A 66,420-nucleotide genomic window follows, 5' to 3' on the forward strand; every position below is an offset into this window, starting at 1 on the left:
CGACAGAGATCACAGGATCGATGAACACAGAGAATGAGCAGCTGCAGCAGAAGTGCCTTTGCCCAGGACGGACAGGCCAGCATTACAAGGTCGACAGTCAATTTGTCACTCTCTCTTCTGGAAGGTCCACTGAATAGATCATTCCTAAGCCAACTCAGCAGCCATTAGAGCGATTATGGCAGCACTTTACATTCAGCTGCAGATGCTGTGAATCATAAACACACCGTTTTATTGACACGCAGCTTCCTTGTCAACCTCAGTTTAAGGATTCTTGCTCAGTGTAGCACTTTCTGACTCTTGTGAAACTTCTACTCTCAGCTGTGCTCGCAAAACCACTGCCATCAGTAGAACCATAAAGCAGGAAATGGAGCACCTATACAATCACTTATATAGGTACATGCACACGCACACCCTGTAATCAAGGGAAAAATCCAAACTATGAGGTTTAGCAAAAGCCTTTTCCCCTGTGTTCAAGGTTCCCTAGAAGGGTTAACATTATCCAGACAGAAAAGGAGAAGACATTTTATCTCATCTAACCACTTCCGAGTTCTTTCCTTTAATAAAACTGCAAAGAACAAGGAAAAATGTAATCCAACAGCCATTTACACAAAATTACCACCAGGGTAAACAAAGTTGCAGATGAACTCAAAATATTGACCATTTTAAAAAATACAAACACAAATGGCAGACTGCCAGGGTTACGGTGGCCCTGGTTATTATTTAACAAACTTGTTGAAGCAGCAGCTTGTTAAAAAAAATAAATATTAAGGAATGAAAAAAAAAGATCACATTTCCTTTGGCATTTGAAAGTGATTTACATGACCGCAAGAAAAAAAAACCCACAATCACCAAACGCATAAACAGGATGTGAAGAGATGCACTGTGTTTTGCGGACACCTACAGGAATTGTTTTTTTCCCCGTGTGTCCTAATAACGTTGAAGTTGCGGACAAACTTTGCGGCAGAAAACAATCCTGCTCATGCCCGTCTCTTCAATCTCCCTATTTTGCATCAGACGTGCCCCTGTACGACTAATCGGCAAAAGGAGTGATGCAGGAGTCCATTATCTGATCTTCAAGCAAAAAATGGACTGTACACGTTCCTATTTACTATACAGATGAAACAGTGGAAAGAAAACAACTGTTGTTCCACTTCATATCCTCAGATTGTGCCCCTCGTAATCTTTGCATTTTAGCTCAAAAGTAATTATTGATTCAGTTCCATAAAGATACTGTAACACTGAATGTAGATATGTTAGATTATAAAACTAATGATTCAGATGTTTTAGATCTCTCAGGATTAATAAAAAGACTGACTATATGTACAAGCATTTTCGCAGACATCAGCCCAGAGGAAACTTCTACTGGCTTTTAACATATGTACAATTTTTAAAAAAGAGCCTTCCAAGTGTCAACCAGGAAAAATGCAGTGTGTGACCTCTTTATAAGCAACCCCTACACAAAAACATGTCCAAAAATCAACGTAGAATGCTACTGCCAAAAATCTGATTGCCCCACAGCAAATACTAGAGACATTGGGGGCATTCTCAGTGTTAACAGAGAACCAGTTCTTCCCAGCAAAATTAATTCTGTCCAGAATTTATTGAAAGAGGTTTGATTTCTGTGTAAGAAACAAAAGAGCAGCTTCACTTATTTGTGCTATGTCCAAATATACCAAACCTTTATACAATAGCATAGAAATTACAATGATTGAAACACTTTTACTGGTTGTTCAAAATATACCACTTGAAGTGGAAACCTTAGGCTATTTTAAATGGCACATACCCACAAAATTCTGGAGAGGTTCTAGTGTGGTATTATAGCTGTATGTGCAGCTGGGAGTTTGAGGGGGCTGAGGAGGAAAGGAAGAGATGTGGGAGTCGGCGGTGAAAATGAGTGGGCATTTTGAACTATGAGCACATCTGGAACAGTTTGAGGAAAAGTTACAAGAATGAATGCTCAAGTACTTCAAATGGTGCTCTGTTCAGGTTACCCTACTTTTTAAAAATGTCTAAGTAAAGTACAAGCATGCAAATACAAGGTCAGTCCACAGGCACGTAGGATCCATTTTAAAAACTGTAAGGTAGCTGGGATGAGTGACATCAACAACTGATGACTATGGACACAATCGGTGATGTGTTCTGAGTAATTCTTAAAGTCAAAATCCTGACGCAAATTCCTGCTAGTCTTGGTCACGCTGCTAGCACTACAGTAGGCATGTTGTCCCCCATTGTTTTATCCAAGCGCAAGGAATTTACAATATTTAGTAAGAAAAAAATTAAAGTATTTCCCCCTTTTTTAAATTTACACAGACGTTTAATTAGCTTTATTTACAGAGCAGGATTTTTTTTTCAGTCTCCAATAGTGCCTAGATGGCATCAGGCAAGAATGCCAGTTTTAAAAGAGAATCTATATAGAAACCTAAAAACAAGAGACGGCGCTGCTCCTCGAGAAAGGACGAACTGGACGACAGAAGCAGTTCTCTGCCCACGGCTCAGTTACTCAGAAGGAGTTCTGTTGCTGTCTCTACATCCCATGATTTTGATGACAAGGCCACTATTACTGCATTCTGTAAAGACAAAAAAAAAGGAGGGGGATTCAGAGCAACTGCCTTTTACACAAACTCAACCGAAACCAAGAAATTACTCGTTATTTTTATCTCAGTCACTTAACAGAAAATCAAGGATTAAAGGAATGTCTCTGAACTTTCAGAGTCTCTAAAAACTGTTCATTGAGGTGTGAAGCAAGCAAGGGGAGGGGAGCAAGCAGGGTCAGAGGTGACACCCTTATTTGGATGAGACTTACCCTATCGAAGCCCATAGCACAAAGGTTTTCTATCTTTTTGGTGTACTCTGGACTAGAAACTGGGGCTCCAGCATACACGTGTGCCCAAAGTCGAGCTGTCTGTTTAAACATTTCTGGATTTTGTTTGTACTATACCAAAGAGAAAGAAAGGAAAAAAGTGAGTTCTTACACTTGTTCAAAAACTTAAGGGAAGTTTTGACATTCAAAAAAGGAACTTCAATCGGGCATTACTCTTCATATTAGGGAAAGCTGTTTCTTTGTTCATGGATTATTGAAATTTGAGTTTTTCAGTCTGGGTGATTTCAGTAACTTTTACCCTGATATACTATAGTGCTCTGTAATTTTTACTGTAGGGGTGTGCACCCGAAAAACATTCGGGAAAACATTCGGGATTTGGGTGTTTAAGAGCTTTGGCATGAGTCAACGAAGCTCAAAGCAGCACTTCCATCCCCTCCCATCAGCTGTAAGGCGGCCCCTCCCATCAGCTGTAAGGCGGCCGCTGTTTTGAAAGCAACACTTTTCTTGCCACTTTCAAGTGGCAAGAAAAGTGTTGCTCTTTGCCCGAAACTTCCCAAAGCGATACAAAACGCTTCAGGAAGCTTTGCTTCGGGATTCCTGAATCTGCTCAGCAATGCTGGGGTTGATTCGGGAACCCTGACTCTTTCCAAATCGGGCCGATTTGGGTTGAAAACCCTAATCGGAAACCTAAAGTGAACACCCCTATTTTATTACTGCTTCAGATTTTTTTAATTTCTGTTTTCTTTATTGTTTTATGCTTGACTACTTTATGCTGCTTAACTGGGTTATTTTGTTATGTTGGCTCTACTGATTTTATTTAAATTGACAGTGCAGGATACAACTTTCTCAGCTATATACAGGGGTGCACACCTAAGGTGATAAAACTCAATTGTTTCTGATGCTTTGTCACAATCTATGTATCTAATCAAGCAATAGTTGTGATAAATGTGTGTATATTCCAATCTGAAATTCATCATGTAGAAAAGACCAATAGCACAACTCCATTTCTAAAATAATCTTATGATTTATAAATTGGTTAGAATTAAAATCTCGGAGAGTGATTGCTAATATTGGCAACAACAGGCCACTTCAAATAAGACAGTATACTTACACTGCTATTACTTCTGTGTAGGAGAGTGAGTACTATCAGGTGACAGGAACACAGTGAACAAATGATGAGAATCTGATCACCTGCAACTTCACACTGTCCCAGTTTGACACATGAGTCACATATTACTGTGAACACAGAAGCAGTCAGCAGAGAGGGAATCATCCTGGGTAAAAATCCTTTAGTGGAGTTCAGCTGCTAAGTTTCTGCAAACATTTGCTTGTTGGTTATTCCCAGCTGAAGCTTGTGTAGTGCAGTGGTTGGAGTGTAGGACTAGGATCTGGAAGACTCAGGTTTGAATCCCCACTCTGCCATGGAAACTTGCCGGGTAATTTTGGCCAGTTAAACAGGGTTGAACTTACCTGAAACTTGTTCATCAAGTGTCTTCAGTGCAGGCACACATTGGGACTGTGTGTACACAGGCCAGGTGCAGAGAGATTTTTCTAGTTTAAAAATCTGTTTCGGGGGTGCTCAGCCCTGACTGTGCAGGCACAGTGGTTCAACTGCCCAAATCGGCCATTAGCCTGAGCAACCCCCTTGACTTACCTCAGTCCTCCTTAACTGGTCGAGGAATAAATTCTAACTGGTCGAGGAATAAATTCTATTTTTTTTTCTTTTTTTAAAAAACACAGCAGGGCAGAAGGGAGGGAATGTGTGCCTGCACAGAAGATACTCGAACAACAGCTTTCATCATTGTTCTTCTGTGCAGTCCCACATTGGGAATATAGTGAGCTACTCATCAATGGAGGAGGGTGTAAGTGGATCAGCTGAACAAGGAATGTAGAACAGCTGTTCCCACTGCTTACTCTCCTCTGGCATTTGTGTCAATGGAGTAGTGCTTTACAAAGGTGTCAGCTGAGGACAATTTGGCACCCTGACAGATGTCTCAAAAAGGGACTCCTCATAGGTGCTGTGGGCAAGCCTTGTGCTTTAGTCAAGTGCATTTTGATCACCATGGGGCAATGGAACTTTGCCTTTTTGTAGCAGAATCTAGTAGCCGCCACTATCCATCTGGAAAAAGTTTGAGAACACTGGTAAACCCTTACGACAATGTAAGGGTTTACCAGTGTAACACACAAAAAGGGATCTGGATTGGTGAAAACCCTTTTTCTGTCTAAGTAAAAACAATAAAGCCACATGCAATTTGTGTAAGGTACATTCTGCTTCAGAAGCAGCATTGGGAAGAATACAGGTAGTGTAATCTTTTGTTATCAGCGAACTTTTGACACACTTTGGGGAGAAATATGAAGCTGGTATGCAAGACCACTTTCTCTGACCTTGAAATTATATCAACGAGAAGAACCGCCTTCCAAGATAATAAAGAGGCAAGAATGTATGGGTTCAAAGAATGAGAAATTATTTATTTATGTCATTAATTGAAAGAGAACCAGAAGAAGACTCCATTTAAGCAATAGGAGGGGTTCTCGAAGGGAAGATATTAAAGATATCCTTGAGAAACTGTTCAGAAATGTGGTGGGAGAAAAACTGTCTAGTCGTCAACCCTCCCATGAAAAGCTGATATAGCAGCTAACTGCATTTTAATAGAGAACATAGACAAGCCTTGTCTTTGAAGCAACAAGTATTCAAAAATAACTTCCAATGGGCAAGAGAAAGGTGAGAACACCTTGAGTTCTAACCCTGCCATGAAACAGTTACACTTGTGACCATAAAAGGTGCATGTGAACCACTCGTAGACATTTGGAATAATTTGAGTCACCTCTTTTTGAGAAGGAAGATCTGCGGGTTAAGTAGTCACACAGTTGGTTTCAGGATTGCTACACTGTGAAATCATACCTGACCCTTGGGTAGAGGGTCTGGCACTATTGGAACGTGAAGATATTGACCCTGGGACAGAGTACTTAGATTGGAAAACCATTCCTGGGTAAGTGACAATTTGCTGACCTGGATGTGACATTTTCATGAACCAAACAATCCAGTTTGCGAAAGTTCGTGGTTCGTGAAATGCGATGAACCATGAACCGCATGGTTCGGTTTTTTTCCAGTTCATGCGAATCTATAGTGAGGATGGTTAAAGACGGAGGCCAAAACCTAATGCTTGAGCTTGTAATACTTCCTGACTTTTGGAAAAATAGCAGGAGCGGAGGATGGAATTTTTCCTCCCATGCTGTGAGTGATGTCTAACAGGTTGTCCACTGCTAGGGAAGCTATGAAAGCAGATTCTAAATACAAGCTGCAAAAAACCTTACTCTCGGGCTTTGGAGTAGAATTTGAAATGTCCAACTCCAGTGCCCTGACCACACATATCATCCGTGCCAAGAGCAAAAGATAGTCCTTGTTTGGGAAGATGACACAGTACCGTCTATAACCTTTTCTGGTGGAGGCGCCAAGGCTAAGTCACATATAACATTGGAATGTGAGATCAAGTCCTCCTCATTGGAATGTGAGATCAAGTCCTCCTCCTCATCCGAAAGGGCAGACGATTGAGGTCAGAACCAACAAGTTGAAATAGACATAACTCCTGGAATGGTGGCCACTGGAACCTAGGGAGGTCAGAACCAGATGCAGCACTGAAACTGGTGGGGTAGATGCTGACAAATGACTCACAGCTTATGAAATGGGAACTGGCTGAGACTCCTGTGGCTTTGGGAATGTGGGGGCAGGTTGTAGCCTGCCATCTAGTTACAGTTGCTGGCATTGGAACTGTGGACCAATGCACACGAGTGGAGCTGGTGAGGAGGCTGCTGCCTGTGGAGCCAACAGACAGAGGGTAGTTGTTGGTGGTCCATGTATTGGGGAGGACCCTGAGCTATTGTAGAACTGCTGTCGGTTCCATGGTAGCTACAAGGAGTAAAGTCATCTAATGAAGTGGTAAAGGAGTTTAAGGTGGATTAGTGACCTCCTCCTCTATAATAATGGGTGGAGCTCAGGCCACTGAGTGGCTACCCTTACTCATAGTAGCAGATGCCAACTGTTTTTATTGCTCAGGTTTGCTTTTCACCTTTTTAACAGGTAGTTTGAAGGTGTCACTTTCTGGATGGTCGGTTTCTTGTGTTCAGATGAGTGACCAGGAAGGCTATTGCTCATCGCTGAATGGGAATACGACAGAAACAGTCAGAACCGACAGCCAACAGTTGTTCAGATCCAAAGATCTGGCCCCCCGGTACTGATGGCAACGGTTTGGATTGGACTGGTGGCTCCATCACGGCAAATGACTTTACTGCTGGGTAAACAGGCCTGGGGAACTTTGTCCCATAACACCATTTTCAGCTGATAAACATTGCTACTTCTGGCGTTTTGGTGTGAACTTCTGACGGCCGATATGTTGTAAATTCTACCCAGACACAGCAGAGGAAGATCATGGTCATTAATGTGAAACATTTCATTTCACCTTGCAAACATCTTACTTTCTTCCTATTTATTTTTAAGTGATTCTTGAAACATGATGAGATCAAAGAGATACAGGAGTGAAGCAAATCGTGGTAAGCGAGAAGAGCTAGGACAAACCTCTTTCAACGGCAGTGAAAGAACTAAGGGAAGTCAAGGGGGGGGTCACTCAGCCTAACAGCTGATTTGGACAACTGAACCACTGTGCATGCGTAATGGGGGCTGAGCATCCCCTAATGGATTTTTAAGGTAGAAAAATCTCTCTGCAATTGGTCTGCGCATGTGCAGTCCCAATGTGTGCCTGCACAGAAGAACAATGATGAACATACTCTTATCCTAACCTACTGCAGTGTGGTTGTTGTGAGGATAAAAGCAAGAGAAGAGAGTGATGTACACTGCTTTGGTTCTCCAATGAGCACAAAGGCAGGTATAAATGAAGTAAATAAATATACATTTCTAAGAGATTTTTCTGCATAAAAATATTTGTAAAAGACACGCAATGGCTATGGCAAGCAGAAGGCATAATGTTAAGTTAGTCCTGGAAAACTGTTAATTTGAAGATACACACACACAGGTACCTGCTACCAAGAAGGGCATGATTCTCAGTCTAGACATGGCCATTTGGGCCCAACGAAACTACTCAGCTCTATTCGGTCTTACAACATCTTGTACCCTAGCACTTTTCAGACTGTGCAGGCTCTCACAGCTTTCCAGTAGTCACTAGCAAAGCACAGTTTGTTTACAGTGATTAACTTGATTTACCCTGAAGGCTTACAGGGATGCACTACTGAAAATGTTCCACAGTGTCAATATAATCTGCTGTAAGAAATTGCTTGTCTTAAATTACAAAAAGATTATCACAAAATTCCATTTCCGCTACGCTGAAGATGCAATACAATTCTCTATGTGATTTCACATTGGTAGAAAGTATAAAGAACTATTAAGCAATTTAAAAACACAAGCGTCTTATCTTTTTAGATAAAACACTTCTCAAGTATTTTTTAAAAATCTGATTTAGGCCTTCTGAACCTATGCACTTGACTTGTTCGGAGAAATTACCTGCTGGAACCTTTCCTCACAAAAATAAAAAACTCCCAAGTTAAAAACCTGTAGTAGAAAGGCAGATCTAATCAGCACCATTTTGAATACTGTATTTTTTTGAAGTCTTCATGCTCCAAAAAAAATATTCACTAACCTATTTCCTACTGTGTATTTACTGTGAAAAAAGTCAGGAAATTACATTTCTGATCACCTTGGGAGATCTTTTTGGAGAGGTAGAGGAAAAATGGAGAATGGGGTTTGGAAAGTTGTACCTGATTTGCTACAACCGCGTCTTGTGGATCGTCAGGTTCCGCGGCGGCCAAGAGCGCCTGCAGTGATAACAACACTGTCCTTAGAGTCATTGCTGCTGCCCTGAAACAGAAGTTCAAGATCATCATTTCTTCTACTATGTCACACAATTAGCACCAATGAGATCATATACCCCATAAACACTGCTAAGACTAACACATCTCCATTAGAAGTCATAATTGTGTATTTAAACACATCTTTGCAATCATCTGATGTCTGAGCGTATTAGGTGCCACCTTTTCCCAAATGTCAACAAAACTGCCCCAAAGGAGAGTACCCACATTTCGTTGTCAATTAGTGCAACAGAACAGTTTCACAGCAGTACAGGCATCAGTGGAATCCCAGAATTCGCGATGCATGCTTTCATATTAAAGTTCAAATGAGGAGGGGATCCATGAAGACTCTGGGGAGCATCTCATTTTCCCCATGTATCCCAACCTTCCTTACACTACTTTTTTTGCCTCCCCTTGGCAGCCTCCATAACCTCTCTTTCTCTGCTTCCTTCTATCCCACCCACATACCTTTACTTCCCCCTCCCTCTCCCTTTTCATCTTTTGTTCCTCCCCAGCTAGCGTTGCCAGGTCCCCTTGCCCTCGCAGCTAGAGGGGAGACCTGGCACTCACCTTTTCTCTGTCCTAGGAGTTCTTCTGTGTGTGTTAAGCAGGTGCGCAGCGTGATGATAGCACTTCCGGGATGTGATGTCATCACGCAGGTGTGTGTGTGGGGGGTATGCGTGTGCTTCACAGCAGGCCCACTGCGAAACACAGGAGTGCTCTCAGGGCGGCACAATGGCATCACTCCTGGGAAGTGATGTCATCGTGCTGCCCTAGGAGCACACCTGGGAAGTCTGTTCCTGCACCTCCCTCCCCAACCAGCCAGATGAATGGTGGCCAGGGCCAGAGAGTTGGAAGTGTGGGATCACTTGCCCCCAGCAGGGGACCTGGGATCCTTATCCCCAGCTTCTGATGGGAGGGGTGACTTTAAGTTTCAAACGCCCCACCGCTTTCTTCACCTGATGGGAGCAGCAAGAAAAGGGTGACTTTCAAAATTCTTGCTCTGCTGCCTCCTCCCCATCCCATTGGGGGGAAAAAAGCGGCGGGACAGGAAGTTTGAAAGCAAGCAGCTAGAATAGCGCTGTGGGCACAGCTGCTGCCGCTTTGCCTGCAGCAATACAAATCACTTCAGAAAGCTTTGCTTTGGGAGTCCTGAATTGGCTCAGCAATCCCAAATCTTTCCAAACCGGGCTCGATTTGGGTTAAAAACCTGATTGGAAACCTGAAGTGTACATCCCTAGTAGGGATGAGTCAGGTAGCTGCATTAGGACGCTTCATTGCTGTAGTAAAGAACCCTTCGTTAAATCTGCTGCTCACAAGTGTTCTCCTCCTCCCCACACTTGTCTGGTGGTTACTCACCATGTTAAGTAAGTTCTACTCTGCCTGGGCTCTCGTGTCTGTAGCTCAAGGAGTCATCTGGCAACCCATTCTCCAATAGAGAGACGGTCAGGCTGTGGAGGACAGGACATGGCAGACAGGTCCCTGCACCATGGCAACGAGAAGTCCAAGCTCTTGGTTAAATGGTTTTATTCAGAAATCCAATCATTTCCATATATATGTCCAGAGAATTACTCAGGGGCAGGAAAGCATCCAAGCAGTACACGCTTCCTTGATAGGAATAATGACTTGAAGAAAGTACAACTCTAACCCATTCATTTCCCCCCTCCCACCTAGACCACAGGTTTGCGCGGGAAATGGCCTGGGAATGCATGAGAGTAAACTGTGACATTTCAGACAGTACAAGGTCACTTCTGTGAGCTTCAAAGAAAAGAGAGAAGATAGCTGTGTTCTCAGGCTGTGAGAGAAACGAAAGTGATGGTTAGAGCATTGCAAAATGAAACCAAGACACAGCATTAGCCATGGTTCAACACATAGAACAATGACATTTCTGCCTCCCCCAAAATCAACCTTTCCCCTCGGGGCCCAGGTTTGCCAGGATAACGTTTGTGAAATTTTGAAATTAGTCTTGGAGCATTTACATGAGATTTCTCTACCCATTCTCTGAAAGATTCATCAAAGTCCTTCCACCTGATCAAATAAAAAAATTTATGATGTTTGATTTTAGAGTCCAGAATTTCTTCCACTTCACAGTGGATCTGGCCATCCGCTAGTGTTGGAGGAGGAGCCCCCTTTCCTGGGTGCCATTCATCCGGTGGGGGAGCTTTTTTCAAAAGGCTGAAGTAAAACATCGGGAGGATTTGTTTTAAATCACTGGTCTTTAGGGATTATAAAATCTCTGTGGTGATGGGGTAGGAAACAAAAAAGCAAGGCATTTTTCTGCTATAAGGTAGAGATCAGATTGTCTAAGGAGTTTGAGCTTTTGCTCTGTAAATAGTTTGCTTTGTAAGGTAGATATGAGCTCAGATCGTTCCCTTAAAGGAAGTCAGACTTGATTAGCATGTCTTGAAAAACAAGCTTTCTTAGTTAAGCAGAAACCTTGCCAAGATGATGTATTGTCGAAGGCTTTCACGGCCGGAGAACGATGGTTGTTGTGGGTTTTCCGGGCTGTATAGCCGTGGTCTTGGCATTGTAGTTCCTGACGTTTCACCAGCAGCTGCGGCTGGCATCTTCAGAGGTGTAGCACCAAAAGACAGAGATCTCTTTCAGTGTCACAGTCACAGTGTCTCAGTGTCACACTGTGACACTGAGAGATCTCTGTCTTTTGGTGCTACACCTCTGAAGATGCCAGCCACAGCTGCTGGCGAAACGTCAGGAACTGCAATGCCAAGACCACGGCAATACAGCCCGGAAAACCCACAACAACCATCGTTCTCCGGCCGTGAAAGCCTTCGACAATACGCAGTTGCCATTGTTCAGAACGTTTCCTGTCAGCAATTTTTTTATTCTTTAGCTTTCTTCAAAGTCTCTTGTATCACCCCCCACTGGGAAGTTAAGTTGGTCCACCACTCTCCCAAATCTCCAGGTTTTTGGGAACCAGGAGTTGTAGCAAAAGGTACAGTGTTCCCTTCATATCCTTGGGCTATCTTGAAAGGAGAAACTCCTGTAGAGCTGTGGATCGAATTGTTGTATGCATATTCGGCAAAATAAATGAAATCGATCCAATTATCTTGTTGATAGTTAATGTAGCACCTTAAAATTGTTCTAACACCTGATTTGTGCATTCGGTTTGTCCGTCGGTCTGAGGATGATGGACAGAGCTTAAACCTTGTTCATTCCCAGCAACTTTGAGAAGCTCCCACCAGAAGTTGGCAACGAACTGTACCCCTTGATCCCAGATCACTTTGGTAGGAAATGAGTGTAATCTGACCACATGTTTCATGAACAGGCTGGCTAATTTTTTTAGCTGTGGGGATAGTAGTACATGCTTAGAAAATAAGTCCACAACCACTAAAATGACTGTATATCCTTTTGAGGAGGGAAGGTCAGTGATAATGTCCATTGAGATTATAGCCCATGGTCTAGGAGGGGTTTCTAAAGGTTGCAATAGTCCAGGGGGTTTCCCCCTCCTAGTTTTCTCCCTTATACATACTGGACAGGAAGATACATATTGAGAGATATCCTTTCTCATATTTGGCCACCAAAATTGCCGTTGCACTAAATGAAGGGTCTTCAGATACCCAAAATGATTGGCTAGTTTTGAATTATGACATAGTTGTAAGATTTCTTTTCTTAAACTGACTGGGATGTAGAGTTTATTCCTCCTGTACCAGTGGCCACCTTCCTCCTGTTTCAGTTCAGCTTTGGGCACACTTTCCCCCTCCTTTTCAGTTTCCACTTTTAACTCATTTTGATAGATCAGGTTTTGTGCTGCTTTGTGTTTTTGCAGTTTGGCTGCATGTCGTCACTGCTCCTCCTAATTGAGCTGGTGAGAAGACTGTATCAATTATCTCCTCCTTCTGGCTGTCGTGTTGGGGCATGTGTGAAAGTGCGTCCGCTAGGAAATTTGATCGGCTAGGGAGGTACTTCAACGTGAAGTTGAATTTAGAGAAGAATTCTGCCCCCCTTAACTCTTTGGCGTTCAGTCTACGGGGGGTGCTAAGTTTTTGTGATCAGTCCATACCTCAAAAGGCACTCTAGCCCCTTCCAGCCAATGCCGCCAGGTGTTAAGTGCCAATTTCACCACAAAAGATTCTTTCTCCCATACGCTCCAATTGCGTTCAGTTTCAGAGAATTTGTTAGAAATGTATGTGCAAGGGTGCAGTTCCCCCTCATCACTGGGTTGTAGGAGCACCCCCTCCCCCACCATTGTGTCACTCGCATCAACTTGGACCACAAATTTTCGGTTCTCATCAGGGTGTTGTAGAACTGGTTCAGAAATAAACAGCTTTTTTAGGTTTTCAAAAGCCTCCTGGCATTCTCTAGTCCAGTTCAATTTGGCACTCGGCTTTTCCCCTTGCAGTCCCTTCCCCTTTGTTTTTAACAAGTCCATTAAGGGGAGGACAATTTGAGCAAAGTTTTTTTTATGAAGGGTCAGTAAAAATTAGCGAACCCTAGGAACGACTGCAATTGCCTTCTTGTTTTGGGGGCCTCCCACCCCATTACAGCTTGGATTTTTGCCGGGTCCATTTTTAGCCCTTGGTGAAAGACTCGGTGCCCCAAAAAATCCAGCTCTTCTTTATGGAATTCACATTTAGACAGTTTTACTGGCAGTTTGTGTTTCTTTAATGCAGTCAGCACCTTTCTGACCAACTCCACATGGGATTCTTTATTAGCAGAATAAATCAACACGCCAGCTAAATAAACAACTACACCTTGGTACAGGTATTCATGCAGCACCTCATTGATCAAGTTCATGTACACACCTGGTGCCCCCTGTAGGCTGAAAGGCATTACGAGGGATTCGAATTGTCCCAACGGAGTGTTGAACGCGGTTTTCCATTCATCCCCCTCCCTTATCCTTACTCAGAAATAAGCATCTTTTAAGTCCAGTTTCGGAAAGATCTTTGCCTTGTGCCACATTGAGCAAGTCTCTAATTAAGGGAAGGAGGTATGCATTTGACAAGGATATAGCATTTATTTCCCGATAGCCAGTACACAATCTCAGCCCCCCATCTTTCTTTTTCCGGAACAATACGGGTGCAGCATTTGGGGAACTGGCAGAGCAGATGAATCCACGCTCTAGTTTTTTGTCAATGATCTCCTATACCCATAGGAGTAGGTACAGTTTTGTAGGATGCAGGATGCATGTTAGACCCATCCATTTGCTCAAATACTATAGGGTCTTTGAATTCTATTAGTTCAATCCCAGCCTATTAACCAAGGCTGGTGATATTAAGTCCCGGGAACATCTGGAATCTATTAAGGCTTGCACCTGTACGCGAGTTTCCTTTTTTGGATTCAATAACGTCACAGGCATAAATAGTATGGCCAATAGTATGGCCTCTCTTTCTTTCACCTCTAGTGGTTTGTGCTCCTTATGGATCTGTCGTCGGGACCTTTTCACAGCAGGTCTGTCTTTTTTCCTGATGGCGGGGTGAAATCCTCTTCTGTTTCTTTTTGTGTGGGTTCATCGGTATTTCTGGTACTCTCATCAGCATCTAAACCGGTCTCTGGCTGCCCACATTTCGGGGCCATTTTTTGACTAGGGGTTTTTGGCCCCTCCCCCCCAGGTTTGGTTACGCTTTGGCCTCTTCCCCTCTGCGCCCATTTTACAGGGCATTGTACAGCAAAATGTCTAGTGCCCCCACATTTTAAGCATAGTCCTTGTCGCCATCTCAGTTCTCTCCTGGCTCCAGGGATAGGGGCTCTTTGACGAGGTGTGGCTCCTGTCGGCAGTTGTGGGTCTCCTTGCCCCAGCATGTTGCTGCAGTCTAACAAGTTTCAGTACTTGGGTTCTATTTTCGACCTCACATGCCAATTGGATCCATCTTAACAGGGTTTGTGGGTTGTCTTGCATGAGTGCTCCATCTAGCAGGTCCGCATTCAATCCATTTCGGAACAGTTCAATTTTAACTCCTTTATGATAGTCCTGTGCTTGCTGTAATAGATGGGACCCTCAATGGCTGGATTCCTCCTTGTTGGGTCCACACTCCCCTCTGGGGTGGTAAAGTGGGAATTGTTGATACTGCTAGGGTTTGAGTTTGTAAGCTCATTCGCACTCTCATCCCCAGTGTGGCAATTGGCGCCCCTGCGCCACCCACGATCGGAGGAATGGTCAACGGTTGTGCTGTCCCATACTTTAGTCCATGCACGTTTTGCACAACTATCTCCTTTTAAAGACCATCATCCCAGTAGACCATTTGATGTACGGGTCATGGTCACATAGCCAGCAACTTCCCAGTACCACTATGAAGTGGAAGAAAATTCTGGACTCTAAAATCAAACTTTTTTAATTGATCAGGTGGAAGGACTTTGATGAATCTTTCAGAGAATGGGTAGAGAAATCTCATGTAAATGTGCCAAGACTAATTTCCAAATTTCACAAACGTTATCCTGACAAACCTGGGCCCTGAGGGGGAAGGTCGATTTTTGGGGAAGCAGAAATGTCATGTCTGTACCCCTACATCCATGCCATTGCTATGTGTTGAACCGTTGCTAATGCTGTGTCTTGGTTTCATTTTGCAAATGCTCTCTTTTCTCTCACAGCCTGAAAACACAGCTGTCTTCTCTCTTTTCTTTGAAACTCACAGAAGTGACCTTGTACTGTCTGAAATGTCACAGTTTACTCTCATGCATTCCCAGGCCATTTTCCACGCAAACCTGTGGTCTAGGTGGGAAGGGGGAAATGAATGGGTTAGAGTTGTACTTTCTTCAAGTCATTATTCCTATCAAGGAAGCGTGTACTGCTTAGATGCTTTCCTGCCCCTGAGTAATTCTCTGGACATATATATGGAAATGATTGGATTTCTGAATAAATCCATTTAACCAAGAGCTTGGACTTCTTGTTGCAATGGTACAGGGACCTGTCTACCATATCCTGTCATCCACAGCCTGACAGAGATGCTGCTTAGAAGACTGGAGGAAGAGGCCCTCTTTAGTTGAACTTCCAGACTGACTGGTAGTAGCCAGTATAAGGCTACTTATATGGCTACTACCCATGTCTGCTCCAAGGCTGAAGGGGGCAGGAGGGAAAGGGGTGTGTTTATAGGGCTCCCAGGAAGGGATATCTTTGTTGGATAGCCCCCCACAAGACTCACTGCTCTGTGACAGCCTCCTTCTCTCCAATGTATTTACGTTTTTCAGCTCTCCCTCCTGCTTCTGCTTTTCTCCTTTCCCTTCGTTTCATCTTTTTAATCTTTTTCACTCCCCCAACTTTGATTGACAGAAACGAAGAGACTTGGAAGGCTCAGCAATATTGAATATGGTCTCTTAAGATCTCAGTGGATATTTAATTCTTAAAGCTACAGGTGCTGCTTCCATTATTTGGTTTCTAACCTCCAGGAATTTTTTAAGGTTTCAGAGCTGGGACTTCCTTTAGGTCGTAGAAAAAAATGTGTCCTGTCTGTCCCTGCTCCTATTCTGTGGATTTTCTGATCCATTCTCCTGAACTCAGTTCAAAATTATAGTGATTATGATGTAGTTCTCACTGAAGTAGTAAAACGACTTCAGTAAATCTACAGTAAATCTACTGGGCTCCATGTTACAGATGGGGATTCGACATGATGGAATGCTTTTCAGGGGGGTCCCCAATATATTTTTAAAAACTAATATACCAAGAAGAAACTTAGGGTAGAATCCTTCTTCTTGACCAGGTAGTTTTCTGTTGTGGGCTTGTTTTGTATAGAGGAGCATTCCACCACACAAGCCTCCACCTATAGCATAAATGGTACAGCCTAGATGGGGGTTCATCACCTCAGTGAGAACTTAGCCTAAACTGACAGCTGTTCTAATGTCAGCAGACGACATTCAAACTGCACAGCAAAGTCTTGTGCTCTGATCCAATCCCAGCCAACAAGCCCATCTATTTGGGGTATTTTTTACTCCTTTAATGACAAGTTAACAACGTGCAGAGGAGGAAGATAAATCTATTTAAAGTATTTTTAATTCCACCTTTCCTCCAAAGGGCATTGTCAACTCTCAAAAATATCCCAAGAGGCAGAAACAATAATAAATACACCGTCATCATTAAACAGTAAATAGCAATACTCTCTACTTGTTTAGAAGCGCTTTAATATCTATGCTTTTCTTCCTTTTGATCTTATTCAAAATGAAATTAAAGCAAGATCCCTACCTATATGCACACACAACTAAACAAAATGAGTTGTAAGAAGTCCATTATCAAGAGCAGTTTTCACAGGACCTTACTGATAATATCTGAAAAGCAAGACATCATCAGTATGCATCAAACATTCTACCTCTAACAAATCACTAAACTCATGTATTGTAATGGCTTAAGCAAGAGAGGCACCGTTCAGATTTGGGAATGCTCTCTCCTTCACTAACCACAATGTTCAAATTTGGAAGGCTATGGTCAAAGCTAACCTTCAGACTATGTCTTGGAAGTCAAATCTAGCCACAGCCTGCCAGTTTGGATGTCACAGCAAGCTGTGGTCAGTGAAAATCAAGAAATGGAGAAACCTATGAGCCACTAGATTTTCTTCAAGCCATTCAATACGCCTTACCATATTGTACATCAGATCTTACATTTATACTAAAGTTTAAATTTTACAGTTTTGAGTGTCAGGTATGAAAGATGAAAATAAATGAGTCTGTCCCAAAAATCTCTTTTGCCTTATTTGGTATTTTGCTCTAAGAAGCCATAATTTATCTTAGCTACATTTGTAACAAAATACTGCTTACTTACCATTGATCTTTTAGGATATCCAAGCAGATAGCCCCCGTGACTGAGCTAATATTAGGATGCCATATTTTGGTGATAAACCGCACCTAGAACATGGAAGCTTCTGTGAAAACAGCTGCTAAATTTTTTTAATGGAAAACCTACATCCTAGTGATCCTGTGCCGGGATTAACTATTTCAGAATGCAGGTCAGGCCTCAGGCATTGAACGCATCTTTATTTGATTTTTTAAAATGTCATGTGGGAAAGGGTTCTTCCCTATCCTTAATCCCAATGCATTATGGACACCACTTCAGCTACTGTTTGTGAGAATCAGCAAACATGAAGGTTATACAGATTACTTTTTTGGATAAACAGACCAATTAAGGCAGCTAGGCTACGTTCGCATCCAAAGAACTCAACGTCAGCAGACAAGAACGGAATCTCTGGTGGCTCAGGGGGGCTTGGGGTGACGCAAGGCCACACGGTCCAGCTCCCTCCGCTACTTGCTCGGTCCTATCATTGCAGCCAGAATTCCGTTACGTGATACATGTTTTCTTGGATTTATACTTAAATATTCATGAAAACACGTGCATGCAGGTGCACACGATGACTCTACTATTAAGACACTGGGGGCAGCTCTGTTAAAAGGAATACTAGCTAAACAACGTAACATACAGATTGATTTGTCTAAGATGTGGCGACTGGTGAGTGAAACTGTTGAGCTCTGGATTCTGTTCAAATTGCAAGAAGTTTAATGTAAAATTGTCAAGTTAAATTTTAAAAGTCTGCCTTGCATTTGTGGCTGTAAACCATTTTTTGCATATCTTAAATATCTTTTCTCTGTTTAAATTGTTTGAAAATTCAGAAATATCCTATAGACCATTACTGGTCCATGGAGTATTAAGTTATGAGGTTCCCCAACGTTTGGATTTTCTGTGTTATAATATACAAGTACATGCACAGTCCTTAAAGTAAGCCTTCTACTTATTTTATTTAAAATGTTTATATTCTACACTCTCAGCTTTGTTCATGAGATATCTTTTAAACATGAAATCTAAAAACAAAATACAACAAAAAGTAGTAAGAACTACATAACAAGATCAGGAAAAATAGAAAAGTATAATATCACAACAAAAAATTACAAGCCATACAGCTTCAGGGCCTTTGCAAGGACAGTTAAGAATAAGGAACAAACCAATAAATGAAGAAAAGACTGGGGGAGAGCAGAAATCAGTACTAGATGTTGAAGTAGCACTTTGGCTATTTCCTGAAACTAATGTGTAGCCAGTGGACACCTTTTCATATTGACCAGGTGTGCTCCCGAGAGCCCAGGCCAGCGAGCATCCTTGCTGCTGTGCTGCTCATACCAAAGCTGCTGAACAGCCTTCGGATGCAGTTCCAGGTACAGAGCAAGCACGGCAAACCAACCTAGAGGCGATGAGAGCTTGGACAACTGTGGACATATCATGTTCTAAAAGAGGGGTGGCAGAAAGCAAACCAGCAAACTGCTCGAGGCTTGCTCTGTAGATGCAGACCTAGCAGCACTCCCACCCTGGATGAGAATGTCTCCCCAACACCCACCCTCAGCAGACACAAAGGAGGTGGTCAGTTGCAATATCAGCTTCGAGGGGCATAAACTGAAAGGTGCTCTACATGAGGAAATCGACATTCAAGCAAAAGCAATATTAGAAAGCCTTGGCTTGTGGTGCCATTGTGCCACAGAAACATACAACAAAACCTTTCTAGAATAATTATCACCCGAACATGTGCAGAAGAGCAATAAAAATGCCAGGTGCATACCTACATGACGGTGTGAGAAAGGAGGCCCTGGAAAAGGTTCATTCAGGCAATGAACTAATTTAAAAATATCTGAGAGGTTTTTTTAGTTCATCATTTCTGTGAGGTCCCAAGGAAAAAGAGTTCCTGTTTGTATATAAACATGTGAATGTCAGCACGTTTTTGCAGATGGGGGAGATGTGAGAGCATGTCAGCTCAACATAAGGATCAGAGAATGTTTCCAGGCAGATTATTTCACAGATACAGCTTTCCCAAACTCCTGCTATATAAACATATAGTGAATTCCTGCCCAAATGGATATATAAAAGGAACAGAAATCCCCTCCAACCACTGTAGTAGATATTAGGGATGTGCATCCTGAAAAGATTTGAGTTTCCCGCTTCAGGTTTCACCGAAGCAGGGAAAATATTTGCAAAATACCGTAATTCTGAAGTCGCCAGCCGCTTCAGAATTATGGTATTTACTCGCTTTGGTATGCTCCGTAAAAATTCGGGGCATACTGAAGTGAGGAGGAGCAACTCCCCCCCCCCGGGGCAACCCCTGCACCCCCCTGAGGCAACTCCTCCACCCCCCACCCACTTAACTCGCCAGAGGGAGAGGGGGAGGGTGATCAGCTGGGCACCGCTGCCACCACAGTGGCGGCAGCATGCACGGCAGCACAAGGCTGCTACAGCTTGAAGCCAGCCGGCTCCTCTGCTGCCGCACCACCTCCTGAGCCTGCAGGGCGGTGGGGAAGGCCGGAGCCACCTCCTCCGGCCCTTCCTTCCCTTCAAATGGTTGCTGCACTGCGGCGGCCATTTGAGGGGCAGGAAGAGATTTCTCCACCTCTTCCGCCGCTCCGCGGCTTCGTGGGCGGCAGGAGTGCCGGAGCCAATGCTGCCACCGCTGCTGCAAAGGTAAGTGGGGGTGGGTGGCTGGGGCAATGTTTAAAGGGCCCCGCCGCTGCTTGTAAGCAGCAGTAGGCCCCTTTAAACTCAACCCTGAAGCTTTGTGAAGCATTACAAATGCTTCAGAAAGCTTTGATTCAGAAATCCCAAATCTTTACGGATTGGGTCTGATTCGGGCATTTTTTCCGAATTGGATTCCTGAACTGCACGTGCCTAGTAGATATCCAAGCAAAAATTCTCCAAGTGCAACTTCCTCAGTTAACAGCAACAACATTCAATTTATATACCACCCTTCAGGATGACTTAACACCCACTCAGAGTGGTTTACAAACTATGCCATTATTATCCCCACAACAAAATGCCCTGTGGGTGGGGCTGAGAGAGCTAGAAGCTGTGACTGACCCAATGTCACCCAGCTGACTTCAAGTGGAGAAGTGAGGAATCAAACCCAGTTCTCCAGATTAGAGTCCCGCACTCTTAACCACTACACCAAACTGTCTCTTGTTACAATAGACTGCTTTCCCAACATATTGAGAGCCAGTTTGGTGTAGTGGTTAAGAGCGCAGGACTCTAATCTGGAGAGCCAGGTTTGATTCCCTACTCCTCCACTTGAAGCCAGCTGGGTGACCTTGGGTCAGTCACAGCTCTTCCAGTGCTCTCTCAGCCTCACGCACCTCACATGGTGATTGTTGTCGTGGGGATAATAATAGCATATTTTGTAAACTACTCTGAGTGGGTGTTAAGTTGTCCTGAAGGGTGATATATAAATCAAATGTTGCTGCTGTTATTATTAAACCTTGGGTCAGTCACAGCTTCTAGGAGCTCTCTCAGCCCCACCCACCTCACAGGGTGTTTTGTTGTGGGGGTAATAATGGCATACTTTGTAAACCGCTCTGAGTGGACATTAAGTTATTCTGAAAGGCGGTATACAAATTGAATGTTATTGTTGTTGTTGTTGTTGTTATTATAACAGCAGTTAAAATATTCACAACCCCTATAGTTGAAGCCATAAAAGATACAGTTTTAATTCAAAAGCATCAAATGTAGTATCTGGCTTGGCAAAAAATCCAAAAGATGAGGCACCTCAAATTACTAGTTATATATGAACCAAACAGCTACTGCCAGGAGGAGGACAGACTCCTTTTGACATGCAAAAAAAAAAAAAGTTAAGGTTATGCTGGAGATAGTGGGACCCAGGTGAACAAAAAAAACCAAGCAGTGATTGCAGCAAGAAGTGGAAACTGGGCAAGATTGCACGTTCTCCATCTTGCATCAGCAGAAAAGCTGATAGAACCCGATTAATTTCTGCCTGTAAACATCCCTGAACCTGATGTTAAGCTGAAAAACCAAGGCAAAATGCACAGAGCATAATCTGAAAGACAGCACAGTACAGGAGATTAAACAATGGTTCACTGCTTATGTGGCACAGATGTTAAAGTAAGAAGACTTGTCAGTTTGGTGTAGTGGTTAAGAGCGGTGGGACCACTGCTGGCGCCAGGGTTTTGGTGCCTGTGGCATCCCCCCTGCACGCACGCGCATAGCGCGCACGTGCCACGGACTGCGCAATGATGTCATCACGTGATGACATCATCATGCAGCGCAAGCCGGGGGCATTCGCTGACGGATGGCTGGGGTGGCGGGCGGAGGCTGCTCTGCGCTCCGCACGCCGCCTCAGCAGCGGCTCGTGGCTGCTGCACCCGGCTGGGTCGTGTGGTGGCGGCGGAGGCACGGGGCTGGCTGGCTGCAGCAGCTGCGGGCCAGCCACACCCGCTCTGCGGCGCATGCCTCCACCCTGACACCCCCTCCGGCGCCTCTCCAGTGCCCTCGTGCCTGAGGCCACCGCCTACCTGGCCTCTATGGGCGTGCCGGCCCTGGGTGGGACTCTAATCTGGAGAACCACGTTTGATGCCCCACTCCTCCACTTGAAGCAGCTGGGTGACCTTGGGCTAGTCATGGCTCTCTGGAGCTCTCTCAGCCCCACCCACCTCACAGGGTGATTGTTGTTGTGGGGATAACAACAAACTTTGTAAACTGCTCTGAGTGGGTGTTAAGTCATCCTGAAGGGTGGTATATGGAGTAGATGTCCTAGGAGAGCCCTGGCTGTATCTCTGGTAGCCGCCCGAGTGGGCCTGCTTGTAAGGCTGCGCATGATGGAGAGTTCCGCCGGGGGACCAGCCGCCGCTGTAGGGAGAGGAGTATCTGCGGCCGGCGCTGTGGGGCCTGCATGGCGTATGAGCAGCGGGGCCACCAAGATGTTCGCCGCCAGGCTGGAAGTTGCCGGGGCTGTCGTAGGGCCACGGGCGCTGTGCATAGGGCGGTGTGTGGTGGGGGCTGCCGTAGCCCTGCGGAGGCTGGCAAAGGGCCTCCGCCTCCCAGGGGAGGGCTCTGGATCCCGCTGCCGGCCAAGGGCAGGGGCCTGAAGGGCAGTATATAAATTGAATGTTGTTATTATTATGTTGTTGTTAATATCCATGCTTTCTGAAGCATGAATTTCGTAAGTGCCTCTTCTCTTCAAATTGGAGTCTTTCTGATCCTAGAACTGTGCTCCTAATAATAGTATTCTATCTAGAATTCCAAAGCAAACTGAAAAGGGCTTTATTTTCATTATTGAAAAAACGGGATGAAGACCTTCACCACAAGGTCCCCCTGAAAGCAATTTTGTTGTTATGTTCTACTGATGTTTTGTTGCCGGTACAGCATTCAGGGATCATGAACTGTTGAATCAGAGCAATTAAAGGTAAACGATTGCCCTCACTGAGTCAATCCAGAAACACCTGGGGGGGGGGGGGAAGCAGTGCAGAAAAAAGGTCTACTACACTAAAACAATCCTGAGAATTAGGCACAAGAATTATGCTGACAGTACCTTAGGAGGATTAAATGGGTACGTTTCTGGAATTTTTATTTCTAGTTGGTATCTTCCTCCTGTAAAAGCCAAAACACAGGAATTATATTCTTTGCCAGTATTATCCTACCAGAACATTTTGTCCTCCTAAAAGCACATCAAGTGGTATTTTAAAATTTTCTCCTGAGAAACATAAGAGGTTATCAGAGAATGTAATTTCAGAAAGAAGTTATCCTAAAGTAAAGAATTCTAGATTCTCTGCCTCTGTTTGCCATGGAGAGTCCTCACAGCACTAGTCAGGGAATGTACTGACACTCTTGCAGAGTATTTCATTTTCTTATAGCTCCACTGGTCCGTCAGGGGAAACCACCAGTATATGGCAAGGCACAATCCATTGAGAACGGCATCTGCACTTTGTTCGCTTCAGTGAAGAAGCAGCCCTCAAGATGTGGAAACCGCAACAAACATAGTAAAGCACAGATGCAAAAACAAGTCACGGTTCAAAGATACTGAGCACTCACATACACCTTAAAACAACAACAACTGGAGCCCTGGAAAGAGAAAGAACACTCAGTGATTTGGGAGCTTAACCGAAGCATCAGATGTAGCAAATAGGAAATTACTACTTAAAAAAAATTAAAACTCTTTATCACAGAAGACAGATAGTTATGGCAAAAGGGGAAAGCAAATTTCCAAGGGGCAAGACCCCTGCCCTAAGACACCTCAATAGCCTTGGGTATCAGCAGTTTATAGATATGAAGTAACAAACACTCTTCCTCATATAGCACAAGTGCATGGCCTGAAATGAAATAAAATGGATGCCAGCTGGTCAACAGCCTGGAAAATATTTAGAAGGGAATCAGAGCAGCTGACTAATGGCCCCTCCCTGCCCTGGAGAGAGGCATCACTTAGGACAAGGAGGCTCCTGGCTCATCTCATCCACGCCCGGCCTCACTTCCCTCACCCACTTGCCTTGATGAAGCACCACCTAAAACAATTTAGCAAATCTGGTAGCTTTTCCCATCCGGTACTCAAACGGTCATCAAGCACCATTCACACCTATAATCCACTTCAGGAAGACTCAGGAAGCCTCTCTCAAATCCAGTGTCCACTTCCAGAAAACCCATTAAGTCATTAGTTTTGGGGCAAAGACGTCAGCTCACCCCAGGGTGCATTTTGCCCTCTAATTAGACTCCCTGGCCACCAGGGACTGTGTCTCTCTCTCTGGAGCCAAACATATGCCCCCAAATCTGTTTGGGCCTCTTTTCTTCTCCATGAAATGCTGGTTGTTTTGCTGCTGCCTCCACGGACCTCTAGCTTTAAGACTGGTCACTATCGCCTTCCCCGAAACTGCTTTCTCCCCTTTTCCTCCCTGATATTCTCTTAGTTAGCCCCGTACATGTTCTGTGGTGGTTTCCTGCACGTCCACCCCTTTTTCCTCTTCAATAAACGTTTCCAGTTGAACATCTGCCTGGCTTATTTTGAGAGTTCTCTCAAGGGAATGATCCCCATAAACATAGGTAGAGAATTCCAGTTCCCCCTCTCGCTTCATCTTATTTAAGCTAACTCCCTCAGCTAATCAGGAGGTGCCTATTTGGGAACATTCTGTTTAACGGTATCATTATTGACCCAAACAGAAAAGAACCCAGTATTCAGCAAATCCGGTTCATTCTGCATAACAGATCATTTTGCTGCATAGAGAGGTCTTATCTAGAATTACAGAAAGCAAGTCGATCACAATTTATCAATCACAAGGCCAGGGAATGACTGGAAGGCCTGTGATATGGCAACCTTGCTCAAGTCAAGCAGGTATGGCCTGGGTCACAGCCACAACAGCCAGACGCAAGAGGTGCTGGGAGTGCTACATAAGCCTTGAGGTCCTGGGAGTCCTACATATGCCTTCTTCCATCACGCAACCTTGACTTACATGATGGAAGAAGGGCAAGATACTAATATAATAAATAAAATGACGACTGTGAGCCACAAAGGTGAGAAAATTGCAAAGGCAGGAAAAAAATATTTTTAAATGCACCAAGTATGGCAGTTCCAAAAGAAATAGTTATCAATACTGCTGTGTGAGGCATTGCTAAAAACATTGCCTACTTTTTGGTCCCTGTGTTCAAGTGGGTAAATTCAAAATAGATAAATGCAAAGAACACAATCTCTGCACTGAAAGAGTTTTGTTTTAAGTCACTGAAATAAAGAAAGCTATGATTGGATAGCATAAGCAGTCCAGAAATGTTTTATATCAGGAAAATGAGTATAGTACATTGTACTGTGTATAAATTAAATATTTTTCAAAAGTTTTTTTTTTAATTTCAATTTAGTTTCTAGTTATATTTTAACTTTATGAACAGCCTTCCTTGGGAGTGAAGAATCTCACTGATTTAAAACCGTATTATTTTAAACCATCTTCTGGAAATGAAACACCTTGTAATTTTGAGCCCTCCTTCTTCTGAGACATTCTCAACTAGAAACAAAATCTCAAGGACAGAATTGGCTCCCATCAGACAATCATAAATCTGTTTGCTCAGGATGCTAACAGGGCCCTGTTTTTCAGAAGGGACCGAGCACACTTCCTGACGGGGATGGCAACTGTTGCCTCCAGGGCCTGATGCTGCTTTTGAGCTGCATTCCAGTTTTGCAACCTAGAACTGGGCAACACATACAAAGAAAAACTGCTGTAGCATAGTGGTTAAGTGGTTGGGCTATGAATCAACACTCTGCTAGTTCGACTCCCTCTACTGCCATGAACTCTGCAGGTGGCCTTGAGGCAGCCACTCCTCTCAGCCCCAGCTCCCCAGCTGTAATGTGGGGATAATAATGACACTGACTTTGTTCACCACTCTGAGTGTGGCACTAATCTGTCCAGAAGGGCGGTATATAAGCAGACGGTTATTGTAAGTACACGATTATTATAATCTTCCTGCATTTAACCTGTATAAGTAGGCATTGTCAAGGTAAGAAACTGGAATGCAAGTTTTTTAAAAAATAAATAAATAGGGGAATCAGAAAAGTTCAAAATACAACTACTGTATTGCAAAAAAACCACCCTTGGTTGTATATAATAAATGGGAACAGAGTTATCCTACTATTTTAATGCATTTTCCTACCAGTATAGTCTCTCTGTCTCTCTCCAGCAAAGCACTAGTATTGTCATGGCGCAGTCTGGGCTCAGTGAGAGTGAGGACTCCTCCTCAGGAGAAGAGGAGCTCCATGTAGCCGGCCCTGACTCAGCAGAGGCTGGTCATCAGGAGCCACAGCTGCTGGCGGATCGGAGCCTACAGCCAGCAGCTGAAGCAGAGCCATCAGTACTCTCCAGCCCCAGCACCACAGGGGAAGCCCAGCCAGGGGCTCCCCCCCCCTCCCGGTTTGCCCACGTGTAAAGAACGCTGCAGACAGAGGCTGAGGCTGGAGCTGCAGGAGAGACGGTGCAGTGCTCGCCTCCTGAACCGACGCCAGTTGCTGGAGAGCGATGGTGAGTAGCAGTAGAATGGAGCCCCAGCAGCTGCCTGTTATCCATGTCTGGCTATAAAAACTGAGCTGAGGGAACTGCCAGGCGTGGAAGCAACGTGTTGACTACCTGCAACCACGCTGTTTCCGTGCACCTTGCTCGTGCCTGCTTTTGGACCTGACGCTATCAGTGACCGACCTTGGACTGCACCTGACCTAGCTCCTGGACTCTGGACTGACTCCTGGCGTCATCTCGTGCTCTGACCACCGTTCTGACTTGGCTCTTGCTCCTGGAACTCCCCGCTGGACTTGGTGTTGAGGTTTGGACTTGAACCGCCCTGCTTGGGCTGGCCCAGCCCGTGACAAGTATCTAAATACTCGTCTCATTAAGTTCAGGGGGAAACTGTTGATATTTGTTTGTAAAACAAAACATTCTGTAAGGGAGCATTCTATAGTAACTCACAGCGCTGAATATGTGGCAGGGTCTATATTTTGAAGAGACCACGGATAGCTTTCCATTATGACTTACATAGTACCATAGAGGTACATGATGCTTTGTATAGTAATACAAGCAAAGGAAAAAGGTTTGAAGCACAAGAATACATTTTTGTGTTATTTACATGTCAACAGATACCAACCAGGGTATTGTGTTGCTAGGCTGTGTCAAGGTTGTGGGGAAAAGAAAGGTGTGAGCCAAAACACTTGTCAGGGCATTAAATTCTTCAGCACAAGAACTAAAACATATATACTTTCAATCTGATCCTAAAAATTATCTCTTTCCCTCATAAGAGATTATACATCATCAAATGTTTAGGAAGACAGCCCTCCAAATTTTGTTCAGATGTTCTTATATCATTAATGTAAAACTTGTTGCACTGATGGGGTCACCACAGTAAGCTGTGTTCTAACTGATACGTTAGGCACAGAAATTTTTCCAGGCCCCCCCCCCCAAATTCCAGCCCCCTCCCCAAATCATGTGTGTGTGTGTATCAGAAGCCAGTCTGAGCAGCAACATCCCACAGCAGGAAACAACCATTATTCAACCCATGTGAACAGTTAACTGCAAGGCTGAACTAAAACATCTTAGTCCAGAAAGACATCAAAATGAATCACAATTTATTTGGAGAAAATGTAGTATTAAAGCAACAGGGTTTGAAAGGTCCCATGGAGTCCAAAATATTACTTGCCTTCATACGGGGTGTCCGGAGGTCCTGCTATCTCTCCTCTTAGCTCGGTGAAATTCTCATCTACAAGATCTACTTTGATCTGATTTTTGCTTGTCTTCAAAAAAAGAACAGAAAAATTGCAGGTCAGATGCGCTGAGACACACACGTGCGCCCGTGGGCCTCTTCCCCCCCGGATTTAGGGGGAGCATCACTACCGACTGCTGCACAAGCCGGCGTATAGATCCACGTAAAAACTTAGCGTTTTAAGATTCTGAAAATGCATTCTTGCAGCCACTCAAGTAAACTCAGAAAGGATATCCTAAGAATATGCCTCTGCGGATACATTTTTAAATTGATTTGAGTCCCAGAACTGCTCACAGTTAAGAGACTCACACCTCAATGGAATTTAAGTAATCTGACGGTGTGTAGAACTTTAGTCAAGTATTTCCTGCAGTCATTGACCAGCATAACTGAGAATCAAATAATCCAGTTACCATCAGTTGTTAAAAACAGCCACCAATAGGTTGGACTAGAGAAAATAAAATTACTTCACGCAGCCAGAGACCGGGTTCATCCGCATCTACATCCTCTGACATCCGACCCCCACAGTCTCCCTCCTAGTTCATCTCCTGCCATCTTTTGGGCATCAGGTGGGTGAGGAAGAGCAAGAAATGATAAAGCAGGAAATGCAACTTTGGCAAGTAGCATGTTGACAAAATGAGATCAAAACACGTACTTGTGTGTGAAGTATCCGAATCTCCTAAATAATGAAGCAATCATGTGTAAAAGAAAGTTACTTCAACCGTCTTTTAAAGCAAATTGGCACTCTCAGGATTGAAAAAGTAACCACAAGCTGCCATAAGAACTGAGGATCCAACAGATTCGACTCATACTAAAAGGGCACTGGGAACACTTCTAAGCAGGATGGGGGAATATACCTGATCAGTGGTGGATGTTGAGGAAATGCAAGAACCGTCAGTGGTCAATGCAGGATAACTGGGGGAGTGAAGGGGAAGACTGTCCTTATAACCGCCAGGAGACAAGGGGAGTCACAACCAGCACCGTACAAGCTCCATTTCAGGGGCAGGCTGTTAACATCACTAACGCTAATATCTTATAAAGGAACTGGGCACGTGCACAGTGTCAAGTCTTCTTGCCTCCCAACAATTACTAATTAGTACGGCACTCCACCCCTGGATGGCATGTGGTTGTCACCAGACAAACTGCCTCCACATCTGCTTCTGTACAGAGAATCATTATAGGTACATGTAAACAGCAGGCATTTCCCTTTGCCTCTTCCCTGTCATATCAAGGCTCTAATCCTATATACTTTCCTTGGGAACAAGTTGTACTAAACTCAGAGCCTTGCTACAAGTGACATTTTACACGTGAAGGATAAAGGATCATTTTCGCAAGTCTTTCTGGGAACTGAAGTTCCTCTCCCCCACCCCTTTTCCTTTTGTTCCTTCCCCTCGCTGCCTGAAGAGACAGAGAAAGCCTGCGGCAACAGCAACTTTTGCAAATGGTTCCTCCAGTCACAAGCCTGCTCTCAATGATCTTTGGGGCAGGCAGCTGCAACTTTCTCAGCTTTCTCCGGAGCATCCCCCCCCCCCAGCAAGACGATTTGCAAAAGCCGATGTTGCCGTAGGCTCTCTCTGTCTCTTCAGGCAGCGAGGGGAAGGAACAGAAGGAAAAGGGGTGGGGGAGAGGAACTTCAGTTCCCAGAAAGACTTGCGAAAATGATCCTCTATCCTTCACGTGTAAAATGTCACTTGTAGCAAGGCTCTCAGTAGGATTTACTTTGGATAGTGGGTTCTTATGTTTCTCTGACAGTCTGAGCTGCATCTTTCCATACTGCCATGATAATATGAAAAGTCTCAGACCATAGGTGTAAACTATGGGGGAGGGGGCTGAGGGGCTTGAGCCCCCAAGGATTTGGCTGGGGGGCTAAGCCCCCCCAGGCAACCAGTGAACTACATGGAGGCTGAGGGGCTCAAGCCCCCTCAGATTTGGCCAGGGGAGCAAGCAGTGACAAACAGTTAGTTACAATGACAGATGGACCACAGGACTGTCCACCCTTCCTGTTGTATCATTACAATTTCCATGATTCTTTGGGGCTTTGTTCCTGTTTTTTGCTCATATATATTTGCACGTTTATTAAGAATTTATAATTTAAAAAAAGAATTGCAGTTTACAAATTACAAATAAATATTACGGAAGAATTAAGAGACTCTAACGGAAGATAAATGATTTTGAAAATCAGGCTCCTGGAAGGCAAGACTTACACACTAGCAACAATATATGCACCAAACAATGCAAGAGAAAATTTTTATGAAAATGTTTTCCAATCTATTGTTTATTTTCAAGAAGATAAATGATCTTTGGAGACATGAATGGGGTAAAGGATCTAAAAAAAAGATAGGTGGAAAAAAATCCAAAGAAGGCAAACTTCCCAGAAGTGTGTTTAATTATATGGAAATGTTACAAATGAAAGATGCTTGGAGGATCAAAAATCTGACTATTCAAGGATTGATATGTGCTGGATATAAAAACCTGAGTTATTTATATTGTTTATTATATGTTTACTCTTTCTTTTTTTTCTTTTGATGTAATTATAATTGTGCTATCGTTTTTATTTTCCTTTTTCTGTTCTCCTTATATTTATAAAAATAAATTTTATTTAAAAAAGAATTTATACACTGCCAAAATACCTATGGCTATGTCCCACGCCAAGTAGCTTAGTCCTTAACCCTGGGTGGCTCCGCCCACTTTCAATGTAGCAACAGTCAAATTGCAAGGCTTCTCTTGGGCATAATCTATACATATAAAGACAAGTGTCCTGACTGGCTCATCGACACCCAGCCCAAACCCCTGGACCTAGAAACGTGAAATTTGGGCAGGACGTTCCTTTTGTGGTGTAGAGGCTCACTAAGAAGGGATTTTAAGAGATTCGCCCCCTGAGGAGGTAAAAAGGGGTAAAATGTGTTTTCCCATAGGGATACAGCTTCCCTGTGTGGCTGGGAGGCTGCTCTCCCACCCACACCAACTGCCAGCTCAGCCTCCCTGGGGTCATTTGCATATGCGGCCTTGATTGGCCATCTCCAACATTCTAAAGAGTATGTAGGACACACGCAGTACCTCAGGACACATTCATAGACTCCCAGTCATTGAATATGTCCTGAGGTAAAAATACACCGCCCTTCCAGGGTTGCCAATCTCCCTGTGGGGCCTGGCTTTCCTGTGTGGCTGGCAGGCTGATGGGTCAGCTGTGGAACTGTGTTCTGAGCTAAAAATTACGTCAAGGAAACTGCAGACAGTTGAAGAAAGACAGTACACGACTCCTGAAAAGGGATTTTATATAAAAGTCAGTATGGCAGCTGAGTTTTTAAATGTTCGTGGGGAGATGGTGCACGACCTTTCTAGGGGCCATTTCAATGCGAACCTCTCACATGAACTTGCCGAAGGGCCGACCACACCATCCTTCCCTCAGTCCAACTCCACCTCACACCTCTTGCAGCCATCATCTCTTACTGCCCCCAAGAAGCCTCCTGGAAGACGTTGTGCAACATATACTGATGCTAAAAGGAGGAAGCAACTTAGAGATGCGGCAAAAAATATGCACATCATACTCCTGTGGTGCACTGAGCAGCAGTGGCCAAGTACCAGCAAGTCTCACGTCCAAGAGAAAGGTGACCATCCCTGTAGGCCTGGGCACAGCATTGACGACCTAGCAGACCTAACAGCTGCAATATATTGTCGAAGTATTGTCGAAGCCACGATATACCCTGATATCACCACTATCAGGCAGTAGTCCACGGAAGGGCTGTGCAAGCGTGCCATTCTGACCCCCAAGAAAGACAAGCCTGCCATCATTAATGAAACACAACTCCTGCTGTGGAGCGCAGGAATGCTCCTGCACTCTACAGCAGCCCAAAACACACCCGCGGATCAGGCCCGTTTTGGGATGCCGCAGCGCGCAAGAGCGTTCCTGAGCTCTGCAATGCCTCAAAACGGGCCCGTTTTGAGCTGCTGTGGAGCGGCCATTTTGGTATGGATCAGGCCCGTTTTGGGATGTTGCGGCACGCAGGAGAGCTCCCGTGCTCCACAGCAGCTCAAGACGGGCCCAATCCTGGCCAAAATGGGTCTGTTTTGAGGCGCTGCGGAGCGCAAGAACGCTCCTGCGTGCTGTAGCATTCCAAAACGGGCCCGCTCCGCAGAAGCGCACACAGAGGGTGTGCCCCCGCCACTGGCCAGGTCAGTGGGGGCGGGGTGTGGGCAGGGGATCCCCTGCCCCCACTGGGGGTTTGGCACCCCTATCATCCAGTCATATTATAGAATGTATATGCCTGATATTTGGGGACATTTTGCTACCTCTCCTCACCCTGCACTGTAGCATCTTTCTTGCCCACTCATCTTGGCAAGGTTGTTGTGGGTTTTCCGGGCTGTATTGCCTGCTGGCAAAACGTCAGGAACTACAATGCCAAGACCACGGCAATACAGCCCGGAAAACCCACAACAACCATCGTTCTCCGGCCGTGAAAGCCTTCGACAATACATCATCTTGGCAAGGTTTCTGCTTAACTAAGAAAGCTTGTTTTTCAAGACATGCTAATCAAGTCTGACTTCCTTTAAGGGAACGATCTGAGCTCATATCTACCTTACAAAGCAAACTATTTACAGAGCAAAAGCTCAAACTCCTTAGACAATCTGATCTCTACCTTATAGCAGAAAAATGCCTTGCTTTTTTGCTTCCTACCCCATCACCACAGAGATTTTATAATCCCTAAAGACCAGTGATCTTTGTTTCTTGGGTACACACTCCCTCGGGCATCTCCTCCTATAGAAAATTCTGTCTTTGCAGGACATACAGACTCTACTGCTCCTGCCACAGCTCAGTTTCGTAGGAAGTTCGGTCTATCTTAAAAGTATGGTTGCATGCATCATTCCAAGAGAAATATACTTTTAAACAGTTGACATTCTCAGAAGGCTCACAGTATGATGAAATTATACTGGATTCATTTTAAGAGACCCATATCCATTAGAAGAGTTAGTACCTGCTAGCACAGGTATACTTCTGTGATGCTAATCAGGACCTGTATACAATACTTTTTTATCTGAACACTATTGCTGCCACTTGTTTGTGTATCTGGACACACACACAAATCACAAGCTGAATCTTCAATGGGCATTTAACAATGCATTACAATACAGAGCTCCTGGTTGCTTTCAGTCAGATTAGCCTTCAACCAATCACACATCATGCTGCTTATTTCACTTGCTTCACAGGCTTTGATACCGGCCGTAAGGATGGCAAACTTTAAAGCCTTTTAAAATTCCTCCCCTGTCACACTCTGCCATACTTCAACAAATCCCTCCTTTGTCACAGAATCAGCACTGTTCTCTCAGTTGCATCACACTATCTTTATTACGTGCCTTTTTAAAACTGCGCAACCACTCCTGGCGTGCATCATCTTAATTCACTCCTGCTTCTTCCATATAGCATGCTACAATCTGGATACAGTAAAGTAATATATCTGTTGCAAAGTTATCCTCCTCAGCAGTATACGGGTATGTTTAACTGGAAAAGGATCTCCCCCCACCCCCATTCTAAATCTATACATCTAGCCAATAAACAAGAAGAATTCCACAGCTAGGATCTGCCACCGTAGCCAGAAAATACCCAACTGCTGACAGGAGGAGCAGCAACCGCCCCCAATAACCCTATGAGAGTCCTAATAGACAGCAAAGATGGAGATTCAATACACAAGTTACAGGCAAATTAAACCGGGGATACCTTAATGAACAACGTAATCAAGGGCTCTAATTCTGGAATGTTACCATACAATTTTTCTCACCCTGATTTTAAACTATCAGTAGTATTGTCAATAACTGTTAATAAGACTGCCTTTATGGCATCCATTTGATGATTAAAAATAGTCACTCTTTTAAAGAAAAAATCCACCGAATATGTCAAATACCAATTGCATGTTATGTCCTTCAGAAAGCGCTGTGATTCAATTTCTAGAACATACATTTTTTCTCTTAGATTACTTGTTTGGGCAAAAAATCCAGCATGATTCTCCTTGTGTGAAAAATACAGCTATATCTGAAAAACTTCTAACAAGACTAAGGTCTCATAAGGGGCAATCTTCCACACAAGTACAGATATTTTCCACAGGTAACAGACTATCTTTTGGCATGTTGCATGATGAACCCATTATTAAATCACCAAATTACTAGTTCATGCCTCACAAAAACATTTCCCCTTGGATGGCTATGAAAGGAAAGGTTTAATACTCTCTCCAAGTTAGTTACAAAAACAATAAGGACCACCACTACTAACACCCATCTAGCAGCAATTCAGAAGTTCAGAAACATGATTGGCTAAAATTCTGAATCCCTCACACTGTCCATGTCTTCGTGGCAATTCTCCCCAACAGAAGGTCTCCAGAACACGCTTAATAGTTTGTCAGTTAGGAAAAGGAGGAAAGTTGCACAAATCACAAATACTGTACAAAAGAGAGAAAGGGACACAGAACTTATTGGGAAGATTCCCTCTGTTCTACGGTCAGGAGGGCGGGGGGGGGGGCAGGAAAAAAATGGTAAATCTTTTTTTTTTACTGAATTTGAGAAAAAAATTGGAATTCCCAGAATTTTTAATTAATTCTCTAATTCAGTTTGGTTATTTCTGAAAAACTTGGTAAAATCCAGCCATTATTCCCTACGGGGAAATCACTCTTCTTCTGTTGCTTCTGTTGGACTAAGTTGCAAGAGTGTCCCTTGCTTCAGTTTGGTTTGGGTGGAATGGATGCGATTCTCTGACGTGGTGTTGGTCCCCTTGTTTCACTTTGGTTCTGGGGGGATTCCGTTCTTTCCTGTGCTTCAGTTTGGATCTGTTGGGCTTTCCCTGGGATGGGATGAGCTCAGCTTGCATTCGGGAATGTGCCTTGGCCATGGCAGCCTTGCCCCAACATGTTTCTGCTGTGGGAGTCAGCTTTGGCTTTTTCCCCATAGGAAACAATGCAGTGGAGGGGGGGGGGGCCTCGTTCAGGTGATTTGATCTATTCAATTTCTATATCCTCATAATCACATAAAAACAGAAGTGTGTGTGTATAAAAGTAAAGTTAATAAATATACATTGTAAAATACAGTATAAAATACAATAAAACAAAATTATTCCAAGATTTAACATACAGATCGAATAAACATTCTAAAACACTGTGAGGTTAGGCAGCAGACAGAGATCCACCAAGATCCAAACCAGTAAAAAAAAAAAAAAAAAACAGAGCAAAAACAGAGCAAGAGGGCCTGCAGGATAGTTCGCCAGCACCTCCGCCACAATCATAGGCAGAACATCCGTTTTACAGGCCCAGTGGAACTGTAACAGATCCTGCAGGGCCTGGGTTTCAACAGGGAGAGTGTTCCACTCTCTGTCCCTGGTCAAGGCCAGGCAAACATCCTTAGGGCTGGAGATCACCAACAGATGTTGATTAGCTGACATATGGCGAGAGGGGGACATGTGGCAAGAGACCGTCCTGCAGATATGTTGGTCCCAGTCTGCTAAGTGCTTTAAATATTAAAACCAAAACCTTGAACTTGATCAGGAATTCAACCAGGAGCCAATGCAGCTGGTGCCGCACCAGTTGTATATGTTCACAGAATTGGATCGGGGGGGGGGGGAGTCTTTAGAGGACAGTCAAGAGTTGGTTCCCTCCAAATTTGGTGAAGTTTGGTTGAAAGAAAAAAAAAACAGCACACCCCAGATATTCCCATAGAAAATAATGACCGAATTTTACCCAATTTTTACCAAAAATTCAGTAAAAATTCAGAATACCTGGTTTCTGATGTGGAATGCCTGGATTTCACCAAATCAGCCAAAATTCTGTATTTGAATCCAAACTCCAAACCAACTTGCACAGCCCTAATCTTAACTATGGGTCAGGAGGGAGGTCTTTGCTTGAATTTTCAATTTCTAACTGCGGAAGTCATCCTCTTCCTCAGTTCAGAATCTTCCAAAGCCAGAGGAAGACAACTGACTTTTGCATTAATATAAAACACTCTGTAAATGACAACTCTGAAACTCTCAATACAGCTAAACACAGGAAAACCAGGCAGAGCAGAAAACATGGACCGTCTGTAATTACTAGCTACTTGTAGTAATTTTCCTCCTTTATTTTAGGGTGGGGCAAGATGCCCTCTTTTCCTCAGAGCAGAAGGGACCTTCATGCTGAGCCCAATGTTCCGTTCTTACATGGGGGAAGTGGGAGGTTCTAACAGATGTATTTCCCATTTCACACTGTGTAATCCACCTTCAAGTCTCAGTGAGAAAGGCGGGCTATAAATGACAAAATAAATAATAAATTGTAGAATCCTTTTACCGAAATCTGCATCAATCAATAGAGTACGTGTTTTCCATTACTAAGGCTGAAGGACACACAGCTGCTCTGCAAATGTTTTCTACTGAAGCATTCAAGGCAGAGGCCACAGGTATAGCAGTGGTACAAGCAGAATGGTCTACAATTCTCGGGGAACAGGTTACTTCTGTGTACTACAAGAGTGAATGATACATTCTCTTACATCTATATAAATAAATGCTAGGTGCTTTTTGGCATCTAACATATGCAAGGACTTCTCCCTGAGGTGACTCAGCTTTGGACAAAAGGACGGAAGACTCACAAGAGAGACACCTCACAGAAAGCTCGTAACAGGTGGGTGCCTTGTTGACAGGATGCCATCAACAGACTATAACCAGTGATATTGATTACCCATATTGAATACTGGATTGCAGCTTCTGATCCAGGCTAATCTGAAGAAACAGAAACATCTGTTGGCTGGAGGCTTTTAATGAGTCTGGTTGCTTCCTTACACCAACATGTACTTGTTCTCCAGGTGGTGTCATATATCTTGGATGTTGAAGACCTTCCAGAAACAACACAACCTGAAATACTTGTTCTACATAACCTATAGTAGGTATTTATGTTCTATTTCCAGATCATTAGTGGCAGTCAAATTGGATCTGGGTTAGTCTTTAGGGAATTATATCATGAATTCATCATTGACAGCTACACAAGGCTAAAAAAAACACTGACCTGCAGATCCAATGGGAAGCTATGCATATAAGTAATGTTTTTCTTCTAGGAATTAAGGTTACAGGTGGAAAATACACATAAGCTCTGGGGACAGCAGGGCATCCAGTTGTTCCACTCCAAGAGTCTTGAACCTGCTTACAAATTTCTTGGTCTGATGATTCAGGTCTGAATAAAACAAGTCTACACTTGAGTCCAAAGCTGGTCACTATTTCATGAAATATTACTGGTTTTAGAGCCTATTTCCATTTAGCTGTTTTCAGCTGAGCCAATTTACTTGTATTTTCTGTGTCCTTGTGTACGTTCAGCAGAGACACACAATAGTTGACCCTCCTCTGCCCATGACAAGAGATGATGCTCCATTAGGTTTCAACTTGGCCCCTTTTGTCTATTAATATGTGTATCAGCTTTTATATTGTCTGTCCTTAGTATGATATAGGCATGGCAGATGAAGGGGAAGACGCAATGGAGAGCTAGCCTCTAGCTAATTTAGGTTACTGGCCCTTGTCTCTTGCTTCAGATGTCTTCGATGTAGTGCCCCCCCCCAAAAGTGTTCCAAGCTGGCATCTGATATTTGTTCTTGTGTTACATACAGCATCCTCTTGGAGATGTTGGTTCCCTTCACCCATCATCAAAGACTCTGCTGGCGGGGTTCCAGAATGTTGATCTGCAGGTTGCATTTCTCCATGATCCAGAATAGAGCCCACTGCAATGTTCTTGCATGGGACCTTGCCCATGGAACACATTCAGTCAAGTCCAGGAGGCATACTAAGATCATTAAGTTAGCTGACTTTGATCTCACTACCTGCATAGCTGACCTCAAGATCTTTTGTTTCTTCTCCTCTCAGAGGAAAAAACTGTTCTGAGCATAATCTAGCAGCACACTGAGATAAGTAATATTCTGTGTAAGGGTTGGTTGAAAATCATCTTCACTGAAAAGAAGGTAAGTTCTTTCTTCCTGGCACTACAGCGTTGTGGGTACATCTTTGCTTTGCCATTTGTGGACACCTGCAAGGTGCAAGTCACCTAAGGGAGAAGTCCTTGCATACGTCAGATGCCAAAAAGCACCTAGCATTTATTTATTTATATAGATACCATTTGTGGGCAATGGTATCACCAGGAGGTCATCCAAATATGGACACATGTGCACCCTTTAACTCTGAAAATAAGCCACAAGATTTCTCCCTGGAGAAAACTCTTGGTGCTGTTGCCAAGCTGAAGGACACTGAACTGGGAACTGATGCTCATATAGGTGAATTTGAGACACTAGGGGGTGGGGTGTGTGTGTGGCATGTGGAGATAAGCCTTTGCTAAGTCAATGGAAGCCAAGTAATTATTCAATTGTATTTGCGGTCAGTATTTGTTCCCTCTGATGCCTCTCTGAATAAGCTCCTTGGTTTTGGTCTGTCCTGGCTTGGCTTACTCTTATACTGCCTCAAGAGTTCCAAACCAGGGTAGAGATTTTTTTTTTTTACCAATATATCATTAAGATGTCCACTCTTAAGAAAAGGGGTAAGGCCAGGTTCACTTCATAGGCAGCAGCATCTGCCTAAGATTCAAGCTACTGGTTGCATCTGACTGGTTCATATAAAGCAATGGGTCTAGAGGAAAACCAACTCATCCAAGTTGGAGGCTTTGACTGGCCTCCAAACACCCTCTCCAATCCTTTTGTGCTCTGCTTATATCAGATTACCGTTACCCAGCCTTGGGGACTGCTGTGCCTCAAACAAGAATAGGAATATATATCTGTAAAAGATCCTTGGCATTTTTAGATAGAGTACAGAAACCTTTAAGGGTTTCTTTTCTTTTCTTCTGCTCTAACAACATTTTATGCTTGTAGGGAAAAGGCACAGCTTATTCTTCCAACTTTTCAATTCAAAGGATTCAGGAAACTGCTAATTCTCTCAGCATGTGTGTCTCAGGAACCCTCTTGCTCCCCCTGTGTAGTTCCTTCCTCAGGATCATTAAATATATCTGAAATCTAAAATAAAAGGAAAAAACACCACGGAAAAGGCGTTTAAAGTTCTTCAGTCCCCTCATTCTCTTTAGGGATTTCTGCATTCTCTGTCTGAGAAGAGATCTGGAGCCCATCCATCAGCAGTCCTTATCCTGAGATGCTCTAAGGCTTCCACGTTTAGTACAGATGTTTTGTGCTGCCTTCGCTATCCAGGTGTTCCCAAGGTTTCTTTCAGTATCATTGACGCTTGCTGCAGTTTGAGCAACCTTGCAGGTGTTGGTCGGGTTGCTCTGCCTTTGCCTACCATTTCCAACTTGATTTCTGTGAGGGGGAAGGAGAGTGAGGATTTCTGCCAAAGGCATTTACGCTCTCTGGAGGCAAGCTGTGCTCGAGTGGACTGCGGTTCTTCAGCTACCGCTCTCTTCAGTCACTCTGCAACTCCTAAGGAAAAGCGGGTGCCCTGGGCCCCCCAACCCAACATTTCTGCCCTACTGCCCTAGAGGACTTCCTGGGGAAGACAGTGACAGATTCTGTGCAGCACCACTGACAAACCCACCTGCGTGGTGGTGCCCCTCAACAATCCCCCCCCACAGACACACACACCAAAATTGCTCTCCCTCTCGACTCCAAACCAGTACTAGCCCCATGAGTCTGAGATCAGCCTTCCCCAGCAATCCTTCCCTGGCAGGATCTCAGAAGGGCCGTACGTATCAATCCTTTGCTGTGGATTCGGGGGAGAGTTAACTGCACTGCATCCACGGGGGACATCCAGCCCTCCTCTCCAAGGAGCTGCATTCTTATAGCCTTGTACGCTGACAGGCAAGACCAGGGCTTTTGTGAGCCACAGTATCTGAGGGAGTGAGCTGCGGCTCCTGGACGCTCACGCCCTACCACTAATTTTGTTAGCCTTATAGGTGCTACTGACTGCTTGCTCTTTTCCGGTGACTTGCTTGTGTAAGCTCCATGTTCTTGGAACAATCAGAAACCACATTAAATCCAAAAGCACATCTGAGATGTGGGATTGTGGCCTTGGTTGTAACACATTCTCTCTCACCACTGATTAAGAACATCATCACAAAGACCATTCCTTTTTTAAAAGCCCAAGTGTTTTATTTATTTATACCATCTTTGTCAGGCTATGGACGACAGGCTACGGCAGATAGACCCCTGTACCATCACAGCAAGAAGCCAGGCTCTTGGTTAGAAGGTTTCATTCAGGAATCAGATCATTTCCACAGATATGTCCATAGGATTACTCAGAAGCAAGGTAAGTGACTAAGCAGTAAGAACAGGTTGACAGGAATGGCAACATGTGGGAAAACCATTCCTCTTAACGAACACATTTACTCCTCCCCCCTCCCATCAGTAAAACAGGACTTTTGGCACGAACCCATCCTGAGAACGTCTCACATATTTCTACTATCAAGTCTAGACACTGAGAAAGCAGGAGATCAAAGTTGAAACATAGTAATTCATGGGAGCAAGCAGTGTACAAGGTCAGAAGCACTGAGAGCTTCCAAAGCCGTTAGATAAGACTCCCGCAGCTTCAGTAAGCCTGTGAAAGCAAAGCAGTTATGGCACTGGCAATATGACTTTCAATATCTGCACAGACTTCTGTTTTCCACTTAGAGTTCTCTCTCTCTTCTTTTGGTATAGGTTTCCTTTCTAGCTACCTTACTGGGCCAGCTGGGTTTTCCTGGTATGAAATAACCCCTTCTACATTTCCCTGGCTGGGAGTGGAGAGACAGGACGATGAATCAGAGCAGGGTTTGTCTCTTCCTTCAGCATTCTGACAAAAATTGTCAGAATGGCAATCTCTTTCCTCTTAGTTTGTCTAATTAAGTTTGGGAAATCCAGAAATAATATCATGATTCCCAATCCCAAAGCATTACTCATTATTAGACTTTTGGTGTTGGGTCCTGAAGCTGTTACTATTCGCAGATCTGCAAAACGGCTTGATTGGCTCTTGTTGAGTCTTACACCCATTGATTGGCTTATGGATGTAAGAAAAAAACTCTGCAACTACCTCCCAGTGAGTTGGCAAGAGTGCCCAAGTCGGTAAGGCCAGAAATGGCTGCCGCAATTTCCTTGGATAGGGAGAAACAGCACCTCTATTTGGTGCACTTTTGAGCCTCTGATCTTTTTCAGCTGTGAATGGCAGATGCTGTGGTCTCTGCGCAATCTGTGCCGATTACATTGGTGTTGTTAATAGGGGTGTGCAAGGCCTGCCCGTTTCAGTAAACCTGATTCGGTTTTAACTAAATCAGGAAACCGTTTCGGTATTTGCGTTTCGGTAATAGTTTCGGCTTGATTCGGCCATTGTTTTCAATGAGAAAACCTTCTCCCGGCTTTCCAGGAGTCGGGGGGGGGGCATTTTCTGTCCGAAGCACACCAAACTTGGTGGAGACCTTCTCCTAACTCTCCTCTAACTACCCCCCAATTTTCAGAGAGATTGGACTTTGGGGGGCCACGTTATGCCCCCCCAAACAAGGTGCCCCATCCTCCTACACTCTCCATGGTTCTCTAAGGGGAAAAGCAAGTCATCTTCCTAGGTGTCTTGGGGTGGCATTTTGCAAGCAAAATGCACCCAACTTTCAGGGGACCTGCTCCCACCTGTCCTCCCACCATCCACCAAGTTTCAGGCAGATTCCACTTTGGGGGGCCTTTTTATGGCCTCCCAAAGAAGGTGCCCCATCCACCTCTACTCCACGATTCCCTATGGGGGAAATAAGAGGCTTGTCTGGCTAGGGGTGGCATTTTGCATGCAAAACGTCCCCAACCTTCAGGGGCCCATCTCCAACCTGTCCTCCCTCCCTCCACCAAGGCCCAAGCTGATCCCACTTTGGGGGGCCATTTTATGGCCTCCTAAAGATGCTGCTCTTAGCCCCCCCTTCTCCATTATTTCCTATGGGGGAAATAAGAGAGGCTTGTCTGGCTAGGGGTGGCATTTTGCATGCAAAATGCTCCAAAACTTCAGGGGCCCATCTCCCACCTGTCCTCCCACCCTCTACCAAGGCCCAAGCTGATCCCACTTTGGGGGGCCATTTTATGGCCTCCCAAAGATGATGCTCTTAGTCCCCCTCCCCTTTCTCCATTATTTCCTATGTGGGAAATAAGAGAGGCTTGTCCAACCTTCAGGGGCCCATCTCCTACCTGCCCTCCCACCCTCCACCAAGGTTCAACCAGATCCCACTTTGGGGGGCCATTTTATGCCCCCCCAAAGGTGGTTCTCCTGCCACACCACTTTGTCTTTCTACTGTGGGGAAGACTTCCACATCGCAGAAACACATGGGATTGGGGCTGCCAATGGCCACAGCCACAGTCTACCTGCACCCAAACTGCCAAATACCACACCCCTGCTCCCCAAAACCTAACCTCCCCTGTTCTGTGGCCAGCCACTTTCTATTGATTCCTGTTATGGGAAAATCTCCCACAGCAGGAACCCACGGAATGTGGTATCTATGGCCTCAGGCACAGTCCCCTTTTAAATCCACCCCCCACAGCCCCACACTGACGCAAAGACACCCTCCCCAACATTTCCACACTGGCCACTACTCCAGGAGCAGGCTGGCCAGCCGTCCCCCATTGTTCCATGTGATGGGAACTTTTAAACTCTCTTTCCCAGGGCAATTATGCACAGCCCAGGGGTGCCACAATGGTGGACACACTCCTGAGTGCGAGCTTGTCCCTGTGAAAGAGGACCTGAACCACAGACACCCTCCCCCAAATTCCCCCACCAGCTACAGAGATGGCTGGCCAGCCAGCCCCATTGTTCCCTATGTTGGGAACCAACTGCACACCAAAGAATAAAACACACACACTGAATAAAGTTTTTTAAAAAATATTTCCTCACTTTCAAAGTACAAGCAGGCAAAGCATTGTGACACATTACACCAGCAGTCCCCCACACAGAAAAATAACACAACTCACTTAACATCAGAGAATCACAAAAACACAATTTGTGTCAAAAACACTTTATTTCTTTAACAGCTGTAGGTTACACAGCAGGGGAGCACACCAAAGGGCATGCCAGCAGTATCTTACACGAAAATAACACAACTCAGTTAATATTGAAGAATCACCCAAAACACATTTCCTGTCAAAAACACTTTATTTCTTTAACTGCTTTACGTTACACAGTAGGAGGGCACAACAGAGAATAAAAGCAGTCTACTACACAAAAATAACACAACTCACTTCACACCAGAGAATCACCCAAAACACAATTGCTGTCAAAAACAGTGAAGTGAGTTGTGTTACTCCACCAAGTTTGGTGTGATTCGGACAGAAAATGCCCCCCCCCCCAGACTCCTGGAAAGCCGGGAAAAGGTTTTCTCATTGAAAACAATGGCCGAATCGATTCAGCAATCTCTGGGTCGGTATTACCGAAATTTTTCGGTATTCAGAAAAAGTTTTGGTAATACCGAAAAAACCGAAATGGCCCTGATTCGGTAACTTTAACCTAATCAGATTACCGAATTGCACACCCCTAGCTGTTAATGGGAACAGTGGTGACGGGGGCTTCTAACTCTCCTTTGGTGAGGAAGCCATTGCTGCCCTCAGGTTTTCCATTTTAGAGTGGCTGGGAAACGCTATCTGTAATGCTGTTAGATTTGGAGAAAATGGCCACTGCAGCCAATAGGAATTCTAACTGAAGAAGTCTTTCCCTAAAGTTTCTCTTTGTATAGATACACAAACTAGAAAAGATTAGAGAAGGAATTAGAAGGAATTGAAGAAAGGCGCAAGAATAAGAAACAAGAATTAGAAGTAAGTTGAAAAAAGGAATAAATAAACAAATAGGTGAGACACCGCCCATTCTAAAGTGCTCTCCCTGTCCAGGAAGGAAAAGAACTGAGATGGGTGACTCCCACCAAGGGGATAGGAAGTGGAAAGACTTTGTTCCTGTCTCCCTGATTAGAGGGTGGGAATCACCCACCAAAATGTCCTCCACCTCACAGGGAGAACGGACCTTTGGATACTCACTGAGAAGGGTCCTTCTCCTCTGAGAAGCGGAGGACATCTTGGGTGATTCCCTTTGCCCAATCAGGGAGGCAGGAAGTCAAGTTTCTCCTCTTTCCTGTTGGCTGTGGGAACACCTTCTCCCTCAGTTCAGGTGACTCCCATAGCAGTAATTCCATCCCTTCACTGATGTTTATATTCTTAAGTGGAAAGACCTCTTCATCAGAGTCAGACCTGGAAAATAGGTACAGGAATATAAAGCAAAGAAAAAAGGTTGCAACACAAGATATAAATGAAGAATAGGAATTGAGACAGGTGAGGACGAGGAGGCCTGGGAGGGACAAGATGTCCTCTGCGTCTCAGAGGAGAAGGACCCTTCTCAGTGAGTATCCAAAGGTCCATTCTCCCTCTGATGCAGAGGACATCTTGGGTGCTCCCAAAGCAGTTAATCTCCAGAGGGTGGGATAGTTTCCTCGTCCTGTAATACGTGTTGCAACACTCTTCTACCAAATGCGGCATCTGTGGAGTCGTACAGATTCAGTCTGTAATGTCTCACAAAGGAAGATACGGAAGACCACGTGGCCACTTTACACACTTCCTCCAGTGACACATTGAAGAGGGCTGTGTTAGTGGCTGCGCTCCTCATAGAATGTACCGTGATCTCTTTGGGAATTTCTCTATTGTTTGCTCTGTAAGCTTCCGCTATACACGACCTGATGTTCCTCCCTATTGCAGCTGCTGACATCTTTCCGAGGTTGGGAGTAGAAGCATTTATGAAGAGAGTTCGACTTTCTAATCGGTTCTGTCCTAGTCAGGTACGCTTTGAGGGTTCTCCAAACGTCAAGGTTATGCCACTCCCTCTCTTTAGGGTGAGTTGGACTAGGACCGAAAGATGGTAAACAAATTTCCTGTGCCCTATGAAATCTGGAACTTGCTTTGGGTATGAATGTCAGGTCAGTATGTAGGACTACTTTATCCTTATGAAATACGCACAGGTCTGGTTTAACAGATAGAGCCCCGAATTCTGATACCCTCCTGGCCGATGTGATGGCAACTAGAAAAACAGTTTTCCGACTAAGCCACTTCAGTGGAATGGATCCGATTGGTTCAAAAGGGGGTCTGGTCAAGGCTGACAGGGCTATGTGTAGCCTCCAAGAAGGAAAACAATGGACCACAGGCGAATTTAGCAAAATAGCACCCTTGAGAAAACGTTGAATGTGAGGATGAGTAGATAAAGTGAAACTCTCAAACGGGGAGATGACAGAAGCCAATGTCGCTACCTGTTTTCTCAGAGTTGCTGCTTTGAGCCCAGAGTCTAAGCTGTCTTGTAAGAAATGGAAGATGGCCAATAGCAGAGGCTGCAGATGGTTCACCTTCTTCCTCCTGAACTATCGAACAAAGGCCTTCCAAGCGGTATTGTATATTTTGATTGTAGACTTCCGTCTGGACGCCAACATGATGTGAACTACTTGTGGAAGGTAGCCTAGGTCAGTCAGTGAGGTCCTCTAAATTTCAACGCGGTCAAAAACATCCACTCAGGATGTGGATGCTAGATTGGGACCCGATGCAGTAGGTCTGGGATGGAGGGCAGTTTGAGCGGGTGGGATGTTGCCAGCGTCAGGATTGTAGAGAACCACAGTCTCCTTGGCCACCATGGAGTGATCAGTATCACTTCCTCTGTCTGCTCGGTGATTCTCCTCAGAAGCTTGGGGAGGATAGGAATCGGGGGAAAGGCATACAATAGTCCCTCAGGCTATGGAGAGCATCAATGCCCTCCACCCACTGATGACTGTACCTGGAAAAGAATCTGGGCACCTGATGATTGGAGGGGGAGGCAAAGAGATCCACTATCGGTGCCCCAAAATGCGACGTCACCTGTTGAAATACTTCCGCCTTGAGAGACCATTCCCTCAGTTGCAATGATTTGCAGCTCAACCAGCATGCCTACAAAATTGTCTATCCGCCTGATACGTTCTGCCTGAATGGATCTCAGGTGGCCCTCTGCCCATGACAGGATCTTGACTACCTCCTTGTGGAGTCTGGATGAGCAAGTGCCCCCTTGCTTGCTGATATATGTCTTGGCCGACGTATTGTCTGTCTGGATCAACATGTCCCTGCCAACTATGGCCTTGTCGAAATGCAGGAGGGCCAGACGGATCGCCCATATCTCCAGAAAGTTGATGGGGAGCCGAGATTCCTCCTCCAACCAGACACCTTGGTGTCCTTGCAGTGTCACCGCCCAGTCCGAAAGACTGGCATCTGTAAATAGTTGTATCTGTTGGGGGGAGAGGAAGGCTTTCCCCTGACATAAGTTAGCGTCTTGTGTCCACCATCTGTGGCTTTCCTTGACTTTCCACAGAACGCTGACCATTCTGTTCGATTTGGCGATGATCTGAGCCTGGAAAGGACGAAGAAAGGAAAGAAGACCTCTAGTGTGAAGGCGACCCGAGTAAATAGCCTCACAACTGGCGACTAGTGTCCCCATTAGCTTGGAAAGTGTCACGAGAGAGAAAGACCTGTTCCGAATCACAGTGCTGATGAGTTGCTTGGTCTTTTTGACTTCCTCATGTGGGAGGAAGGATTTTCCTTCCTTGGTGTCAATCCTCAAGCCTAGATGTAACAGCTTCTGCGAGGGAACATTTGCTTAGGTTTATCAAGAAGCCATGGCTCTGTAGGTAATCGATTGTTTCTGCAGTGTCCTGGAGAGATTTCATCTTGGAGTGAGCTCTGATTAGAATGTCTAAATACGGATGGACGTGGAGACCTTCTTCCCTTAGATGCATGATAGGGTTGATGAGGACCTTGGAGAAGACCCTGGGAGCAGTTGCCAGGCCGAAGGGAAGTGTTCTGAACTGGAAGTGGCGACCGTCCCTGCAGAACCTCAGGAAACATCGGTGAGCTGGGTGCATTGGCACATGAAGATACACCTCCGAGCGGTCTATGGATGTAAGGAACTCTCTGGAGCGTAAAGCCTCGGCAATCAATCTTAGCGTTTCCATGCGAAAATGTTTTGTCTTTATGAAACGATTCACAAATTTTAAGTCCAAGACTGCTTGCCAGTCTCCGTTTTTCTTTCGAACGGTGAAGAATATCGAATACACTCCGCTCCTCTCCTCCTGAGGAGGAACTAATTCTATGGCCTCCATGTTTAGCAGATTAGTCAAGGCTTTTAAGGTGATGAGTCTTCTCTGGGGGTCCTTGCAAAGCAGGGATTTTATGAAATGATCTGGTGGGTAGGATACGAACTCTATGAAGTATCCCTTGGAGACTACTTCTAAGGTGCACACGTCAGCTTTTGACTCTACCCAAGTCTGATGAAACTGAAGTAGCCTCCCTCCCATTGGGCCCCAGTCTGAGTCAGGATTTTGGGGCTTTGGCTTCAAACTCCCCACAAGATTGATTGAGTCGGGTGGATCTGGATCCAAAGGAGGATCGTTTGAAGCTTGACTTCTTGTTGTTCCAAGAAGATCGTCTGGAGTCCTGGCGAACTCTTGCGAATGAGTGATGGGTACAAAAAGTCTGGAAGTTGGATGGACGTCTATCAGGCCTCCTAAGTGACTTGGGTAAAGCTTTCTTCTTATCTTGCGTTTCCATGAGGACTTTTTCCAGAGAATCTCCAAAAAAGCTTGTCACCCTGGAATGGGTAGGTCATGATTATGAACTTGGAACGAAGGTCCGCCGGCCAAGCTCTCAACCAAAGAAGCCTCCTTGCGACCAATGAAGAAGCTATAGCTAGAGATGAAAAAGTCAGAGCATCTAGCATGGCATCAGTTGCAAAGGTGTTGGCCTTTAAGATCCTATTTGCTCCTTCCAGGAGACGTCTGTGGTTCCCTAGAATCAGTTGGATCAGTTTACAAACCCAGACGCTCTGGTTACGATTGAAGCAATGGACGATGCTCTTATGGCCATAGCCAAGGCTTTGTGTGCTCTCCTGAGAGCCGCCTCAGCTTTCCTGTCCATGTTGTCTTTGACAGAACCTTGGCCGTCCTTGGCTAGGAGACCTGGCGACAGGAGGGTGGCAACCGGTGCATCAATGCGGGGAACCTGCAACAACTTGTTAGCATACGTAGGTAAAGCATATAATTTTTTAACTGCAGTCGGATAAGATTTGCTAGTCACTGGAGTAACCCGCTCGGCCTTCAACTGCCTCTCGAAATACTCTGGAAAAGGGAAAATCCTTTCAGCAGTGTCTGCCCTTGGGAAAAATTCCTTACAGCCTTTAGGTCTAGAGGACTTGCCCTGCTTAGGATCCTCCCCTTCCCCAGGAAGGGTTTCTTGAAGGTCTAGGGCGGCTAGAGACTTGGACAGAAGGTACTGGTAATCTTCAGCTTTGAATAACCTGTCTGGCTGGTCTGGCATGCTAACTATCTCCTCTTCCTCCTCTTCAGAAAGGAACTCCCCATCTTCCCTATCCTCGCTATCAAAGGAAGATCCCCCCCCAAGTCTCAATTCTGCCCCTGGTGTCGCTGGGGGCTGATTTTTGAGCTGCTTTAGTAGGCCATGTACTGGCAATTCGGCGTTGTTTGGGAAGGGGGGGGAGAAGTTGCCTCGCTTGCTGACCTGGGCTGGGACTGGCACAACCACATGAATTTCTCCCTCATGGTCTGCCTCAGGAGGGTCAGGAAGTCAGGTTGGGGGGGGAAGGGTAGCCCTGTTAGGTACGTTACCAGCTGATGCAGGGTCCAGAACAGCAGCCTGCGGGGTCCAATCTGTCCTGGAGGGGCCCGCTGCGGATCCTCCCACCAGAAGGATGGCAATCGTGTCATTGGACGCTATGCGCGGTTTGGCATGGGCTCCGCCACCATTTCCTGCCTTTTTTGTCACCACCACCTCGGTGCTCTTCTCTGCCTCCAGGCAGGATTGCACTGCCGATTTGGAACCTGCTCGTTTCTTCTTGCGTTTAAGGGGCATGCACGGCTCTGGTGCCGGAAAGGTTTCTGGGATTCTGTTCCTGCTGTGTCAGCCGGACGGTACCGGGCAGCCCGGCGTCTCCCAAACTGAGCGCTGCTGTAATTAGGCTCCCCTCCTCACCATCCATAAAACTCCCATCGGAGTCTATTGGCTCCATAGTCTGCAGATCTTGCTGGTTGTATAGCTCAGCAGAGGCAAGAACAGAGTAAGAAACAGCAAGGAGGCAGGGACTATAGTCTGAAGAAGCAAGGAGTGGAAAGAGGAAGGTTGAGTAAAAAAAAAAATGAAAGGAAAAGTGAAAGGAGTGAAGAGAAATGGCAGAGAGATCTGCCACAGCTACTGCTCTCCTTGGAGGCAGGAAAGAACTGAGGGAGAGGGTGTTCCCACAGCCAACAGGAAAGAGAAAGAAACTTGACTTCCTGCCTCCCTGATTGGGCAAATGGAATCACCCAAGATGTCCTGCCTCAGAGGGAGAACAACAGATTTTCCAAAATAATAACAACAACAGCAGTAGCAACCACAACAACATTCAATTTCTATACCACCCTTCAGGACAACTGAATGCCCACTCAGAACGGTTCACAAAGTATGCCATTATTATCCCCACAACAAACACCCTGTGAGGTGGGTGGGGCTGAGTGAGCTCCTAGAAGCTGTGACTAGCCCAAGGTCACCCAGCTGGCTTCAAGTGGAGGAGCAGGGAATCAAACCCGGCTCTCCAGATTAGAGTCTCACACTCTTAACCACTACACCAAACTGGCTCTCAAACTGGAAACTGAGAGGCATATGTTACTTTATTGATTTTACCTCTATGCTTGTTCCCAGGCATTACATCCAAGCCTCACTCTCTACTGCAAATCTGTCTCTCATTGGTAGTAGCTAAGCCAGCAGATGTAAACATTGGCCTGTCCTAAGGAACTCTGCGAGAGTAGAACTCCCATCTGGGATTTCCAGGCCCAAGGTCGTAGGCAGCCCCGATTCCAGGCGCCCTCGCTTGAAATTTAATCCTCCTTGGTTTCATGGGACCTTCTTACTTTCGAGTAAGCGGCCATAGGAGTCTTTCGGCTTTCCTGAACACACACACGCTTTTTAGAGCCACCCTACACCCATAGGAAGAGGAAAGTGAACTTGTGACATGACAAAGGTCAACCAGTCAGCACTCCACATAGCCCAGGTCTGTGGAAAGCAGGCAGAACCAGTATTCCACTTCCATGTAAAACTCAACAAGGCTGAAAGTACATACAAATGCTCAGCAAGCAGGCCCACCATTCAAAAGTATGTATGTTTATATACAGCCAGTTTGATGCATCTCCATTCTCTGCTGTCAACTCAATTGCCTTTCCAACACTCATCCTATCACATCACAAGCCATACTTACTTGGAATCAAGACATCAATTTCATAAGGAACACATCTCCCATAGTACTAGAACTTGGGGGCTCCTGTACCTATTGCCCATCAATGAAGCCGATGGACCCTAAGTACAGGACAGACAAAAGGACATACTTCTTCACCCGATGAGTAATTAAATCGTGGAATTTGCTGCCAGTCAATGCAGTAATGGCCACAAGCACGGATAGCTTTAAAAGGTTAGACAGATTCATGGGGGACAGGGTCCATCAATGGCCCCTAGCCATGGTGAGTAAAGAGACTCTCTGTATGCAAAGACATTACATTCTGAAACCCAGGGTCAGGAGACAATATGGGGGGAGGGGGGACTAGCCCCTATGTCCTTACGTGTTGGCCCTCCAGGGAAACCGGTTGCCAACCGTGTGAAACAGGATGCTGGACTAGACGGACCGCTGGCCTGATCTGGCAGGGCTTTTATTATACTCCTATCCAGTAGTCCTCACTCCACAGCTCAGAGAGAGCCACGTTTTCAATTACCATCAACCAAAAGAGCACACCTGGACCTGGGACAACTCACAAAAGCTCATCCCCTACCACAAATTTTGTTAGTCTTATAGGTGCTACAGGACTCTTGCTCTTTTCTACTGCTACAGACAGACTAACACTGCCACCAATCTTGATCTAGCTAGAATGAGAGTCCATCTTGGGAGAGCAGAGTGATTACAGAAGCCGAATGATAATAGCTGGTGAATGACAAGAGCAGGCGTGATCGGGTAGGGTGGGATATGCAGAGGGGCCGTGGGTGTGGAGGAACCAGCATTAATAATGAGACAGGAAGACCACGTCTCAATTCAAACTGGCCAGTCCCTTCGACAAAGAATTAATGGACATAACTCTGACATCAGAAACCAAAACTTTCAAAAAACAGTGGGGGAACATTTTAACCTTCCAGGACATTCAGTTGCTGACCTAAAAGTAGCAGTTATTCTGCAGAGGAATTTCAAAGGGATATTAGAAAGAGAAACTGCTGAATTGCAACTGATAACAAAGCTCAAGACAATGCATCCACCTGGACTGAATTGAGACCTAGACTTCTCATCTCATTACTAATGCTGATTTCACGCCTGCTATTGTTATTTACCAGCTATTATCATTCAGCTTCTGTAATCACTCCACTCTTCAAAATATAAAGACAGATGGACTCACATTCTAGCTGTATCTGAAGAAGTGAGCTGTTACTCATGGAAGTTCATACCCTACCACAAATTTTGTGAGTCTTATAGGTGCTACTAGACTCTTGCTCTTTTCTACTGCTACAGACAGATTAACACAGCTGCCCGTCTTGATCTTAATCCCATTGTTCCTTTGCAAGTCTATGTACACAGAATCAACCCCTTACCTCTTAAGTGCTAAGTTTCCAAAAAAGCAATGAATAGAAGATCGTTGGGAGTGGAAGAGATCTGCACAAGAAGCTAAGTGTGTGGAGGGAGGGGCAAGCAATAAAAATGAAAGTGAAACTTTTTTGAGTAGAATACTCCACAAGTCTTTGGATCTTTGTGTGTATAGCCTGAAGTTTATCATATTATTCTTTTCCTTGAGGAGAAAACTTATAATGGAAGCAGGCTGTAAAAGAGACCTAGTTTGGGAATATTTTAATGAAGTTCCTCTACCTATAGGTGAAGCAGGCGTGCGTGCAAAATGCAAACACTGCCACAAAGAAATGCACGGCCTGGTGGCCCGAATGAGGCAACATCATGAGAAGTGCTGTGATGAAGATGACCAAAGGAACATGTCTGAACAGGCAGGACCCTCAGGCTGGCACACGTTTTGATTTCATCATATTTAAAGAATGCCCTGAGGAACTATCATGTTTGAGCAGAATTGTATTTGTTATTATTATTACTGTATGTTACTGTCGTTTTGATGCAGTTGTTATGAAGACATAAACAAGCAAATATTCCTTTCTGGGGGAGTACTGAGTGGCAGTGAATACAGTGAGTAATACTAAATAAGCAGAAATGGTACAAATAATAAAATACCGGCATTGACTTTTTGTTTAGGGGAATCCATCATCAACATAAAGGATTCTGGACACTACCCCCCCTTCGAGATTACCATCCTCCTGTCCTACAGTTTCAGAGTTATCTGTCCAGGAGACTGTTTCAGTCACATCACACATATCACACACCCACAGTGTATCACCTAAAAGAAAGAAAAAAGTCAACCATCTAGGAACCACCTGTAAGAATCCACCAGTTGAATCTCAGTAACTTCACTGCAACAGTTCAAGACTGTATGAGTTAAAGATTCATTGATGATCCCCAGTTCAGCATCCAAAAATGTTCTTTGTTAGAAATAAAGTCTGGCTCTCAATACCCAGCATATATAGACATTTAAGCACAGCCTCGTTCTCCGCTTTTATCTACCGCGGATCTATCTACAAGGAATGGGAAGGAATCCAGCTACAGTAGATATCTACAGGAATGCGAGCTAAGAGAATGTTTTTATAGAGTCAAGGTTATGTATCTATGGCAATGGCTCCTTTCTTGCTAAAAGTTCAACATAGTCAGATAACATAGTCTCTGCTGTGTCATCTAACAGGATCTTTTACACACAAGATTTTACACAGCATGTCACCGAAAATCAAGCCCCAGAATAATAGTTAACATTAAGTCCCTAAAGTATGGCAGGGGCTGCTAGATCATGAAGCGTGTAAAGCATAGCTTATGGCAGGGGCCACGACCCTGACACCACCATAGATAAGATAAAAAACAGATTAGGAAAAAAGTTAATTCATGAAAAAACTGCCCAGTTTGTTTACGCAGCAAACTCTTCTTTCCATCTGACTGAAAACCCACACTTCACTAATATGGTTCAGTCACTGAGACCAGGATACAGTCCACACAGCAGAGTAGATGTTTCAGGGAAACTGCTGGATAAAGTACATGACAGAGAAATGGAGCAATGTGCAACTGCTCTAAAGGGTAAAATTGTTAACCTAAGTCTTGATGGGTGGAGTAATGTCCACAATGATCCTGTTCTATGTGCTTGTATAACAACAAAAGAAGGGAATGTCTTCCTTGCAGAAGCAACTGATACAACAGGAAATGCACACATAGCAGAATACTTACAAGTGGCAACAAAGACTATAACATGTGAACAAAAATTCAAATGTTTAGTACGCAGTTCGGTCACGGACAATGCTGCAAATGTGTCCAAGATGAGAAGAAATTTAGAAGAGCACAAAGGGAATACAAAGCTAATAACATATGGCTGCAGTGCTCATTTGCTGTACCTTCTAGCCAAAGACTTCAGAGTTCCAGAAATAAAGACAAATGTAGTTGAAATTGCTAAGTACTTCCATAGCAAGGAAGGAACTCTAGAGTGGACTGTTTTGAGTTGTTTGGACTGTTTTATATCAAGAACTGGCCCATTCTGATGACAGTTTGAGAACACAATCAAGGAAAAAAAGATGACACTGTCATGGCCAAAACCCTCAACATTGGGCTTAAGAGAAATGCTGAACGTATGCTGAGCATCCTGAAACCCATTTCTGAAGCTTTAAAATATAGAAAAATAGCTGTTTTATTGCTGACTAGCAACCAAACTCATTGAAAAAACAACGGGCTCTAGAAAATGGCCTCCAGAGGACCAGGCCACCGTGCCGTGCCTCCCCGCTGCCACACCAGGCCTTCCTGGGCCTCCCGAGGGCCGCGCTGCTGTGCTGGGCCTCCAGCTAACAGCAGTAGCTTCTTCTGCTGGCGTAGAAAGAATATTCTCTTCCTTTGGACTCATTCATTCAAAACTGAGAAATCATTTGGGACCCGATAAAGCAGGAAAGCTTGGGTTTTTTTTCCCAGATTATGAACAAAGATGAAGACAAAAATGAGTGAGCTACAGAAGACAGTGTTTTAAGTTTTTCATGTATGGACCGGGCAGATAATCTAAGAATTTTTTTTAAAAGATAATTTTGTTTAACCACAACAGTTAACAAATATGGATGTTTAAGAAAATACAAGAATACATATGCTATAATATTATTGTTTTAAATAAAACTATATAAACTGTTATTATTAAGGTAACGATTATTCTTCTCCTTCCAACAAAGTATAGCAGAAAAGTTGTTCAAATATGAATGATTAACCTATTAAACTGGAGATACTTCACCCCGCAATAATTTCATAATTATCTATCTATGATGTGTTTCTAATAGTATAACCAAATCAGTAACGTTTTGATATAACTGTAAAGCTAATATGAAAAGTTGTTATTCTAAAAATGAAACATTCATATGGTTGTAAATATTAAGATTATACTTCATCCTGGATAAAATTAATGATAATATTCTCAATGCTGAACGCTTTCCCGCCAGTTCCAGTTTCTATGAGAAATGGTTCCCTTTTCTTGAATTTATAGACATGCACGATTTACATCCCAAAATAAGAAATGCTCAGACGTTTTCTGATATTTGGTAATATTATGTATGCTTTGTTTAAAAGTTATTGTAATGTTCATATTCTTCAAAACTTGTAAACTATTATTGATTAGTTGTTGTGTTACAGTTGATGTTCATTGTTGATTTCTATTTGTTGTATGTTATAAAGCTTATTTAAAAAGTAAATTAATTAAAAAAAAATATTAAGATTATACCAGCAAGAGTGAGTCTTTATGCAGAAAAACATGATTTAAATTTAGACATCCACCCTGACTCAAATTATGCATATTTACCCAAAGCAAACAAGGACAATTCCTTTTTTTTATGAAAATAAACTGTGCTGCCTAGTTTGGTGTAGTGGTTAAGACTGCGAGACTCTAGTCTGGAGAACCAGGTTTGATTCTGCACTCCTCCGCTTAAAGCCAGCTGGGTGACCTTGGGTCAGTCACAGCTTCTAGGGGCTCTTTCTACACCAGCAGAAGAAGCTACTGCTGTTAGCTGGAGGCCCAGCAGGGCAGCATGGGTGTGTGGGGATAATAACAACATACTTTGTAAATTGCTCTGAGTGGGTGTTAAGTTGTCCTGAAGGGCGGTATATAAACTGATAGGGGCAAGAATTAGTAAAACAGAAGACAGTAACCCTCGTAGAAAGTGAAAATTGACTTACATAAGAGTAAATGTTCTTTTTTAGTTGTAACTTAACATGTTTTTAGAGGGAAATTAATCAATTAGCAAAGAAATATACAAAATATTATTGGGAAACCACATTTAAATTAGTCTTTCTTTTCTCATTGAAATAGCATTCATTTTACTTGAATCTACCCATCCTGGACTGTTACTTTGGACAGACATATACAAACTCATATATATATGAGTTTACATATATATATCTATCAACTATGCATAAACAGATGCAATTATGCCTAATAATATTTATATAGCCTATTTAAAAAGTTCACATAAATTATCTCAATAACCTTTGTAATACCTATTACTGTAATACCTATCACAATATAGTGAAAAGCTTAACACTTACACTTTTTATTTATTTACTTTATTCGATTTGTATTCTGCCCTGCCCGCATCAGCAGGCTCAGGGCAGATCATTTTATCATTAAAAAGCCGTAACAATATTCCAATCCACTGTCAACAACAGAGTAAAGCAAGCTTTTGAATGTGCAGAAATTATGCATGATCACTGGCAACTGTGACAACATAGTACAAATGTGATGAATGCTGACACTATTAAATGATACAATGATCAGCGGGCGATCTTGTAACTGTCTGACAAACCTAAGCTGGACAAGGACATACATATGTCATTTCTGCAGTTTGCAACATTTACTGCGATATATATTAATTAAATAAAACAAAGGACAGAATCTAAAGATTTTCTAAAGTGATGTTTGTTGTCATATTTTGGAATGTTTAAAAGCACTCTCATCTAGCAGAACTTTGGTAACCAAAAAGCTACTATGAAGTCTATGCAATTGCAGTAAACAGTTTATATACTCATATTTGTTTTACTGGACAACTAATGTCTATTCTAGTTATCTGAAAACTTATTGTACAAAGGAACGAATGACTCTGGTCTACATTCTGTATGAAAATGTGCAATTGCACATCCATGAACTTTAATGCAGGCCTTCATTTTTTAACCGCCACACAAACAAAATCTGGAATGAAAACTAGAGCTCCACATGCACAACAGCTGTTAAAAACAAACTTTTACATTTTCTAGGCTAATTTGGCAGCATTTTCTTTTTGTTTGCATAGACTAATGGAAATATTCATCACCAAGGGGGGGGGATCATATAAACCCTTTCCCAAAAAATCCACGAGATGGTGGACTCTCTTTCAAAGTTCAGCCTTCAGCCTAGCATTTTGCAGAAACGCAATCTCCCTCATCATCGTGACTAAGAGGACAGGAATAGTATGTCTATCTAAACCTATCTGCTAATATTTCTGTTTTACCTGGTTGTTTCTAAATAGAAAAACCATGTCTGAAGTGGCTATTACTAGCAATAATGGCTGGCCGAAGACTGCACAGTGAGTTCCTTGACCAGTGATTTCAATACAGGTCACCCTGATTCAAATCCAATTCAATCCACTCTGATATACTTACTTTGAACTTGATGAGGGATACTAAACGTGTAATTAATTTTGAACAGATGACGTCATTAGTTGTGGCTCGGGTGTCTACTTTATCATCACTGTACAGGTCAGGACATATGTGGAAAATACATCATGGATACAATCCAGTCAAAATTAGGCTCTTCTGTGTCACCCATTTCGTCATAAGAATTAAGAATGACACAACAGAGCCTACTACTGGCTGGGTTGTGTCTGTGTGAAAACCGGCCCTTTAAGCCACTTCACATGTGATTCTTTAGCGTAAAGCCCAAATACAAAAAAAAATGCATACAAATATATGCATTGTACAGATATGCTCACCAGGGTACTGGGATTAACTGATGTGCCTCATGGCCCTCAGTCATTCTGAATATCTGTGGAACACGCTCCAAACACACATGTTCAGGATGGTGATAATGTTGTACAAGGCAAAATAAGGTACAGGGCTATTTTTTTAAAAAAAAAATCTTTAAAAACCGCTATTGAAGTTCCCATTTTTCACAAGAGGTGGTTTTCAAACAGCAAATGTGTTACTCTATATCCTTTATCATTTCTGCCCCATCCACTTACCCACTTTGAACCCTTTCACCTGGTGTCTCACACCAATATTTAAACTCACAGCGATAACTCTTTACAAAAATAGGAACACCAGATTTAAAGACAGTCATACATTTAAGTAAACAGATTTAAATAAACATGCCTAGTAACACAGCATGACCCCTTCACACAAGCCCCTTCCAGCGCTTTTGAGCTTCTCTCCTGCTGCGGGGGGGGGGGGGGCGCAGGTGTGGAAGTCAGAAATACAAGTCTAAAGAAGGGGTTTTCAACTAAAAAGGTCAACTCGTGGCCATGCAGGGACATAGATTTGCAACCCAATCTCAACCTCCATCTACCTGTCACCGTTTGTTTCTATCGGGTTGCATATACGTGGTGGCAGCTTTTCCACGGTTCACTGTGCGTGTGCGTGTGCGCGCCTGGCTGCATGCAGGCCCCACAGCCTGACGATTTCCTGGGGCGCCCCCTCCTCGTTCCCCAGGCGACACTGGCACGGCCGAGGGGCCGCCTTGCCGCCGCCCCACCCACCCCCCTTGAGGAAAGCCCCCGTTTTCTCTGCAGCCCAGGAAGGTCTTCGGGAGCAGGCGTGGAGGGCAGGAGCGGGCCGGCAGACGCGGCCTCCGCGGAGACCCCCCCCCCCAAGGGCCCCCAGGAGCCGCCAGGCAGAGGCGATGGGCCGCCGCGGGTCCCTCCGAGAGGCCGCGCGCGGGCTCCGGGCGGGCCAAGCCCTGCGGGGCGCGGGCCAGCGACGGAGGCCGGAAGGGCGGCGGGGGCCCCGGAGCCGAGGGGCGGCGACCCTCGGGGGGGGAGGGGGGGCGGCGGGCGGGCCTTTCGAGAGGCACGCGCGGCCTCCCCCGCCGCCCCCTCGCCTGGGCCTGCCTGGGCCGCGGAGCAGCGCCGCCCGCCCTGCCGCCCTCGCCCGCCCTTGGCCCGGCGGGAGCCTGTCTGCTGGGAGTGTGGCCCCCGCCCCGAAGGGGACCCCCGCCCCCCGCCCCGAGGATCAAGGCGGCCCCGGAAGAACAGGCGTCCCCCCCCCCCCGCCCCTCCAGGCCACCCTCGCTGCGGCGGAGAGGGAAGGAAGGCGGCGAGGGGGGCGGGCGAGGGGAGACACCCCCCCCCACACACACACACACCGCCACCCCCCCCCCCCACCCAAACCCCAGGCCGCCCCCGCCGCGCCGCGCCGCTGACCTCCTCGCTCTTCAGCACCTCCTTGAACTCCCGCTTGATCCTCTGCACCGCGATGTTGGCCATCTCCGCCGCGGGCTCCGCCGGGCCGCCCACCGCCGATGCCGCCGCCGCCGCTGCGCCGGGCCGGGCCGAGCTCCGCCACCCGTCGCCGTCGCCACCGCGGCCGCCGCTGCTGCTCCCGCTCGGCTGCTCCCGGCCCTGCCAAAATGGCGCCCGCGCCGAGCATGCGCGCTGGGCCGCCGGGCGCCGGCCTCTTCCTCCCCTCGGAGCGGGGCCTTTCGGGCAGGGGCGGGGGAGGCCGGGGCGGGGGGACGGAGGCGACGCCGACGCCGAGTCCCGCTGGAGGCCCTGAGGCGGCCGCCGCCTCTTCTCTTGCGCTGCGGTTTGTCCTTCAGACCCGGAAGGCCCGTTCAGGAGGGCGCCGGCAAAGAAGACCCCCCCCCGCCCGCGACAGGGACGGGGCCGTCGCCAGCGGCCGTTGTGATGCCCGCCCCATTGTGTGATGCCCCCCCCTCTCTCTCTCTCTCTCGCACGCACGCACACACACACACGCCCCCCCCCGCCCCGCTTTCCCAGGGGCGACCCCCGCGGGACCCTCTGGGGCGCTCCCCAGGCGGCCGCGCCCGTGCAGGCTTCCCCGCCGCTACCTTGCTGGGGAAGGGGGAGTTTTACCCACCGGTGGGATTTACAACCGACAGCCTTAAAACGGCGGTCCCGCCTGGGGGCCTGACAAGCCTGGCGACCCCCTGCCAACAGGCCGGACCCCGCAGGGAGCATCACCGCGTCGCCTGCCCTGAGGAGCGGAAAGCTTTCCCCGCGCAGGGCTCTCCGGCGGCGGCTCCAAGGTGAACTTGCATTGGCACAGGCTGTGAAGGAAAGGTCCGGCCTCTACCCCAGCCCCAGAAGCTGCCGGGCAGATCCCCCCCCCCCGCTTCTGCACAGCAAACACGCAGGTGCATGGGTTGAAGTGGCTTTATTAGAGCGCCATCAAGTTCAAGGTGCTCAGACAAGTGCATGGGCAGAAGTGACATGGGGTGGGGGGTCGGTAGTGTTAGTTATAGGGAAGGTTCCCACCATCAGGACAGGGACCGTTGAAGTCTGGACGCAAAGGAGCCGGGGGGGGGGGGGGGAGGTTTGAAAAGGAGAGGCTAGGTTTGGGCTAGACAGAACAAAGAATGAAATCATCTCAGTCCCCAAGAAATACATTTTGTGGGGGCCACAACCAGCCTTCAAGGACAATTGCTGGAGGCAGCGGGGAAAGAAAAAGTAAATTCTTGCAAGATAACCTACTGCCTTAACATCAATAAGAAACTTCTCCTGCCCTCAGAGGACCACTACGTAACACAGAATAGGTACATGGCAGATATGCAGACAGGCATATATGACAGGAGCTAACTACTAACAAGTGGATGCAGAATGAAGATGTCAGCTCACTGCCTCGTCTCTGTAACAATCCCCGCTGCCATTTCTGTCTCCATATCCACGCAAGAGTCATGATCACAGGACCCAGAAACATCAGCTATAGTATAAAGGTCTTCACGTCCACATCCTCTAACATGCTATGTGCTATCATGTGCCAATAATGCCTGTCTGCCATTTATGCTGGCCAAACTGGACTTCTCAAGATAATATACTGACACTAGTCAGGCATCAACAACACTCAGAAACTCCAGGATCTCCACTCATATCTGAAGAAGGGAGCTTTGACCCTCAAAAGCTTATACCCTGAAAATCTTGATGGTCTCTAAAGTGGCATTGGACTGAAATCTCGCTACTCCAAAACCAGTGGTGAGGGGCAGAAAAACTGCTCTAGATACTCATCAGTAGAGAAGACGCTTCATTGGAAGAGTCCCAAAGGCTCCGGGGAGAAGCTGGTTTCAGGTGGGTAGCCATGTTGGTCTGCAGTAGAACAGTAGGATTTGGGTCCAGTGGCACTGTGGAGACCAACTAGAAGCTGCTCAGCTGGAATTCATATGTAGATCCAGAGGAGTGAGCCGTGTTAGTCTGTAGTAGCAAAATAGAAAAGAGTCCGGTAGCACCTTTAAGACTAACCAACTTTACTGTAGTATAAGCGTTCGAGAATCACAGTTCTGTTGCATGCATCTGACGACGAGAACTGTGATTCTCGAACGCTTATACTACAGTAAAGTTGGTTAGTCTTAAAGGTGCTACCGGACTCTTCTATATGTAGATTTGATATTCTCAGATTTGGATAAAATAGGAACTGTTCCAAAAGCAACTGGCCTGCCTTACAGTTCTGTCCTCACTATTCAGATTCACTCTACTTTGCTTACTCTTCTACAGTTGGTCATGGTCCACATCCAATCTGATTCCATCTTTTGGATCACTGTTTCTTTTGAATAGATCTTGTTTTCACCTGTGCCCTACTTTGTCCTAGGAAACCAGGGCTTCTGGGTTCCCTTTGTAAAAAAATTCCGTTCTGCTCTTTTTAGCTTTGCGCATGAGTGTATGTATCGGCTGAGTGTAAAAAGGGGCAGCACAGTCTCTGGCTCACAAAATCTTGTGCCACAATTAATTCATTGGTGTTATTGGTGTCACGAGACAATTTGGTTACAAATTATCAGGAATATGTGTGTGTGTAAAGTGTCATCATGCCACAGTTGATTTATGGTGACCTCCCCCCAAGGCAAGGGAGGAACAGAGGTGCCGTTGCCTGGCTCTCTCTAGTGCCCATGGACTTCCTTGTTGGTCTCCCAGCAGCTGACCCTGTTTAACTTCCAAGATCTGACAAGATCGGGCTAGCCTGGACCATCCAGGGCAGGGCAGCAATATATACACATAAACACGTATACGTGTAAATGAACATTCATTTTGGGAATGTATACACACATACATATTCAAATCCATTATTTGAGGAATAGGATTACATACTTTTTGTTATTTGCTTCATTTATATCCCACCTTTCTCCCCAAAGCAGCTTATATTGTTCTCCTCTCCTCTATTTTATCATCACAACAAACCTGTGAGGTAGGTCAGGCTGAGAAAGTGTCACCCAGCAAGCTTCCATGACAGAGCAGAGATTCAAACCTGTGTCTCCCAGATCCTCAACTGACACTCCTAACTGCTACATAATGCTTCTGTGGTTCTAGTAAAATTCTTAGTTTCTCATCTGCCAATTATTGATGACTTATAAAATTACTACGTATCTTCAGCTTAATTGTTTTTTTCCCCGTTTAATAGATAAAATTATCACCTGGAAATGCTCCAAATTTTTGTAAGTTTCAGCGGTTTTGGAATAAGAGAATTAACCAGTGCAAAATGCGGCACTAACAGGATTGTTGTAACTGAAGGAAATTAGTGTAGAAAGGATATATGGGGTGTAATATTTATATCTGCCAATTGAGAAATTTTAATTGTATGTGGAATAGTGTTTTAATGTTTTTTATAATGTTTTTGTTTTTAAACTTTATGTAAAAATTGGATGTTGTTACACCGCCCTGAGCCTGTTTGATGGGGAGGGCGGTCTAGAAATGTAATAAAATAATAATACCTCAATCACTGGTTGGCAAAAATTGTGCTCTATTCTGCACATTTGTTTGGGGCAGTAAGAGATGATGGCTGCGAGAGGTGTGGGGTGGAGTTGGACTGAGGGAGGGTTGGTGTGGTGGGCCCTTCGGCAGGTTCGTGTGAGAGGTTCGCATTGAAATGGCCCCTAGAAAGGTCGTGCACCATCTCCCCACGAACATTTAAAAACCCAGCTGCCATACTGACTTTTATATAAAATTCCTTTTGAGGAACCTTGTACTGTTTTTCTTCAACTGTCTGTAGTTTCCTTGACGTAATTTTTACCTCAGAACACAGAGTCCCACAGCTGACCCATCAGCCTGCCAGCCACACAGGAAAGCCAGGCCCCACAGGGAGGTTGGCAACCCTAGAGGGGCAGGCTGGGAGGTGTATTTTTTCCTCAGGACACATTTAATGATTCCCAATAGCAACTGTCTACTCTTTAGAATGTTGGGGAGATGGCCAATCAGGTTGCATGTGGAAATGACCTCATGGAAGGGTGGCAGCTGGTGGGGGGAGGGAGGAACACCCTGTCAGCCACGCAGGGAAGCTGTATCCTTATGGGAAAACCACATTTTACCCCTTTTTACCTCCTCAGGGGGCGAATCTCTTAAAACCCCTTCTTAGTGAGCCTCTACACCACAAAAGGAAGGTCCTCCCCAAATTTCACGTTTCTGGGTCCAGGGGTTTGGGCTGGGTGTCGGTGAGCCAGTCAGGACTCTTGTCTTTGTGTATATAGATGCTGCAGTTTTTGCCACTTGCTAAGGCAAAGGTTACACTTTCCCCCTTCCAGAATGAACTCTCAGGTGTTCCTCATATAAATTATATAGAGCTCATATTCGTTCAATTCTACCATTAAATTCAGAATTCTGGCCTGAAACTTCTTGAATACACATTGTTTGGATAATACTCTTTTAGAGAGTGGAGTGGAATTAGCAATCCACTATGTTAAATAATGTAAGGGTGCATAGTCTTCATAGCAGTTCAGTTCTGGGTCGTATCGGGCAGGGTTTCTTGTACCTGAATTTAAATATATCATAAAGTTATTGCCCTCCACCTAACCAGCTCCTGTTCTCATCACGCTAGGCTTGGTTCTAAGCATGAGATGCGTGTTGGCTCGGTAGCAGTGCCAACCTTAGCAGAGTCGCATCCTCCTAATTCCACCGAAATCCCTGGGCTGAGAAGGCTGCAACACTGTTTATGAGCGCTCTACTGACCAGCTCCTGGGCCCTTGACATATGAGGCGGCCTTGGTTAGACAGAACAATAGAAAGAGCCTTCTGAGATATACCCAATTCAGAAACAATATGAGGAGAACTTTGCTTGTGATACGGTTTTGAAGCAAAGAAGTCGATAGATCAGAGAAGAAATGAAAATAACAGCTTGCAGCAACACTGAATAAGAGACACTTGATTATTTTGTATCTTTGTTCTTCTGTAAAGGATCTGATATTTTACAGTGCTATATTAGATGTAGATGACTGGGTAAGATGACTTAGTGTAGATGACTGGGGAAGGCAATAGAAAACCACCCCGTAAAAAGTCTGCCAAGAAAACGTCGGGATGCAGCGTCCCCCCCACAGGTCAGTGATGACTCGGTGCTTGCACAGGGGATGACTCCCTTGACCTTTATCTTATGCACATCTACTCAGGATCCTACTCAGGTCTATTAAGTGAGGCTTACTCACAAGAAAAAAATAATAAAAAGCCTGGCATGAGTGGATTATTTATTTAGCTTTTTATATCCTGTTTTTCTCTTCAATAGGGCTCCATGGTAGCTCACAACACAGTTCTCTCCAACTCCATTTTATGCTCACAACCACCACCTTGAGGTTAGGCTGAGAGAAAGAGCACCCGGCCCAAGATCAGATAGCAAGCCTGTATGGCAGACTGGGGATTTGAACCCAAATCTCCGAGATCCTAGTTCTGACTCTAACCACTACACTACGGGGACACTCATTGGCTCCTCACCTCTTTTAATGTCACTGTCTCTGAATATGCTTTGATGCCATAGCTTGCAGCCAGTACCAGACCTATTCCATGTATTTAGCAAGCGCTTTAAAAAATTATCCTAGTATGGATCTCAATACTCTGCTCTGGTTAGACCTCACCTAGAGTACGGTCTTCTGTTTGGGGCCCCACAATTTCAGAAGGATACAGACAAGCTGGAACATGTCCAGAGGAGGGCAGCAAAGATGGTGAGGGGTCTGGAGACCAAGTCCTCTGAGGAAAGGCTGAAGGAGCTCAGAATATTTAGCCCGGAGAGGAGACGACTGAGAGGTGAGATGACAACCATCTTCAAGTACTTGGAGGGCAGTCATATAGAGGATGGTGCGGAGTTGTTTTCCATTGCCCCAGAAGGTCGGACCAGAACCAACGGCTTGAAATTAAATCTAAAGAGCTTTCAGCTAAACATTAGGAAGAACTTCCTGACAGAGCGGTCAGTTGAAGAGGTCTGTTTTAGCAGCATGATATATACTTTCCTGAAGAGGGCAGTCTTACACCTACTTTTCAGCTTTTTGACAGAACAGAAAACCAACAGGCATAATATATAACTGACACATCTGGGGTTTGAGGGGGAGACAGCCCAGTTGTATCATGGGAGAGACTCTAGTAGATGAAATGTGGTGTACCTGTAGTACTCCACATCCACTTCCCTTGTATGATTCAGATTAATATTCAGATTATTTAATCAGGTGGCAAGGATGTCCCAGACGACCTTGCAACTGAGCTTTAAGCTATGGATTATATGTTTTGTATATCACAGCTCACCGATACTTCAGTAAACTTTTTGCTTGTAGATGTACCTTTCTGGTCTGCAACTGGTGTTGAAGGAGGTCTGTATTCTGACCTCAGCAAGGATTGGAGGGCCAGCAACATTTAATTCCACCCACCCACAGGAGGCCAGAGACTGCCAAAGGGTTCTTTAGCCCCCCTCTCTCCCCATGACAGCCAAGGCGGTATAATGGTTAAGGTGTCTGACAAGGATCTGGGAGTCATGGGTTCAAATCCTCCATCGGCTCTGGAAGCTTGCTGAGTGTCCTTGAGCCAATCGTTCTCTTTCCGCCTAACCTAGTTCCTCAGGTTGTTGAGAGGAGAAAATAAGAATCACATATGCTGCCTTTGCTCCCTTCCTGGCCGGTTGACATCGGGAAGATGCATGTCCAAACATCCTCTTCACTTTTTGCAATTCAATAAAATATGTATCGAACAACAAACATCCATGGTTGTTGTGGATTTTCTGAGCTGTATCGCCGTGGTCTTGGCATTGTAGTTCCTGACGTTTCGCCAGCAGCTGTGGCTGGCATCTTCAGAGGCGTAGCACCAAAAGACAGAGATCTCTCAGTGTCACACCTATATGGTGCTACCATATACAGCCCAGAAAATCCACAACAACCATCGTTCTCCGGCCGTGAAAGACTTTGACGATACATTGCTTGTTAGAATGTCATAGTATGTATGCAGAGAAAAGGGTGGGGAAAGCGAGGCGGAAATCTGTGATGCCTCTCATGGCTCCTTTTCCAGTGGAGATCAAGAGAAGCAGAGTGGAATCTGAATGGGGGTGATCTGACTGTGTGGGAAAGACCCTGGAATCTGTAAAAAGAGACAGTTATACTGGCTGCCCAGGGAGAGGGCTGTTGCAAGAATTACTAAAATACTGTATTTGAAACCCTTTGAAACTCAGGCCTCCCCACTTGTATAGGAATAATAATACTTGCCAATCTTACAAGGTTATTGTGCTTAAATAATGCATCAAACATACTGTGCAGGGCAGAGGGTGGCTCCCCCCCCCCTTCCTGCCTGTCACACTGTTGCGGGGGAGTGCTTCTGCCACCGGTGACGGCCCTCCTTTTCATCTGTTTGTGGTAGCTAGCAGGAGCTTTGCTTGTTTATCATCTCTTGATTGCTAACAGCTGTTACATGCAATTTGTTACTGTCTTGTGTATGTTTAATGGATGGATGGGGTGGCCATGCTGAAGTTTGGTCGAGATTGTTGAATTTGTTCAACTGTGTTGAATGTGATACGCGTGGACTGAGTGAGCTGTGGGTAGGGTGGGTTGTTGTTCTTGTGATGTGTGGCCAGATTTGGCTGCGTTGTGATGAGTCTGTGCTGGGGATTTGGGGTGGCATCAGTGGCTACTGGTGAGGAGGACTGGCATGGAGCCAGGGATCCCAGTAACCCGGGGACAGGGGAGGTGAGGCAGTGGGGCAAGATCATGGAAAGAAAGGGCATGGCGATAGGGCACAGTTCAGTGCCCTTCCAACCTGTGCCCCATCCCGAGGCATGCTGGTTGCGGGGCTAGTAGAATTAGCCATTCTCCAGCACTGATGTTGTGTAATGCCAGGTTCATTAACATTACGATCAGAATGCTGCATGAGTTTTTGGCAGTGAATAACATGGACCTGGTATGTGTGACTGAGCCCTGGGTGCTACCATATACAGCCCAGAAAATCCACAACAACCATCGTTCTCCGGCCGTGAAAGACTTTGACGATACATTGCTCGTTAGAATGTCATAGTATGTATGTGTCGCCTGGAAAGAACGGACCCCTCCAGGTTTCTCGGTCCTTCATCAGTCCTGGACAAGTGGCCGGGGAGGAGGGGTCACGATGCTCATTCGAGAGGCTTTCTCCTTCAGGTCGCTCCCCACCGCAAAGATCACTGGCGTTGATTGTGTGGGCCTGACTTGGGACACTGAAGAGAGTTTGGCTAGCTGTCTGGTGAACCACCCACCTGTCACGTCTGACTGTGCCCATTCATTCATGCCAATATTTCTGTTGTCAAGTATATGCTTTACTCTGTCAAATGTGACTCC

General features: G+C 45.1%; 1 protein-coding gene across 2 annotated transcripts; it reads right to left on the bottom strand.

The window, feature by feature from the left end:
* Positions 1-540: 540 nt before the first annotated feature.
* Positions 541-58,298, bottom strand: UBE2K (ubiquitin conjugating enzyme E2 K). Of its 2 annotated transcripts, none has more exons than XM_054989763.1 (7): positions 58,080-58,298; positions 27,525-27,618; positions 22,906-22,964; positions 17,382-17,464; positions 8,588-8,687; positions 2,804-2,932; positions 541-2,567 (listed from the first exon to the last, which is right to left on the bottom strand). In XM_054989763.1, the coding sequence occupies exons 1-7, from the start codon at positions 58,140-58,142 to the stop codon at positions 2,493-2,495; spliced, it is 603 nt and encodes a 200-aa protein (XP_054845738.1). In that variant the 5' UTR covers positions 58,143-58,298; the 3' UTR covers positions 541-2,492. The 2 variants fall into 2 exon arrangements, with proteins under 2 accessions (XP_054845738.1, XP_054845737.1); XM_054989762.1 differs by having other exon boundaries at positions 58,098-58,236.
* Positions 58,299-66,420: the final 8,122 nt, after the last annotated feature.

This window comes from Eublepharis macularius, chromosome 10 (assembly GCF_028583425.1).
Source record: "Eublepharis macularius isolate TG4126 chromosome 10, MPM_Emac_v1.0, whole genome shotgun sequence".
Lineage (NCBI taxonomy): Eukaryota > Metazoa > Chordata > Lepidosauria > Squamata > Eublepharidae > Eublepharis > Eublepharis macularius.

What these genes read in the sequence shown, in the direction of transcription:
- UBE2K (XM_054989763.1), bottom strand. Translation starts at nt 58,142, where the DNA reads ATGGCCAACATCGCGGTGCAGAGGATCAAGCGGGAGTTCAAGGAGGTG. An exon ending in ACCCATTTAATCCTCCTAAG is followed by an intron (nt 17,465 to 22,905) that starts GTACTGTCAGCA and finishes TCCATGTTCTAG; the next exon opens with GTGCGGTTTATCACCAAAAT. An exon ending in ACGCGGTTGTAGCAAATCAG is followed by an intron (nt 2,933 to 8,587) that starts GTACAACTTTCC and finishes TCTTTGGTATAG; the next exon opens with TACAAACAAAATCCAGAAAT.